Genomic DNA, 72,089 nt, shown 5'->3' on the forward strand with positions numbered 1-72,089 from the left:
GGAGTGCAGATAACAGATTGGTGGGGTGCAGAGAACAGATTGGTGGGGTGGAGAGAACAGATATTGATAACCTATCCTGTGAATAGTCTAAAAAACCCATGGCACAATCCTGCGAATCCACAATAAGTGAAATTTTATTAAAACAAATTAAAGTAAATAATCAGTGTGTGAAGATCAAAAACATAAATAATAACTCTGAATGTAATCAGTACATAATGTTCATTCTTTGTTCTGCATCAAGGCATAAAGGGTAATTCCAAGTGTACCCAGTGTTAAATGTCCTTCAGATTTGATTATGCAATGTTTCAGTCTGTACATAAGACCCTTTTCAAGCTGACTCTGTATTAAATAGATTAGATAGATAGATTTCCCGTCAGCACCATGTCTCTGCACAGAATATAATCACAGGTGAGTTGTAGGTAGCACTCGGTGGCTGAGGATTGTGTAACTGCATTGTTAGCTTATCTTTATACAGGGCGGCCATGAAAGTAAATAGACGTAACGCTGTGCGCTCCGCCCGGTCACGGTTTCATGCAGCAGTTGCTTAGCAAAGTTACCACGCCAACAAAAAACTAATAAAAGAAAAAAAAAGAAGAAACAAACCTCCGGGATCCGGGGATCATTCATGACTTATTCCATTAGTGATTGCAACAATTTGCTTTAGATCCCAGAACAGAACTTCAGCCTGCACTGAAAATGCCAAAGAGGTAATAAAGGGGTTAATTCTGAGGGTGTCGCTCTCATTCTGTGCTGTGAGGCGTCCCCTTTATGTTTGGATTACTTAAAGGAGCAGTTGGAACTAATCTTTTATTAGATAGTTGGGGGAGGGGGGCAGAACCAAATGGGTAATGCCCCCTACCACCACCTATTACTGTCATTTATACCGGTCTCAGTACTTTTTGGGCTTAGGCACCAGGGCCTCCTCTGCACTCCCTATGGTTATGTTCTTGGGGTGGGAGTTGGGGGGTTGCTGGTAGGACATATACTCATGGGTGGGGCAGCCGGCAGGGGAGACGTCAACCAATATTTACATCCAGTTCAATGTGTAGAAGTTCCATTCAAGTCCATGGCAGCAAAGCTTCCATATGTCAAAAAAGTGATGCAGAAATTACAAAAAAGTTGAGATTTGTCCTACATTTTTTATTTTTATTGTTAGCTATTTATTAGTTTATTCCATGTCTGGAAAGGTGGCCCCTCAGCTTTCTTAGGCTCCTGAATGGTAAAGTAGACCGGTTATGCTTTGTTACCAGGTCAGGGATGTCTGTCTGTATAAATAGGCAGATTTGCCATTTAAAAGTCTCAAATGTCTTAAAGGGGTTTTCCAGGTTTTCACAATTGATGGCCTCCCCTCAGGATATGCTATCAATGTCCAGGGACAGTCTGGGAACTTAAAGTGGTCCTGGAAAAAATACTAAAAGTGGCCCCATTTTCTAGTCAGGTCCAAATTGATGGAAGGCAGGGTCGGCAATACCATATTGCGGCACATTATACCGCCCAAACAGAGCTAAATACCACAGTCCATCACAAAATACATCCCCAAAACTTCTCCCCCCTGGGCGTCAGCCCACCAGGAAATTTCCCTGTAAGGTCTATGGCCAATTCGACCCTTTCAATATCTGACCGGTGGGGTCCAGCAATCAGCTGCTTCGGATAGCTTCAACGCTGGATCTACTGAACTCTGTCCATGGTGTAGCAGACGGGGCTAGTAACTGCTCCAGTTGAAGAGAACCTGAGCAGCTCTGCAGGAACCAGTTCTGTCCAATATACAATGAATAGAGCTGTGGAGTTCTGGTATTGACTTCCAGTGTAAGAGTTTCTCCAATTCAGATGATGGGTGGGGGTGTGGTTTGTCAGTCTCCTAACAATCAGGCCATCGATAGTGAAATCCTGGACAATCCCTCTAAGGACATCCCCAGAGGGATGTATGATTTAAAGGGAACCTGTCATGTGGATATTTGATTATAATCTAACTAATTATATACAATCATTAACTACTAAAAAGTGCCTTAGATGTATTCACTTACTGGTGTGACAGATGGTTACCTCATAATATACACACAAAGATGCCACATGCCGCATGCTAATGAGCTGATTTGAGTCCAGCGTGATGTCAGTGAGTCCAGCGTATATTTAATTCAGAGCTATAGCCACTCCCCTGCCCACCTGCTGCTGGTTCATATGGAAACAAACTGTCATTCAGCAGCAGGTGGGCGGGGAGAGTCAGGAGCTCATGAATATTCAGGACTCATCATTATCAGCTGGAGCTTTTCAATACAAGATGTTGGCAGATTGACTGGGTCAATTAAAGAAAGTGACCCAGCATTTTGCTAAGAGAATCAGTCACTTATTTATGTTGCCCTTAGTTAGGACACCATAACACTGGTGACAGGTTCCCTCCCTTTGAGGACCAAGGGACGTATTTGTCCCATGTTTTTAATTGCCTGTATCGTCTGATTAAGAACTTAATATACTTATTTTTTTGTTTGAGTCAAAATATTAGTTCTTATCAACAAATGGATCTAGCTTTTTGCCAGTTGTTTCATGAAATGGCTTAGTTACAGCAACTGAAGTGTACGAACTTCAGTTGCTGTAACAAAAAAAAATTAGCTTCTTTTGGCCTTCCATTGAAAGTAATGTAAAAAGTCACATTTGTCCCGTGTCATAACTCCTCCCCCAAAAATGACACAAGTATGGAAATGGTTTTATTTATTGTTCAAATACATTCTTAAATGGAAAAAAATATAATTATTTTTATATTGATGACGGTAATCTTATGGTCCTCAAAGGGTTAAGCCAGTTGTCAACTAACTTACCTAGGGCTGAGATTGCCGTGTATTATATGATGTCTGTTTTTAATTTTTTACAATACTCATGGAATAACCCCTTTAAGGTGGCCCCCGATGACTATAGTAAATAAGTGTAGGCAAGAGTACAATCATATTTCGGCAAAAATAAAAAGTGAATATGAGTGCTGACCTCCGTCTTCAGGCACCATGCTGCACTGGCTAATTAAACTGAGGTCTGCAGAGTAAGTCAGTGTATCATGTTTAATATTAATATAAAAGAGATTTGCAAAACAGAATCTAAAATTCTACTGAGTATGGTGTGATGGTTTATAGCCATTGTGGGAAAAATGTTATAGAAGAAATATACATAGAATTTGTATGGAGGAATCTTCTAGAATGTGCACAGAGGCGATGCCAATAATAAACTGCTTTCTGGAAATATAATCTGGTTTCTGGTTTAACTATTAACAGATCCAAACCAATAGTAATGCCTGTAAATGTTATACCTGCAGATAGAGATGTAAGACAACGTATGGCTCCATCAAAGGGAAACTAAACAAAGAAAATGCAAAAAAAGAAGTTTAAAACAAATATATCCTCCTTTTCCTTGTTTTTTTACTTTTTTATTACAGCTAAAACTCAGATACAGTGTATATATATAAAGTAGCCATGTCCCCTCTCCACCTCCTTACTGTTCTAGTGATAAGCTGTGTGAGCAAGTGGCTGGAGCAGGAGCCTCCCTGCTGTGTCATATCTGCAATATGACAAAAATATTGTTAAAGGGAGTCTGTCACCTCCATATGGCCATATACAGCGCTTACATGGCTCTATAGCACACCTATACAGGATTGTAACAGTACCTTTGTCTTTGTCTTTAGACTTGCACCAGCAGGAAAAACGAAGTTTAATATATATGCAAATGAGCACTCGCAAGTGCCCAGGGGAGGAGTTCAGTGTGTAAGTGCCCAGGCTGCTCTGCCTTCTTCTCACTTTACTCCTCCCCAGCCTCTTCCTTTGCCCGCCCCCTCCAAGTCTCTTGCCTCATTGATAGGTCCGGACTTGGAGGGCGGGCAAAGGCAAAGACTGGGAGGAGTAAAGTGAGAAGAAGGCAGAGCAGCCTGGGCACCTACACACTGAACGCCGCCCCTGGGCACTTGCGAGTGCTCATTTGCATATGAATTCAACTTCGTTTTTCCTGCTAGTGCAAGTCTAAAGACAAAGACAAAGGTACCGTTACAATCCTGTATAGGTGTGCTACAGAGCCATGTAAGTGCTGTATATGGCCATATGGAGGTGACAGACTCCCTTTAAAGAGCATTTTTCAGCAAGAGCAACCCCAATAAACCTACCTGGTGGGGTTGACCCTGCTGATTCAAATGATACCTGTCTTGAGAACATCGGTTGCAGTGTTCTCGAATAAAAAATACTTTTATTCTTTATGAAATGTGAAGGGGGGCTTCAGTGCACTGAGGGGTGTGGACCGCGCTTATTTCTTGTTTACTTTAATCAATCATTTCTAGATTCAGTGTTCTTTGAATTACTTGGGAATAATTATATCTATGTCCTCCAGAGAGGTTCCCAACCCTTGTCCTGTTATTGCAAAATTTTAAAGGGCTTTTCCAACATCCAGCGGAGAGAGCTGAGCCTCTAGGTGTAACGGCAACACCCCCATTGCTCCTAGAGGCTAATATGCATATATTAAAATTAAATTTTTCTCAGCAATGCAGGCACATATGAACATGGGACCAACACAGATGTCTTCAGCTGCCAAGCGCAAATGTAACAGGTCAGATAGTTTCATAGGTACAAATCTGCTTGGATGTTGGAAAAGTCCATTCAATTTTTGAAATAATGGGACATGGTTTGTGCAAATCTGCTGACAGATGCCCTTTAATTACTCATATCTTGCCCGGGGAAGAAAAATTCTAATATGCTTATCGTCTCGAAGTTGCATGGATCAGGAACCCAGTCACACGAAGCTCCTCTACTGAAAATTCTGCTTCAGCCGATGTCATGTCTCTTACCAAGTTTCCGGTCATGTCATGTCTCTTACCAAGTTTCAGGGCCAGAACTATTCGTCTCCTTAGCGCATTTGCAAACTCCTGAATCCGCCTGCTCATGCGCCAGGGAGAGGAATGGCTCTGGCCCTGTCCACAGAACTCTCCCATCATGGGTTACAGGAGTGAAGCCCAGGGGTGGCTGCATGCAAGCAGAATACATACTGTAAAAACATGCATCACGGTTCTTTCTACTTTGAAAGTAAACGCTGTACAAATTCTGCTTTTGTTTTACGGCAGCAATACCATTCCAATCTCCAAGCAACTGTCTTCTATTAAAGGTAAAACTACTTCTTTCTGTTTCATATGCCCAATGCTACAAAGATCAGCAATGTCAGGAAACTGCTTATATATGAGTGCATCGATGGGAATCCTACCAGGGTCCTTTGTTTATTGCTATCTCTTCTACCGATTGGATTTAATCTACTGGATTTGTTTTTAAACCCAGGATATATAGACTTGTGCAAAAAATAAAAATAAATAAATAAATACATAAATAATTCCTCCAACGCACCTAACATAAAAATAAAGCAACTTTACAAATCGTCTTGAATTAAACCATTGCACCGTTTTGTGTATAGCAGCACCTACGTGTCTCCATGGTTACAGACCACAAACATATCCTGTGCGTAGCCTAATCTTGCCCTCTCTTCTAGGTGCATTAGATCAGCAAGAGCTGAGGCCAGATGGATGGGGAAGGATTAGGGCTCATTCAGAAGGCTGCATGTGTTTTGCAGTCCACAAATTGCGTATCAGCAAAACACGTATACCGGCTTGTGTGTGCTCCGCATTTTAAGGAACTGCACATTGACAGTCCTATGATATAAATGCCTATTCTTGTCCGCAATTGCAGTCAAGAATAGGACATGCTCTATCTTTTTTGCGGAGCCACGGAACGGAAGCACGGATGCGGACAGCTGTCCGCATCTTTTGTAGCCCCATTGAAAAGGGTCCGCAACTGTTACGCAAAATTGCGGAACATATGCGGACCCATTCATACGGTGGTCTGAATAAGCCCTTAGACTACATTCAAGGCTTGTTTGTAGTCTGTCGCCAAGGAGACACAAAGTTCAGTATAGGAGATTTTTAATTAAGTCAAGTGGTAAAGTTGCTTCATGTTCGCTTACCTACACTTGAGCAGAAAAAGCATAATTGATTGCAAAAGTCGACATACCTCTCAAGGTCATCTATTGTCTTTCTGAATAAAATAATCAGAAAGTAAGTTATTTTATAACTTTTCAACAAAAGAAGCTTTTTTGTACACAATGTAATTATTTAATGCACAGTGCATCGAGTCACATGACACAAGATCTTCGCATTGTGACTGCTGCATAATTAATACAAGCTGATTGACAGATTTTGGAAATAATGATATATTATGTAACAATTCTGCCGTACAAAGATTAAAAATAGTTTCCCATTGTCTCCTATTCTCTACTGTTTAGCTCTGGGGAAAGGCTCCGAACTAGAGAAAGCCATTGCCAGTGCCTGTCCTCGTGTACAATCTATATGCAGACAATGATGGGAAAGTTAGCAAGGCAGAAGTCAAAGACTTGTTGCACGTGCACTTCCAGAACTTTACACAGGTAAGTAGTGGGGTAGAGGTGTAACATGAAGCGACTGGGCCCCAAGACACAACCTTTAAAGGGCTTCTGTCACCCCACTAAACCTTTTTTTTTTTTTGGTTTACCTAAAATCCCTATAGTGCGATTTCTGCCTACATAAGCTAAATAATCATTTCGGTCCAGTAGAATTTGTTAAAAACGTAATTTTAAAATATGCAAATTACCTTGCTACCAGCAAGTAGGGCGGCTACTTGCTTGTAGCAGCCGCATCCTCCGATCCTAAAGACGCCCCCTCCGCATGTTGATTGACAGGGCCAGGGAGCGGGATCGTCCTCTGCTGGCCCTGTTTGAATTCAAAATATCGCGCCTGCGCCGTACCTGTCTTCAATCGGCGCAGGCGCACTGAGAGGCGGCCGCTCGCTCGGCCGCTCCATCCTCAATGCACCTGCGCCGATGACGCCACATCTACACCCGGCGCAGGCGCATTGAGGATGGAGCGGCTGAGCGAGCGGCCGCCTCTCAGTGCGCCTGCGCCGATTGAAGACAGGTACGGCGCAGGCGCGATATTTTGAATTCAAACAGGGCCAGCAGAGGACGATCCCGCTCCCTGGCCCTGTCAATCACAATGTGGAGGGGGCGTCTTTAGGATCGGAGGATGCGGCTGCTACCAGCAAGTAGCCGCCCTACTTGCTGATAGCAAGGTAATTTGCATATTTTAAAATTACGTTTTTAACAAATTCTACTGAACAGAAATGATTATTTAGCTTATGTAGGCAGAAATCGCACTATAGGGATTATAAGTAAACAAAAAAAAAAAAAAAAAAGGTTTAGTGGGGTGACAGAAGCCCTTTAACAGGGACTCTACCCACCATGCACCATTTATAATATTAGTGCCTTCTTATGTAGCAGAGGGACCTCTGGGAAGTCCCTTAGGGTCCATTCACACGTCCGCAAAATGGGTACGCATCCGTTCCACAATTTTGCGGAACGGGTGCAGACCCATTCAGCCGGAATGTGCTGTCCGCATCCGCATTTGCGGATCCGCACTTCTGCATCCATGCTTCAGTTTCCGCAAAAAAAAATAGAACATGTCCTATGCTTGTCCGCAATTGCGGACAAGATTAGGCATTTTCTATTATAGTGCCGGCAATGTGCAGTCCGCAAATTGTGGAATGCACATTGCCAGTGTCCGTGTCTTGCGGATCCGCAGAACCCTTACGGATGTGTGAATGGACCCTTAGGCACCAGGATCCAGGTGACCCTGGTGCCTACAGGTAAGTAAATAACCAATGTGTGCTAAGTCAGTCTGGGACTGGACAGAACGTGACTAGAGAGACTGAGCACAGTACTCTTATGTACCACTGGGATTGAGTGCAGATACTACTGGATTACCAGTTGGTATGTGCCATAGTGCCAGATATTTCCCATGGTAATCAAAGGGGTTGTCTGAGTGTTTTATACTGATAACCTATCCTCGGGATCGGTCATCAGTATCTGCTCGTGGGGGTACAACACCCAGGACCCCCGACGATCAGCTGTTTGAGGAGACTGCAACGCTCTTATGAGTCTTCTCACAGCTTATTGAGCACAGCGCCGTACATTGTATAGTGGCTGTGCTTGGTATCACAGTTTGGTCCCATTCACTGGTATAGGACTGAGCTGCACCTAGGCCACGTGAACAATGAACATGATGTCACTGGCCTAGGAAGGGCTCCGGCCTCTCTAAATAGCTGATCAGTGGGGATGCCTGGAGCATCCCCTCACCACCGCTGATCAGATTCTGATGACCCATTCCACGGAGTAGTCTTCAGTACATTTTCAGTAAATTTTTCACGAATTTCTAGTCCATAGAATACAATCAGAGAATATTTTTTGCTTATTTTTCCAGTAAATCTGCTCATCTTTAATTTTAAATCTGGAAAATTGATTTGCCAATGCATCCAAATGAGTTCACCCTCCAACTCGTGATCCCCAAAGTTAAGGGGGTTGTCTTACTTCAGCAAGTGGCATTTATCATGTAGAGAAAGTTTATACAAGGCACTTACTAATGTATTGTTAGTATCCATATTGCTTCCTTTGCTGGCTCGATTAATTTTTCAATCACTTTAAACACTGCTCATTTTCATGAAGAAAAAAATACAATGCAACAGCACTCTGCAAACCGAATAAATACACAATAATGCCATAGAAATAGGAAATACTGCGCTTATTTTATTAATTTGAGATTCTTGGCAAATGCATTTGTACAAAATTATTTGGGCCCATCTGCCAAACATCAAGGTGATCTCTGTAAGACGGGAACCTAACACTAAATGCTACCTGTTATGTGCCATAACGGCCACCATAAAATTCAGGAAGTGCTCATTTCAATGGTCACAACCACCCTAAAATCCATTAGCGGTGGCCGTGCTTGCGCACTATAGGAAAAGCACTGGCCTCTCTGGTGGCCGGGACCATGGGAGCGCACATAAGATGATGCTTTTTTCTATAGTGTGCAAGCATGACCACCATTGAAGGATTGCAGGGTGGTCGTGACCATGGCAACAAGCAGTGTATAATGTGATGGAAAAATGAATCCAGTCAGCAGAGGAGGCAATATGGACAATCACAATACATTAGTAAGTGCCTTGTATTCACTTTCACTACATAATAAATGCTATTTTCTGAAGTGAGACAACCCCTTTAATTGTTCTACACCCCTCACCACCCCTTTGCCTGCCACTCCAAATTGCGGTTATTTATCATACAGTTGCAAGAAAAAGTATGTGAACCCTTTGGAATGATATGGATCTCTGCACAAATTGGTCATAAAATGTGATCTGATCTTCATCTAAGTCACAACAATAGACAATCACAGTCTGCTTAACTAATAACACACAAATAATTAAATGTTACCATGTTTTTATTGAACACACCATGTAAACATTCACAGTGCAGGTGGAAAAAGTATGTGAACCCTTGGATTTAATAACTGGTTGAACCTCCTTTGGCAGCAATAACTTCAACCAAACGTTTCCTGTAGTTGCAGATCAGACGTGCACAACGCTCAGGAGTAATTCTTGACCATTCCTCTTTACAGAACTGTTTCAGTCCAGCAATATTCTTGGGATGTCTGGTGTGAATCGCTTTCTTGAGGTCATGCCACAGCATCTCAATCGGGTTGAGGTCAGGACTCTGACTGGGCCACTCCAGAAGGCGTATTTTCTTCTGTTTAAGCCATTCTGTTGTTTACTTCTATGCTTTGGGTCGTTGTCCTGTTGCAACACCCATCTTCTGTTGAGCGTCAGCTGGTGGACAGGTGGCCTTAAGTTCTCCTGCAAAATGTCTTGATAAACTTGGGAATTCATTTTTCCTTTGATGATAGCAATCCGTCCAGGCCCTGGCGCAGCAATACAGCCCCTAACCATGATGCCCCCACCACCATACTTCACAGTTGGGATGAGGTTTTGAGGTTGGTGTGCTGTGCCTCTTTCTCCACACATAGTGTTGTGTGTTTCTTCCAACCAACTCCACTTTGGTTTCATCTGTCCACAGAATATTTAGCCAGTTCTGCTGTGGAACATCCAGGTGCTCTTGTGCAAACTGTAAACGTTTTTTTTTGGACAGCAGTGGCTTCCTCTGTGGTTTCCTCCCATAAAATCCATTCTTGTTTAGTATTTTACGTATCGTAGATTCGCTAACAGTGATGTTACCATATGCCAGAGACTTTTGTAAGTCTTTAGCTGACACTCTAGGATTCTTCTTCACCTCATTGAGCAGTCTGCGCTGTGTTCTTACAGTCATCTTTACAGGACGGCCACTCCTAGGGAGAGTAGCAGCAGTGCTGAACTTTCTCCATTTATAGACTATTTGTCTTACCGTGGACTGATGAACAGCAAGGCTTTTGGAGATACTTTTATAACCCTTTCCAGCTTTATGCAAGTCAACAATTCTTAATCGTAGGTCTTCTGAGAGCTCTTTAGTGCGAGGCATCATTCACATCAGGCAATGCTTCTTGTGAAAAGCAAACCCAGAAATGGTGTGTGTTTTTATAGGGCAGGGCAGCTGTAACCAACACCTCCAATCTCATCTCATTGATTGGACTCCAGTTGGCTGACACCTTACTCCAATTAGCTCTTGGAGATGTCATTAGTCTAGGGGTTCACATACTTTTTCCACCTGCACTGTGAATGTTTACATGGCGTGTTCAATAAAAACATGGTAACATTTAATTCTTTGTGTGTTATTAGTTTAAGCAGACTGTGATTGTCTATTGTTGTGACTTAGATGAAGATCAGATCACATTTTATGACCAATTTGTGCAGAAATCCATAAAATTCCAAAGGGTTCACATACTTTTTCTTGCAACATATTGCCTCCTCTGCTGGCTGGATTCATTTTTTTCATCACATTATACACTGCTTGTTGGCATTGTAACGACCACCCTGCAATCCTTCAATGTACATATTCCCTTTTCCTTTTGACTTTATCCCCTATGCAGACATGCAGTTATCAATATACAGCGGGGGCTGGCCACCCTGCCACCAGGCATCTGTAGTAGACCAGCAGATTCTCCAGCTCATCACTTGACTTCCATCCTCATTCATATATCCAATTGAATGTACAAAAGACCTTTCTGCCACCCATTCGGTTCTGCTTCCCCAAGTGTTCAGCACTTGCCTTTGCTAGCATAATTACATAAGAAAACATAATAACATAAGGAAAAGGTCACTTTCTACCATTTGATCAACACACTCCTCTCCTGCTGCTGCCATCATTGCCATCATTTGACTAGCTACAGCCACTTACGCTGAACCAAGGTACATGCGGACAACAGATGAGTCCGTTTAATTGACTTTTACTTTTATCAAAAACTACTAATTTCAGATAAAATAACAGAAATTCATACAAAATCTGCTTTCATAACAGGGTCAAGAAACAAAACCAAAATACAAAGAGCTCATGAGAGATCTAGAAGAAGATGAAAAGGGACAAATGGACTTTGAAGATTTCATGATTCTACTGCTCAGCGTGACTCTAATGTCTGACCTCTTCAATGAAATCCGCCAAACAAAGAATACCAAATAAAGCTGGAGACCTTGGGCGCCAACCGATCATGGCAACACCACCATTGCCCCACCAGACACCTAACCCACGTGCTTTTCCAGACCTTGATGTCAAAATATTATTGTGAAATCATTGCGGTCAGTTATTCCAAACACGATTCCAAAAAATGTCAAAATGTCCGTGTATGTCCTGAGGTCAGGTTGTGCCATCTGGTTTTTATACAAACCCTGGAGGGACACTGATGGCATCTATTAAATGTCATAGAAAGGGTTCTCCAGGACGATGACATTAATGGTCTATCATCAATGCTTTTGTGATGTGGGTCTGACCTCATGGACCCCCCCCCCCTGATGATCAGGATGATGAAGAGGCTGTGGCAATCCCCTTCATGGTTTACATGGACACAGCACAATGTCCAAAGGAGCAGCTGTGCCTGGCATGGCAGATGAACCCATTCACTTGGATAGGATAAGCCACAAAACCAGGCACAGCCACTCAGATGAAGATTGGACACCCAATTATTATTAAACTTTGATTGTCTATTCTATGCAAATTTGTATATGTTACAGTATTGACAAGGTATTAGAAAAGGTAACATCTATGTATACATTAAAGGAGTTGTCTCATCTCATACATTGGTGACATATAGCTAGGATATGCCACCAATGTCAGATAGGTGAGGGCCACGCCTTTCAGACCCAATCCTATCTCCAGAACGAGCCCTTTAAAGTGAATGAGAAAAGTGTGGCCACCCTCTGTTCACTTCTATGGGAGTTCTGAAAGTCTCTTGTGTTCTTCCAGCAATGGTTGCAGGGCGTTCGTTCTCTGATGTTTCTTGCCTGACACGCGAATGTCCACCGATTCGATGAAGCAGAAAACTTGAATCATCGGAGAAGGCAACCCTTTGCCAACCTGCAGAGGTCCAATTCTGACACTGCCATGAAAATTGAAGCCTTTTCTGCTGATGCAATTTCGTTAGCAGAGGAGCAGTGGCCATTCGTCTGCGCCCCTATGCATAGGGTTCACTGAACTGTTATTTTAGACACACATTTGGTAGTCCTCTGGTTCATTTTGGTAATTAGCTGCTCCACTGTAATGTCTCGGTCCACCCTCACACACCTTCATAGCGACATTCACCTCTCACCTCAATGGCACATGGTGCTCCTCAGTTTCCACATAACTTATTCACAATGGTGCCATTTTTCCACCCACAATACACTTTCACCACAGCAGCAAAAGTTCACAGTTAAGAAATACTGCCACTCTTGGCCCGAAAGCCAATAATCATCCCTTCTTTCAATTCTGATTAACTGCCCCTTTTACCCATGGCAGCGACGAGCGATATGTGTGCAGACAGACAGCCTATCGCACACCTTATATACTCACCAAGCCAGCTCACCAGACGAGACTTCCTGTATGAGCTACGCGCTGCCACCGCCAAAAGTAGGAAGTGGTCACAATAATGTGACTCAACTGTTCAAGAGAATGGCTATCCATGTAAAGCAGCTGGCTATGTAGTTTGGTTCATTGAAGGTGGTCCCAGTGGATAAACCTCCTTTATGAGATACATATACCCTAACAGAAAATATATATAGATATAGACACTAGATATACAGTACATTAGATTCCTAACAACTACAAGAATTTCATAGCCATCGACCTTCACGGTGAGATGCATAGGTTGTGGCCCACAGAGTAGATTCAGCTGGCTTAAGATGCTTAACAATAGATGTCAGGAGGGATGTGGTGACTGATACCTATGCAAGGTTACAGGATGACCAACAGTCCGTTCAAGGAATGTAACCATAGCTCTGTCAAAATGTCAAAGATGAACCAGTAGATGGAGCTGAGACCAATACCAGGGAGTCAGGCTGGAAGTGTAACAGGTGAAAATCCAAGTGAAAAGTCATTACACAATTGAGAACATTGCTGGTATCAAGGAAACACATTTGGCACCCCTCATCTCATGGTTGACGTGAAAGATCTAATACATGCATATGGCCAGCATTACTCATCTCCCCAAGACTTCATAACATAAAAAAGCCTGTCCAGCTGAGCAAAAGTGCATGTTGGAACCTGATGACCAGAAACATCTGGTTGCCAAATATAGTATTCCTGTTGCTGGCTTTAGACTACCTGCAGGACCACAACTGTTCCTAAAGTGTTGGTGACAAATTAATAACTGTCCAATACTGACCTAAGACAAAGTGGGCCTCCGACAGATCACTTTTGTGCCTTCAACCATATTTGACCCTTTTCACTCCTAAAGACTAGTGTTGAGCACGAATATTCGAATAGCGAATATCGCAACTTCGCTAATTCACGAATATTTTGAATATAGTGCTATATATTCACTATATCGAATATTCGTCATTTTTTAACATCTGAAAACATGATTCCTCCCTGCTTCTTTCTTGTGGGTCAATAAGTCATTGGTGACGGGGACGCTTGTGTATGCCAAAGTGGAATAACAGTACAGATTGAAAAAAAAAAATATACGAATATTCTAAATAACGAATATATTCGCTATATTGCTATGACTTAGTTTTTTTAATATTCGTCATATTCTAAAAAACTAAGTTATAGCAATATAGCGAATATTCGTAAAATACACATATAGACTGCAATTTAGCTAATATAGTGCTATAGTATTTTTTTTAATAGTGTAAATTATGAATCTTCAAATCTGAAGTTCAGAAAAGACAAAAAAATTAGACAATAAAAAAAGATTATAGCACTATATTAGCTAAACTGCAGTCTATATGTGTATTTTACGAATATTCGCTATATTGCTATAACTTCGTTTTTATTCCGAATATTCGTCATATTCTAAAACAAGAATATATAGCCATATAGCGAATATTCGTAAAATACACATATTAGCCAATAGCCATAGCCAACCAATAGGAAAGTTGCCTTATACAGTTAAAAAATCGCAATACTCGAATAATTAAATCTCATATTATTTGCGATAAATAGAATAATGGCGAATATTCGATTTCGACGAATATAAGACGAATATTCAATCGAATATTCTCGAAATATCGCGAAATCGAATATGGCACCTCCCGCTCATCACTACTAAAGACCCATGACCTACAGTGGAAAGAAATATCACTGTTGTCAGGATCATGTTAATAAGTTCTCATGAGTTCTCCAGGTGAAGTGAGCCAATCCTGGTCAGATGTCATGGACTAGAGGAACCTGAAACCTGCAGTCAGGTGTTTTACATGACACCTCGCATCATTACATTGTGCACGGCAGGTGTCAGATACACATTAATTATCAGGAGTTTTACCTACTTTCCGCCTTCCGAAGCACAAAGAGAGTAAGAGGAGCCTTTGACAGTGGTTGTGCAGATCACACTTCAGACCAGTTATCAAAGTGACATGAAATAGCTCTGAATTATGGCCACTGTGGAGTCTGCAGTCTACAACCTCCTGGGGATTTTTCACAAATACTCTGCGAAGGAGGGAGATGATTTAAAACTTAACAGGTCTGAATTAGGCACATTACTGGTTAATGAGCTGCCATCCTGCTACCGGGTAAGTTTCTCCCTGCACTCCATTGTCCAAATGGCAGCTGGTCCTAACTTATTCCCCAGTGCTTAGAAACCACTAATGCTCATGGGATATATCTTCTAGCATACTCAGGCCCTTCGTGGCATCATCAATATCAGTCTTACAATGCTGTTTCACTTGTGCTATTGTACCGTGCACTCAAGCGTCGCCTTTTATGGGTTTGCATTTGTGTTAAAGTGTTTATGTTGCCACTGGTGTGAATTAGTGTCAAGGTAATTTGTATCTCTTCTTTGTTTAGTATCACAAGGTCTAATGTTCCCTAGCTTTCAGATTCTGTTGGATCTTTGCACATTCTGCCTGTGTCAAGATTCAGTGATGTCTGTTCCTTAAATTCTGTTTTTATGTGTTCTCTGTCTGTCAGCCGTTGACTTTATGTTATCTAGTTCTGTTTTGCATGCACTTGAGTCTGTTCCTTGCATGGTCTGCATTCTCTCCTACTTCTGTTTGCCAGTGAATTCCCAAGTTCTAGTTCTTGTCTGATCAGTTTTGCTAAGTTCCTGCTCATGTATCTGCTATGTCTGAACTGTGTCCTAGAGTTCTGTGCTTGTTCCATCTTGCTCAGGTTCTGCACATGTATTTGCTATGTCTTAACTGTGTCCCGGAGTCTGTTCGTTGGATTTTGCATGTTTTCTGCCTGTTTGTCCTCAGTCTGGTTCCGTTCACATTTTACCATGGATTCACGTGTCCTGCCAGTTCTTTGGTTCTTTGTATGAACTTGCTTGTGCTTTCAGTGCTTTTCACTGGTGGTTCTAAGGGTACGGCCACATGGAGCAGTCGTGATCCGGCCAGCTGTGGTCAAGAACTGCACGGCCAATTAGGGAGCAGCTGCCTTTCTCATAACTAATGAAGACTGAACTGTATAGGCAGTTCTTATAGTTAATGGCTGTGTGGTATTGAAGGTGCCGCACAGCCTTTAACAATGAAGACCGACTATTCAGCGTGGTCTTTATTACTGCTAATTGGCCATGCGGTTCTTCACCGCAGCATGGCCACAACCATACCGGATCACGACCACTTATGTGGCCTTACCATTACCCAGTGTGTCCGCTGCCAACTAACACTGGGATTATTCTAGGAGGTAGCGGCTTGGTGGCTCCCCTGCAACAAAGGCCAAAAGCTTGTCTAGGGGTTAAAGGGTGAAAAACAAGAGACTGCCAAGATAACGCCCTCCGGTCTAGCCAAACGTCAAACTGGTTGGTTGGCACAGTGGTTCCACAAACATTGTCCATAACAAGTAGTAGCAATAAAATGGGCTTAACCAAGGTCAGCCTTGAAAGTGCTAAACCATATCAGCATTGGCCAAACCTACTAAAGGGGACATTACACATGGCCTTGTACTAGAGGCTTGTGACCACCACAAATTTTAATATTTTGATATTATTTATACATTTTATTACTTTAGCTGTGCATGACTTGTACACAGTACAACATATTTAAGGAGGATACAGATGCTGTCCCTAGGCTCACAATATATATATATATATATATATATATATATATATACTAGGAGGCCCAACTAGCTAACATACCAATACGTTTTTGCTGAACCAAGTTCTTATAGAAATGCGGCAAAATTGTTGTAGCTTGTGCTGCAGCCGACATTGAATGATTCCAGTTAGGAGTCTATGTCCAGTACTTGTGAGGTTTTGTCACATATGCATCACACCCACCATATGATTCATATCATTAGCTAACAATTTCCTAAATGGCTTGTTCTAAATGGCACATTAGCCAGTCTTTAGTTTCCAATGTGTCTGTTTTCTTTAGTGATGCTGAGCTGCAGTACTCACAACCCATGAGAAGATGAGGTGATGTGTAAGCCATGTACCGGGGTGGGCTCCCCAGGATACAGCAAAGTCACGAACGAGGAAAACAAAACAACTTTTGCCAAAACAGAATTTTACTTAAACATGGTAATGAACACAACCACAAATGCTGGGCACATACAATACATTTACATATACCCAGCCCGAAGGCTGAGACCCTTGTGCGGCACAGCGTGGCGCCCTCCGATGGATGCAGGAGGAAAGCGTGGTAATTTACCTACTGGCCGGCACAACTAAACTGCCACACCTTACCTGTTATTACCCTAAAAAAACAAGAATAACTGAACGGGTGTGTAATACAGGCAAGCCTGCGGTGCAGCACAACAGCTTACAATCTTACAAAGCTCTACAGGATTCCCCCTCCCATAACTGGTCCTGTAGCACGTGCCTGAGTATTCCTTCTGAGCAAAACGCCAGCCTGGCTTGAGTTTGCGGGGAAGATTATCAGCTCTCCGGTGTGAAATGTCCCTTTAAAGTATGGAGTCCTTGCAATGAACAATAGCAACACTTGTGGCCTGACACAAACAGAGACCCGAACTAACTAACTACAGGCCTGGTCTCAGTCGCTAGGCGCCAACACTGTAATGAGGTGCGTGCACGATCTTACCGACCCGGGTCTGCTCTACCTCCGCTGGTGACTCTGAACAGAACAAATGCCTCTCCAACAAGCATGCGGGTCCTGCAGTGTATGTCGCTTTGCTCCTCAGCTCTCATCAGCGTTCCTGAAAGCAATCCTCGTTCCTCTGGACAGGATCAGGGTCTTGAACACAATCAGCTTCACTTAGCTGCCACTCTGGTCACTAAGGTATGCCCCACACCTGGATGCCGTCGGATCCTCTGCTGACACAGTTCCTCGGTCTCACCTCCCTCTAAGATGTCTGCTTCCTTTCTCTTCCTCTCCAGGCTCTGTGTAACTCCACCTCTCATGAATATGGAAATATAAGCAGTCTGTAGCTGTGTTTAGGAAACAGCAGCACCTTGTGGCCAAACAGCAGAATTTCAGTCTAGATCATTTAATTTAATCTACAAAAACAGTGTTCAGAAAAGGAGAGCTGTGTCCCCATCTCACAGATGTTTCATGGAAAAAAACAAGACATGTCTAATCCCTGGCAACCCCCTTTGAGTGAGGCCCCACATGATGGCATTATGACATACATGTACATCAAATGTTGGGAAGGGATTAATGGCTCTATATCTGCCATATCACCTACTTGCCCATGCTTCTAAGCTATAATTTTACAGAACTTGTAGAAGAACATCATGGGGAGATGACTAATTCTCTGTAAGATCGGACAGATGAGAACTGGTATCACGAGACCTTGAAATCTGAAATGATCCTCGGTTGAAGAGCTGTCCATAATAGAGGAGATCCCACAGCAAGGATTAAAATGGGACCCATATTATGGTGCTGGGTGTCATCCAGGACAGAAGGACCCAATGTTTATTTCTTTCCTCACACCACTGGGCCTCTTTCCCACCCCCTTCTTTGCTCAGAATGTCATTCTCATGTAGAGGGCATAGGTTCCTGCCACCTAACCATGAAGACAATGAACATGCAGCCATAGAACTCCCAGAGTTTGACAAGCAGAGGCCTATCTCCTCATGGCTTATATAAAGCCGAACCCTGATCTCTGATGATCGGACACTGCTATGAGTGGTGATCATGGGTTCTGGACGAGTTTGGTATGATGCATCTGTTTTATCACTTAGTTGCAGTATTTTGTCTTTCAGAATGATGCGATGATGATGCTCGATCTGGATGGAGATGGAGAGGTGGACTTCATGGAATTCATGGAATTTATTACAGATGTCACTACTGAGCTACAGGACATGTATATCCATAATGTGATGAGATACAGAAGGTAAAGTGATCAATAATGAGATGCAGAGACAAATTCACTAAAGGGGGGAAATTCACTGATATACCAAGCACAATGTCTTGTAGGGTTAGATCGGCTGAACGAAATGATACCTTTTACTTAGCGATCCATTGCTTCATTCTGGAGAAAAGGTATTTTTAATCCATATGCAAATAAGCAGTTAAAGGGATTTTTTGAGTTTTTGATACTAATGACCTTTCCTCAGGTCGATCCGCTGTTTGAGAAGGTATTGGTGCTCCTGTAAGCACTGTTGCCTTCTCTGTGTTTACCAACCACAGCGCCGTACATTATATAGCGGTTGTGCTTGGTATCGCGATCAGCCCCAGGAGCACCAGTGCTTTCTCAAACCGCTGATCGACAGGGTCCCAGGTGTCGGACCCCCACCGATCGATACTGATGACCTAGGTCATTAGTATCAAAATCTCGGCCCCCCAAGCCGCTTTCAAGAAATGACCCTTTTTACTAAAAATATAAATATGTAGGTTCCCCTTAATTGAAGCACAGTGCCGTGACCACTTCAAACAGCTGATCGTGGGGGTGCCAGGAGTCAGAGCCCCTCAAATCCGAAATTAATTAACTATCCTGAGGACAGGCCATCAATATTATGCCACAGCACAATATTCTATCCTATGCAGCCCTGCACTATGTGACGGTAAGAGGTGTTCATGGTCTTGGCAGTATTATTTGTCTCTTATACAGTGTTATGGTTGGTAATGGTGGTCTTGGTGTAGTAATTTTTATTTATTTAGTATTAATATGGTGATAATATTCTGATCCTATGTGGTCATGGTGGAGCGGTATTATTTGGCCTTTATATAGTGTTATTATTGGTAATGTTGGTCTTGGTGCTTTATGGAAAGGGGTAGGAGAGCACATAGCCTTCCTGCTGCCTAAAGCAAAAATTGAAACAGCACTCCCCACCAAGCCAAATTCTTGACCTAACCCCTTCCCTCCAGCCTGAGGTGTAACTTGAAGATTCTGGGCCCCAGTGCAAAATCTATAACAGAGCCCGCGCATCATGCACTTTCTTACTGGTGTCTTCTTATGTGGCACAAGGGTTTTTGGGCACCTCAGGCTCCTGGGCCCGGTAGTGATTGCTAACTTTGCATCCCCTATAGCTACGCCCCTGGTGGTGACGCCACTGGGCCTGAGAGAAACAGCGAGAAGGCCGCGGTGCTACTACGAGCGCTGCTGTCTCCTCAAACAGCTTATCAGTAGGGGGTCCTGGGTATCGGACCCCCAACGATCAGATGCTGATAATCTAAACAAAGGATAGATCATCAGTAATCAAAAGGTCTAGCGAGTTCAACCTTATTAAACCAGCCTGGTAGGGTTGATCATGTTGATTTCTGTTGTCCCAAAAAGGCATGTTTTTATGGATACGGGACCAGCCACAGCCCTCGGGGCACCAGTTAGCGACTACATAAGCTGCAGTGTTAAAAACACATGGAAGGCAAACACCACGTGACCGCTGCCGGAATTTTGGAGGCAAATTCCGCCATGTGAACGGGCCCTGAGAACTTCAAAACAGACAGACTCTATTGGCTATGGAACATAGTAGCAACATATCACTGGTATAGCCCATATTTCCTTAGACATGGGCATCTTGTATATATTTTCAAGCACATCATGATAATCTCAGGAGCGGTCCCAGGTCCGATAATGCAGTAATTACCGGTCACCAGGTTAATGTGGATATAATGATCAGTACTTACAAGTTACAGCAGATTGTTCTTAAAATTAGAGCTTTTATGGAAACACTATAGGGAGAACAGAACCAGATGATAAGGCCTGACCATCATTATCCAGTCGATTTCCATATTTTGGAGTGCTGTAGTATAAAGAAAATTCATTCTTTTAGTATAAAATTTGAAAAAAATTCATAATTTTTTTTTTTTTTGCAAAAGGGCGTGTCCAGTCTAGAAAATCCATATCCATATATAAGGCAATTCTGAGTTTATAGGGGGGGGGTCCTCTGTTCATAATTCTCATCTCCTGGGCAGAGTAGAGAGCAGTTACAAAGAGTGTCTCTTGCTTTGGAGGACCCGTCCTGTCCTGTATTACACAGACAACCCACTGATATGAATGGACACTGTGCAATGCTTAGTTTCCCCTGTGGGGGTGCTGTAGGGAAATTGAGCAGTTGCTGACGACTTTATGACTGCTGGGGATCCCAGTAGGGGACACTTTATGATCAACCTATTGTCACAGCACACCCTACTTACCCAAAGTTGAGAACCCCAATAAAATGTGCCTAGAATATAATGTCATAGATCTTATATATAATAATAGTCAATAAGAGACTCAGGATGGGGCCCACTTCCCATATTAAATAATTAAATGCTTTTATGTTGACCAGTGGGATCCATGTGTTCACACTTTTGTCTTGTAGGCCTCCAAAGTTTGGCGCTCAGACTCGATCTGAGAGAGCAATCGTTGCCTTGATTAAGGTATTTCATAAGTACGCAGGTAAAGGTGGTGACCCGTTCTGCCTGGAAACAAAGGAGCTCAGACAACTTTTAAGGAAAGAGATGCCAACCGTGAACCCCGTAAGATTGTGTATGATTCCGATGTACATATTGTACCTTCTTCAGGACCTGTAGAAGTCTCCATTTTTATGTTATGACTAGAGATGAGCGAATTGACTTCGGATGAAACATCCGAAGTCAATTCGCATAAAACTTTGTTATCCGTACAGTATTAGAATGTATTGGCTCCGATGAGCCGAAGTTATTGCTTTGCGAAGTCTCGCGAGACTTCGCGCAATAACTTCAAAAAATAAATTTGTACTGTAAAACACCATTTGTACTGTAGAAAAAAACATTTCCCGAACTTGGGTTCGGTTCCAAGTGGTACCTGGAACCCGAGTTCTGGGAATGTTTTTTTACAGTACAAAAACATTTATGAAGTTATTGCGCGAAGTCTTGCAAAGCAATAACTTCGGCTCATCGAAGTCAATACATTCTAATACTGTACGTAGGTCCTGCTCCATACAGTATTAAAACAAAATTTTATGTGAATCGACTTCAGATGTTTCATCTGAAGTCGATTCGCTCATCCCTAGTTATGACCTCACTAAAATATTTTCCTACAGTTATAACAGCAACTGATCTGTAACATAATGGCTATGCCACCCTTCCATATCTATCTGTTACATGACCCTCTGTATTTATGATCAAGGGACATATAGTAGTAGTACATATAGATATATAAAAATAATACCGCTATATACAATGCCTGGCCTGCGGTCGCTGGCCAGGTGCGTAAAAGAACCTGATGCTCCTAGCATTAATTAGTTTATGTACCCAGGTGACATTAGCTGTGAAGAGGGCTGGGACACATTGGCCCACCAGAAAATTTGGTCTTTATAAAAATGTTCAGCCATTTCTAAGATACAGGGGAGGTTAAAATCAGTCTATTTTCAAGCTGATACTTTCTGTTTTCTTTGAATCCCTTCATCTGATGGCTCATGTGTAGATCTTATCTCTGATCTATTGGCCTCATAAACACCTATTTAAGCCATATTCCTATCAGTTTGATAAGAATTGAGCTATAATGAGTGTTTATCAGGTCAGAAGATATGAGCTACAGATGTACACATGAGCCATCAGATGACCGGATTCAAAGAAACCAGAAAGTGACAGCTTGCAAATACACCAATTTTTTTTTTTTTTTATCAAATATCTTTTTATTGTTTTTTTTCACAAAGAAAATAAGTGCACATTATGCGGTCTCGCTATTGAAACAAAAATAAATCAAATATGTGGTACCTCTCTCCAGCTTACTCCTGTCTCGGTACTACTATGGTTACCTTCTAAGGGTTGGTCTCCTAAACCTTTTGACCGTCCCACCTGGCTTGTTCAAACGGCTAGGACCCTTATCCCGCTGCAAATACACCAATTTTTAACCTCTGTATCTCAGAAACAGCTAAATATTTTTTTTTTCAAACAATTAAAAAAAAAATTTTTAGTCTAAAATGAATAAAATTCAATAATAATAAAAAAAATGCCCCTGTAGGTGTCCATAGCGTTTTAATCAATAAGTTATGAGTTTTGACCAAGTCATTTATATCAATAAACTCAGCTCCTCCGGTTCTATAACATGCTGACTGAATGTTCAACATCACAGGTTTCAATTAGATTAATTTATTATCAAATATAGCCTTGATACTACTAATCCCTCATTATTATGACTTCCATTTTATCACATTTGACTCTTCTTTCCTTGCAGTGTTTAGAAGGTAATAACCACTTCAGAGAAATCCTCAGCAAGTTGGAAAGCAATGGCAGAGGTACGGTGGACTTCAAAGAGTTCATGTCATTTGTGGCGAACTTTGCTGTGGTGGTGGAGTTTTCCTTACTTAACGAGCCCAAGATGGATGAAGACTGATTCCGGAACCTTCATAATTAGCTTTTTCCGCTGGCAAATATTCACCTTCTGTGTGTGATTAACAATTCCTAAGCATTGTACTTATAACAAGACTAACCACAGACCGGATCCATTAAAGCATTCTTATAATCTGATGTTTTTAGAGTCCTTTACATCCAGATCTTGTCATTCTGTGCACTGAGGTTGATTTAGGGCTTGTTCACACCCCTTGGTTCACACCCCTAACATGGTTTTAACGGAAATAACACAATCCATAAGACGGAAGTCAAAACGGAAGCCTTTAAGAGGCATTCAGTTTTGACCCGTCATAATACAAGTTTAGGGGCAGCATAACGGATTCGTACTGGTTTCCATTATGCAGGAGTCCAGTCCTGCATAACGCAATCAGGACAGACCCGTTATGCTGTCCCTAGACTTGTATTATGACGGAATGCAAAATGGAACCCTTTAAGAGGCATTCCGTTTTGACCCGTCATAATACAAGTTTAGGGGCAGCATAAAGGATTCATACTGGTTTCCATTATGCAGGAGTCTAGTCCTGCATAACGCAATCAGGACGGACCCGTTATGCTGTCCCTAGACTTGTATTATGACGGAATGCAAAATGGAACCCTTTAAGAGGCATTCCGTTTTGACCCGTCATAATACAAGTTTAGGGGCAGCATAAAGGATTCGTACTGGTTTCCATTATGCAGGAGTCCAGTCCTGCATAACGCAATCAGGACGGACCCGCTATACTGTCCCTAGACTTGTATTATGACGGAATGCAAAATGGAAGCCTTTAAAAGGCATTCCATTTTGCTTTCCGTCATAATAGAAATCTATGGGAATCATAGCGGATCCGTCTGGTTTCCGTTATGCAGAACGGAAAAAAAGTCCTGTTGACAGGACTTTGTGCTCCATCTTGCATAACAGGAACAAGACGGAACCATAGCGGAAAACAAAAACGCAATCCATAACGGTGATGTGAACAAGCCCTTACCGGTATCTAACCCTGTGGTTCCGGTAGAAAATGTGCCAGCAGCACCAGATATATGGCAGCCAGGGGCACAGGTCTCTTTCCATCCACAAAGTGTAGCAACTGGCTGCTTTTCAAAGCAAGGAGTCTTAAAGGCTGTGGACACCTTCAGGGTAATACATTTGACTGCATTTTACTCATTTAGGGCTAAAAATATTTTTTTTTATTGGCCTTTATTAAAAAATTTCAGCAGTTTTTGTGATGCGTTGTGGTTAAAAATCTGTCTATTTGCAGACTATTCCTCCTTATCTCTGATGTCCTGACTTCATAACCGCTCATTATAGCAACACTCAAACTGAGAAGAATATGGCTTAAATGTTTATAAGGTCAGGAGATCAGAGATTAGGCTTCACATGAGCTGTCAGCTGACAGAACTCTAATTTTTGTATCACAAAAACTGCCGATTTATTTTATAAAGTCCAATTGAAAAACTGATTTTTAAACCAAAATGAGTAAAATGCAATAATAAAAAAGTGACCCAAAGGTGTTCATAGCCTTTAAGCTATGATCACATGCATCTGGCCCTTTATTTGGGGTTCTGTCAAGGTTTGCCAAAATCCAGCTCTCTTTTTGCATCAAAACCACAGAACCCCCAAAGGGCCCAATTAGAAGCCAATATTTTGCATCCAATGCTGTCTCTGTACAATGGATCTGCCATACTTCCATAAAAAACAGAAGCCACAGAGCAGATGTGAACAGAGCCTTAAAGGGGTTTGTGCCAAGTTTTTTAACTCATTCCATATCCACAGGTTTGATCGCTGAAGATATGTTGGGGTCTAACCGTTTGGACTTCGGCTGATGAAGAGAATGGAGGTCCAAAGCCCCTCCATCTGAATGAAGCAGTCGTTGAGCATTTTCTCAACCTATTATCCTCATCAGTATGCGATCGATAGAGGTCCAACACCCAGGATCAGCTGTATGAGGAGCCCGCGGCATTGATTGGCAGGGTCTCGGTTGTCAGACCACCACCAATCAAATACTGATGACCTATCCTGAGGATAGGTCATCAGTAGTGTTGAGCGAATCTCGCATGACTTCAAGTGAAACAAATTTTGTCTACACGGAAGCAATACATTTTAATGCTGTATGGAGACAGGTCTCTGAACAGCATTAACCCTAAGTGTTTGAACAAATCGATTTCGGATCTATGATCAGAAGCTCAATTCGCTCAAGTCTAGTCATCAGTATATAACGCAAAAGAAAAATTTCAGCGTGTCTATAAACCATCTTTAGGACAAAGTGCTTTTAATCTACGCGTTTCGAGCTCCTGCTGAGCTCTTGTTCAAGGCATCAGTATATAACATTTGGAAACTCCTTTCAACGTGTATTTCGGCCTTTCCAACTCCTCCGACAACAGATGTCAGGGGATATAAGGACCATACAGTTGCATTTCAACATGCCCAATCCTTTTGTTCTTGGGGAGATAAGCCACTGCCAGATGATAGAAGCTTAGATTGTTCAGGAGAGGATGTAAAAGAACGGACAAATGTACGGACTGTGGCCGGATTGAAATCTGACAACTTCTATCAAATATGGAAATATCATAATGGATTTTTAGTGGTAAAAAAAAAAAAATTGTGTTTTTTTAAAAAAAAAAATCCCTTTTCGAGCATTTTTTTTGTGGTTTTTTTTTATTGCATAATTTTACAAAGGCAATATTTTTTTCAGGCAGTTTTCAAAATCCATTGAGATATCTAAGGGTAAAAAGCTATACCTGGAGCATGTGTTTTGACGACAATATAAAAAAGCCAAAAATGCACAAAGACAATGTAAAAAAAAAGCCTTTGTCTGTAGTGAATTTGATAATTCACTATAGAATTTAAAGTAACATCTGGATTGTGAAAAATGTGATAGAAAGCCGAAAGAAATACTGAAAATGGATGGAAATCTGCCCGTATAATAGGACCCTAAGGCTCAATTGAACAGGAAGCACATTAACTGGACTACAGATATAACACAGACATAACAAACCTGAGCTGAAGAAGAGAATATCATTTAGTTCATTGGAAGCAAGATGGATCTTATGAGTAAATGTAATATATGAAGCTGAGTAAAATCCTAAATATGCATTAAAGCATGCAAACCCAGTTTACTGTTGACACGTTGGCCCCCGGGCACAATATAATGTCTGTATTCATAGCATTATGTATTATGCTGCTTAATCTGACAGCCTTCTTCTACCATGTCTGCCTTTTTAATGGCATCAGCACATTTAAGATCTTATTTTACAACACAGCTTTGAGTTTGGATTTTAATTGGAACAGACCCCAAGCATGATATTAGCAGAATCCAGCACAGCGTATATAGGACACGGGTGGTAATGGCTGAAATTTACACATATGCAATGAAAACCCCATAGAAGGATTCTATAACATTATCTGAAATTTTGAGATGTGATATACAGATTTTACCAAAACCTCCCCAAACTTTTACAGTCCTCACACCAGCCAACCTTAAACAAATACAGGCCACCTAAAAAAAAAACTTAACTAAAACAGTCCCCTGAACAGACCCCCTAACTAAATAAAGACCCCCGACCAGACCCCCTAAATAAATTGACACCAAAAAGGACCCACCTAAATAAATACAGACCCCCTAACTAAAACAGTCCCCTGACCAGACCCCCTAAATAAATACAGATCCCAGACAAGGCCCCCCCTAAACAGATACAGATCCTAGAACAGACCCCTAACTAAATATGGTCCCCCGATCAGCAGACCCCTAAATAAATGAAGACCCCCCAAACCAGATCCCCCTAAACAAATACAGACCACAAAACAAACTCCCAAACTAAACACCGTCCCCCAACCAGATCCCCTAAATAAACAGACTCAAACCAGATCCCCCAAACCAAATACAGACCCCGTAACTAAATACAGTCTCTCAACCAGACCTCCTGAATACAGACCCCCTAAACAAATACAGACCCCAGAACAGACCTCCTAACTAAATACAGTCTCTCAACCAGACCTCCTGAATACAGACCCCCCTAAACAAATACAGACCCCAGAACGGATCCCCTAACTAAATACAGTCCCTCAAACAGACCCTCTAAATAAACAAACAAACCTCAAACCAGCTACCCAGACTCCCTAATTAATCACAGTCCCCTAAAAATACCCCATAAATAAATAAATTCAGACCTCAAACCAGACCCCCCCCCCTACAAAAAAAGCTAATATAGATCCCCTAATTAAATACAGTCCTACAACAAGACCCCCTAAATAAATAGAGTAGATCCCAAACGATACCCCCCTTAACAAATAAAGACCCCCAACCAGACCCGTTAACTAAATATGATCCCCTGAGCAGACCCCCTAAATAAATTCAGACCCCAAACCCGACCCCCCAAAACAAATACAGACCCCAGAACATTCTCTCTAACTAAACACAGTCCCTCAACCAGACCCCCTAAATGAACAGACCTCACACCAGTCCCCCCCCCCCCCGCCAAAACAACAACAACAAAAAACAAATACAGACCCTAGAACAGATCCCCTAACTAGAGCCCCTCATCCAGAGCCCCTAAACAAACAGACCTCAAACCAGGTCAAAAACTAATACAGGCCCCAGAACGGATTCCCTATCAAACACAATCCACTAACCAGACCCCCTAAATAAATAAAGACCCCCAACAAGAACCCCTAGATAAATACACACCCCAGATCTGAGACTATAAATAAATTCAGACCCAAGACCATACTACCTAAATGCAGAACCCATAAACTATTACACACTCCAGACACGTATTGATTCAGGACCTGCAGAAATATGGTCATGTGAGCAGCTGCATGTCTGCGGGTCCTTCTACACTAAGGCTCTATCAACAGATAGTGGAAATGTAATTTACAGATCCAGAATTAAAATCCGCAGTGTTTGCAGCTGCAGAAATGTTGATGATATTTTAACAAATGTCATCTACGGGCTGCGGAAAAATATTTACATGTAAATGAATATGCAGAGCAGTTTAGATTTGCAGCATGTGAACTCTTCTGTGCATTCCTTGTGGCTGTGCCCTCAAAGGTCCTGCACACATTTGTCCATTCAGGAACCACTGCACATTGAAGTTTTGATGCATTTTTTACTGCCATTCACTGAAAAAACTGTGCAGCAAATCTTTGGACACTTTAGTCCCAAATGACCACCCAAACCGTCCATATTATAATCTGCCATTGCCCATTCTAGGCTAGTACAAGCCACCAACAATAGGATTTACCTTTTTTAGGGTTTCTTTGAACATCATTTGTTGCCCTATTCTATAAAAACGCAAAACCAGTTTAGAGTTGAGAAATAAATGTATATTATGATAATGGTAAGCGACCCTATAAGGTATTATTAAAATATGTGAGTATGTCTGGTAGGGATGAGCGAATTTCATATTTAGAAATTCGAGTTCAGGTTGTGGTATAATCTGAATTGCATTATGGATTCCGTTACCATGGACCATAACGCAATTCCATGACGGAATGCATAACGGAATGTCTTTATAGACATTCCGTTATTCATTCCGTCATCATAGAAGTCTATTGCCTGCATAACGGATCCATCCCGTTTCCGTTATGCTGGAGTCCTCTCCTGCATAACGGAAACTGGACAGATCAGTTATGCAGGCCATAAACTTTTATTATGACGGAATGAATAACGGAATGTCTGTAAAGGCATTCCGTTATGCATTCCGTCATGGAATTGCGTTATGGTCCATGGTAACGGAATCCATAACGCAATTGAGATTATACCACAACCCGAACTCGAATTTCAAAATATTAAATTCGCTCATCCCCAACGTCTGGGATCTATAGCAGGTGCAGAACTGATCCGTCAACTGATTAACAAAAGCTTCTTGGAGAAGAGTCATCAGAACGATACAGAAATGCTGATAAATTGGAGTCTTTTTATAGACTGCACTCTGGAGATGAGCGCCACGACTCTGCCTGGTGTAATGGAGACTGTAATGTTTTATGTCTACGCCAGCCGTCTGGAGAGGTGTACAGCACGAGCAAGAGGCATTTGCAAAACAAACGATTACTTTGTAGCAAAAAGCAATTCATAGAAGACTTCAATAGTTTAAAATTAATGAAGCCTAGAACAGCGCCAGCCATGTCGGAAAAATGTACTGTATCTCCAGTATAACGGCCCCTAAGGAAAAGTATTTGATACAAAAGATTTAGTGTGCGAGAAGCAAGTTGTGAACATGGCCATAATAATGCTGTAAATCAACAACAGGGGAGATATATTTACTTATAGCACCATCATAGTCTGCAGTGCTGGACAGAGATTAGGTCTCATTCACACGTCCGTGTCTGTGGTTTGTCCATGACAGCACGGTCCACGTTTCATCCATGACACTGTCCATGATCCATGGATTGTGTCATCCATGTTTCACATACACTGTTAGTTTCTAGGGTATCTTGTAGCAACGATCAAGGATGGCATCTATGTTGTGTCCATTGTTTTCATGGACCCGTAGGATATAATGTGCGATGGATCCATAATTACAGACAAAAGATGCCATGTTTCCATAGTGTCACCTTTACCCACAATCTGTGGAACACCACTGATGTGTGAATACACACATTAGAGTCAACGAATATGTGAGTGGTCCGTGGAGACCATGGACAGCACACGTCCGTGACTCACTAACATGTAAAAGAGGTCTTACATCCATCCTTCTTCTAAGTGGTACTCACAATCCAATGTCCCTATGTCAGATACACTTGATAAGCCAAGTATCAGTATCAGCTAAGTTTCATTCAAGTGGCACGGGCCATGGACAAAAGTGGCGCAGCAATGGTCTGGGGAACATGATAAAGAATTCAAGGTGGTGACTTGGTCTCCAGATTCCCCAGATCTCAACCCGATGGAGCATCTGTGGGACGTGTGTTAAAAAACAAGGCGTGAAGGTTGCCCCTCGAGAAATATTCTACATTTTTCAAGCGAGCACCTGGATATAAATACAAACCCAATTCGCAAAAAATTGCGGCACTATGTAAAATGTAAAAAAAAGAATTGGTTGCAATGGTTTTAAAAATCTCATAGACCCATATTTTATTCACAATAGATCAGAGAACACATATCAGATGTTGAAAGTGAGACATTTTACAATTCCAAGAAAAAATTCAATTATTAATAGTGTTGATTGCGAATATTCTAAATGCTAATTTTTATCGTGAATATGACACTTACGGGGGGATCTGTGGATGACACTTACGGGGGGATCTGTGGATGACACTTACGGGGGGATCTGTGGATGACACTTACGGGGGGATCTGTGGATGACACTTACGGGGGGATCTGTGGATGACACTTACGGGGGGATCTAGAGAGGGGTGTGCGGATGTTGGGGTGGGAGGTCCTGGAGGGGTGTTTGGGTGGGAGCTCTGGAAGGGGTGGGAGGTCCGATAGGTATGTGGGGGTGGGAGATCCGGGAAGGAGGGGGCCCATCAATTTTTTTGCTATGGGGCCCAGTCATTTCTAGCTACGCCCCTGATTGGTAAGATTGGGCGGGCACTGGAGCGGTAGAGCGCCCTGCTGTAGGAGAAGCCAGCAGGAGATGAAAGGAGGAGGGGCCAGCTCCTGGTGGTGTCGGGCACACAGCGCAAGCATGGCGGTGGAGGATCTGACTGAAGCCTAAAGACCAGACATCAAGGTAGACCTGCAGAAGAAGGTGACAGCGCAGAATGTGATGTATACATGTGTGTAATGTATGTAGTGCAGTATGTGATCATCACATACTGCACTACATACATTACACACATGTATACATAACATGCCCCCTCACAGTAATAATGCCAAGATATGTGCCCTCTTCACAGTAGTAATGCTCACACATGCCCCCTCACAGTAGTTATGCTTAGATATGTGCCCCCTCACAGTAGTTATGCCCGATATGTCCCCTCTTCACAGTAGTAATGCTCACACGTGCCCCCTCACAGCGTTTGCATTTCTTTCTGGCAAAGCTACCTGGTTCCGGCCCGCAAAATTTATACCAAGTCTAGTGCGGCCCTCAGATGAAAAATGGTTGGGCACCACTGGTGTAGCTGGCAGGTTCCAGTGCAGGGTGTTAGGTAGTGTGATGGGAATTACTGTTTCTCCGCTGTCCATACATACATACATACATGCTACAGACATAGTGCTGTGATGTCACAACAATACTTATCAGTAATATCTACTCAGACCTGATAAAATGAGTAGTTGCATGTATTGCGCAAAAAATATGCGCATCATTAGTGCAGATTTGCACAATCACAAAAATAATGACTGGAGATCACGATTTATTGCGAATATTAATATCGTGAAAACTCATATTGCCTATGCCGCTCATCACTAATATCAAATGTCTCACTTTTAACATCTGATATGTGTTCTGTCATCTACTGTGAATAAAATATGGGTCTATGAGATTTGCAATTCATTTACACTATTTTAAATTTTACACGTCCCATCTATTTTAGAATTGAGGTTGTACTTTTGTAATTGCATGTAATTAAAATGTAGTATATGCAGTGAGTCATTCAACTAAATATATCTGTATAGTGCCACCTGTTGCTTGTTCTTTTCTTTAATTCTCTGTCCACCTACTGAGCTGGTCGCACATGCTCAGTTCTACCCTTTAACTAGTACCAGCCATATCTACTGTTAGAAGCTGTGACAATTATTGAGAGAGAGCTACAGCAGAAAGGACATGCCCCCTGAGAAAGGACTCACCCCTGAGCTCCCGACCTGAGGAAAATCTAGCAAATGAACTGGAGCAATGAATGGGGAGATCTCTGGGTCCATGTGAGGTATAGGGCTGGTTCTAGCTTTGTTAGAAAGAGATTGTCATGTACTATATGATGTCTGATTTTCATTTTTTACATCCATCATGGCATAACCTCTTTAAAGGATCATCTGCTGCTAATGTATTGGTGCCAGATGTAACAGGACACCTTTAGATATCTTGCATTGACAGCTCAGAGCAGTTTGGGCAGCACGAGGTGGACCTACTGGACCTATTGTTATGGCTGATCACATTTATTAGAAGGTAGATTGATCCATAGATTCCATTCTTATAAACATTATTTTGGACAATATAATAGCCTTCACTCTATAGATTAGAACACTTTCTTTGATACAATATGTCCATATTATTATTTTTCTGCTTATTTCATTTCACAGGAAAATTATATTGAGAAAACAGCATTGATCTGAGATGGTATGCCACCAAAATCCCACAAAAATGTGCATCAGTGATCCCAAAGGTCAGATCTTCAGAGCAGACATGTTTCTCCTTAAGTACTCTTGATAGCAGGAGCATTTGAAAGAATAGGGACCAGGGCTTCGGATACAGTGGAAATATCGGAAAGTTTTATCTTCTCCTCGTTGGCTTGCATGGACTTCCACCTTCTAGCTCCTGACTTGCTGTTATATTCATACATTTTCCCTGTGACTAACACAAGAAAATGGACTGTAAGAGATTGAACTATAAATGAGGCTGTATTAAAGGGTTATTCTGGCCTACAACATTTTTCATCTATTCACTGGATAGGTGGTAAACCTTGGGATCCGACCACTGGAACCAGGCCAAGAATGGGTGACCCCAGTCCCTTGTTCCCCCAAGGTGGATGACTGTGACTCGGGGGACTTTCAGCAAAGCAAAGGTTGAGCATGAAACTCAAGTCAAAGTCCAGGGCACTGACGAAAACGGCCAAAAGGAGCAGCAGGGCACATGCTTGATCATCCCCCCATTAAATGTCCTCCTAGACATGGTCATGCAGCTGGGAGGGGGGGGGGGAGAACATTCTAGTCATTCATAAGGGCCCCAGCAGCTAGTATTACTGTAGAAAGTAATACTCCTTTAAGAAGTATGGTGGAACCAAGACTATAGGGGACTATAGGGGAAGAAAGCACTGCACTTTTATGCAGTTGCCACCAGGGGGAGCTCAGTGCAAAGAGATTATTACAGTAACTGTACAAATTCTTATGTACTGAGCTCCCCCTAGTGGTGGCGACAGGAAGCCAGTTTTGTGATATACTGTATTATGTGAGGGGAGGCAGTGATTTAGAGCTGTGTTGGGGATATTTATCAGTGTGTCATGTCACTTGTCTGGTGTAAATACATTTAGAAATATGCTGTTCAGAGAAAGCGTCATATTTTTGAAGCACCTGTGATACTTTTTCCAACATAGCGGTTGGATAAAGTGGGTGAGGCTGAGGGTGATTTCTTTTTATAAAAATTTCTTCCGCTCAGAAATCTGGGGCGTGGCGCTTTTTATTCTGCTTTGCCTTGGAATGAATGGCGCACGTGCACTGGCAAACAGTGGGGTAGGGGGGCTTTAAACAAAATTTTGCTATGGGGTCCTATGAGATTTGTGTATGCCCCTGTTGAGCCAGGGTCAAAGGGGCTGACGAAAGAAAGCAGCTGTGTTTTTGTAAACCTGTACGCCCCCTTTAACTATTGGCATCCTGTTATATATGAAATGGCAAGCAAAAGGAAAGACAATACAGATTACCTGGATCCACGGCCTCTCCATCAAAGACAGTTTCAAAGGTTGTTGTTTCCTAAAGATACAAGAAAGGTGTCACAAGTAAATCAGTACAATAGACTCATTTAAGCCGATCACCGTGCCCATTCTATACATGACGTGCGCCTTACAGGCCACTGATGAGTTATATTGTCATGCTCCGGCGGCGAGTCCAGCCCCCCTGGATAGGTCACCAGTATGGGACTCCCACCAGTCAGCCGTTTGAGAAGGCAGCGGCATCTCTCAGTAGAGTGAGGACATGTTCATTGGTCACATGGCCTAGGCGCAGCTCAGCCCCATAGAAGTGAATGGGGCTGCGTGCGATAAGAAAGCACAGCCGCTATACAATGTACGGCGCTGTGCTTGGTTTGCTGAAAGAAAGCTGGGGTACTACTGCAAGCGCCACTGCCTTCTCAAACAGCTGATTGGTGAGGGATCCCGGGTTTCTGACCCCCATGGATCAGATACTGATGACCTATCCAGTGGATAAGTCATCAGTATAAGTTAGGGACCGTCATCCAGTTGGAGGCCGTCAATTTAGGATGGATTGCCCAAATAGGTATGGATAGCGGTGTGGGTAGAAGTACAGGGCTGCACTATTCCTCACCTAATATGATATATATAGTAAGCTACATAATCAACAGATGATAATAACCGTATAATCCAAAGGTAGAAGGTAAGTCCAGCACCAGGTCCGAAGATAAAATTCAAACCTTTATTGAAATATGATAAAATCAACTGTAGTCCTCAAAGTGCATAAACCTATATGTTTACGACATAGGATTATGCACCTCAACCCCTTCAACCACCGTGACGTACCCGTATTGCAACGAGCCCACTCCATACGAGGCGGGTGCTGGCTGTATCATACAGCAGACACCCAGCCGCAATGACGGGGAAAGGTGATCTCGCTGAACCACATCATTTAAACCCTCAGGTGCCGCAATCAACGCTGATCACGGCACCTTTGAGGCAAGGCAGAGGGATACGGCTCCTTCTGCCTTCCGATTGTAGCTCTCGGTACTTCCGTTCCATACCAGAAGTACGGATGCAGACGGTACACGGTGTGCTGTCCGTATCTTTTGCGGCCCCATTCAAGTAAATGGGTCTGCATCAGTTCCGCAAAACTGCAGACCGGATGCGGACACAAACATACTGTTGATTTTATCTTCAGACCTGGTGCTGGACTTACTTTTTACCTTTGGATTATGCACGTGTAACTGACATGGTGTCCACACACACAGACACAGGGACTTCATAGGAGTGGTTGAGCTGGAACTACAAAAATATATACTTTATAACCATATAATGCCCCACATAAAAGCTTGTCATTTGTCAAAAGCAGTTCACGTTCTGTACTAAAACACCAGTCAACCAATTTCCCAACTAAAAAAAAAACTAAACAAAAGGGAAATATACAAGTGAAGACACTCAAACAGACCACACCTTTATCCAGATCAGGTTTCCAACAAAGAACACCACCAAAAATTGCATGAAAAAATTGACTTCTAGAGCCTGTCATAGAAGATGACCATCCCTCAAGAAGTCCATTTTCATGCAATTTTTGGTGGTCATCTCACAGTACTTCAGTGCTCACTCTCTAAGGAGCTGGGTAGAGATCACGTACTGCCGAAGAACACACCTGCCTCACTGCACAAGGTCATCATTGGCCAGTGTTACATACTTATTTACATATGTGAATATGATCAATCTCTCTTTGAGATGATCACCCAGAATTGCGTTGAAAGGTGGTCTTCACGCAGAGTAGTCTTCTTAATGAAGAGGGCCACAATATATGGTGGGACAGCATCAAATACAACTCACCGTTATAACTTCCACTTTCTCTTTTTTTGTTCCTAGTAAGGAAAAGAGAAAAGAAGTAAGAAAACAGATGTGAAGACACTGGACACTGACTATACACCTGTATTGTAGAGGAACGGGCACTTACCTGTTTTATAGGTCTTCACTCTGTCAGGAATAAACATCAAAAAAGTTACTTGTCCCTCCATCCATCGGACCACACAAGACACACGTAGACAGTTCTTACCTCCTTTTGGAAACTGTGCTTCTTGCCTTTTGGCACAGGGCCTTCAAGTTGCCATATTTCCACAAAAGATGACCTACCCATCCCAGAAGAGCAGCAAGGAACAGAGCCATGAGAGTTAAAAGAAAGGGCACATACCAGGCAGCGGGGTCAAATGTATTAACATTCTTGTCTACTATTGTTAGTCCTTTTCTTTTCTGTACAAAAAGAAGAAGAAAATAGGAAAATGTCTAAGGAATGTTTCAAATCCTCCTCATGCTCATGAATGTTTATTTTCTATTGGTCTGTACAGTGTTTCACTTTGTAGAGCAGAACTTTGTCCTTCAGAGCAGCTCTTCCTACTTCCTAGAGACAGGCTTATACATATTAGATTGCCTTTTACCTAATGTATATGACCAGTTTTAGGATAAATACATGACGAGGGGTCACCCAAGACACTTACATAGTAGTCAGTTGTGGGTGGAGGTGGTGTATTGGTTCGCACCACGTTTATCATGATCATGGTTGTCCCCGTCCTCGGCTGTTGAACACGACCATCCTTTGCATTGTCATCAACGATGTGGACCACTAGGTTGTAACTCTGCTGCCTGTCAGCGCCATTGTCAAAATCAAAAGGGGTTTTCAGGATGAGCTTAGGATTGTGGGAGCCATGGGTGGGATCAAAAGCAAAGTGATTGTTAACGTTTCCTGGGAAGAAAGCGGAAAGATATTAGGATGTTGTCCCATCTTCTGGAATAATTAGCTTGATTTTAGCTTCCCACTGATTAATCAGGCACATGACTGTATGTATTTTGTGGTCCACAAAACACAGATCCTGTCATTGTCCGCAAAATGAACAAGAATAGGACATGTTCTAATATTTTTGCAGAACAGACATGTGGACATACGGAAACGGAATGCACACTAAGTCATTTCCGTTTTATTTTCAAGCCCCATTAAAATCAATGGTTCTGTATATGGACCTGTAAAAAAACGGAATGGAAACGGAAGAAAAATAAGTTTGTTTGCATGAGCCCTAAAGGCAATTTATAGAAGAGTAAGTATAAGCTATAAAATTTCAGCTGTTGACCCCAGAGTCGTAGCTTCCTTCACCTAGCGGCAAAGTATCAAACTAAATACACTTGTTAGCATCCTCCCCCTTGGCTCCCAGTACCAAGGCACATGCCCCACTGCCCCTTACCAGAACGCCCTTAATCCCCCGCGACATTGACCACTACTGTAAATGTGTTACGGAAGTCCTATAACGGTAACGTATCTATAGGGGGTGCAGAGGTAGCAGTCACACCCAGGCCCTGATGCCTGAGGAGGCCCGAAGGTTCCTCTATTACATAAGAGGACCAGCAGTATAAATGGTACATAGTTGGGGGCCCCATTACGGTTTTTCCCTTGAGGCCCAATAACTTCAATTGTACCTTATATAATCAAGTAACATGGACTGAGGCAACCATTGCGACCGCCAATGTTCTCCACCCATAAGCCTCTCTGTACAGTGAAGAAGAGCCACCTCTGCTGTCCCAGGGCAGGTACTATGCCTTCTATCCTGGAAGTTACACCATCAGAAACCCAGCTAGCTTCTAGACATCTTAAAGGGGTTGTCCGGGTTCAGAGCTGAACCCGGACATCCCTCCATCTTCACCCCGGCAGCCCCCCTGACTTGAGCATTCATGGACCGATGCTCTCCTTTGCCCTGCGCTAAATCGCGCAGGGCAAAGGCATTTTTTTAGATCCGGTGACGTAGCGGGGCTCTCTATGGGGCTGCCAGGAAGCCTGGTGACGTCACCGGCACTGATGGGCGGGATTTGGCGCTGCCCTAGCCAATAAAGCGGCTAGGGCAGCGCTAAAGCCCGCCCATCAGAGCCAGTGACGTCACCGAACACACTGCCTGGCGGAAGTTTCCGCCCGGCAGTGTGTTATTGAAAACAAAGTAGACCTTGCCCTGCACGATTTAGCGCAGGGCAAGGGAGCGCATCGGAGCATGAGATGCTCCGATGCTAGGCTCAGGGGGGCTGCCTGGGTGAAAATAAGGGTATGTCCGGGTTCAGCTCTGAACCCGGACAACCCCTTTAAGTAAGAATAATGGCCACAACTGATCTCCAGAGTGAGACCATGCCTTCCAAGTGTCCGTCTTTTGGAGGGACAGCCCTCTTTTTGACCCACATCCCTCTGTCCATCTTTGATCCTGAAATGTCCCTCTTTTTGACCTTGGGAATTAATGCATAAATGTGCATTAATAAATTAACTAAATTGCTCCTTATTAAAGTGTCTGTACGGTTTCTACCTGTATATTAGACCAGAACTTCATTATTTTGTGCAATTTGGATTTTAAAATATCTATAATCTATTAATTTATTTGCTAATATTTAAATGGATATTAAAGCACAAGAAAAAAAATTGTCCCAGGGGCTCCACATGCTGTAAAAAAAGGAACTTATACTCCCCTAACCGATCCCCAGCTGCTGTAGTTGTGATGGAGTCAGTAATTATGCTTTGGGCGGAGTTAGAGGCGTGGCCTAGTATAATTAAAACTGGTGTGATACACGCCGCAGATATTGTCCCTCTTTGCGATTTTCAAAAGTTTGGAGGTTTGTGAGACCAGTGCCAAAGGGGTGATCACTGCTCAGAGATTTCTGTTACTGGGAATCTGACACAAGATTCTAAGCAAACTGTCACTGCTAGGAACAATGCTTTGCTCAGAAAGTTTCTCAATAAGGACTCATGCACACGACCGTGTCTATTTTGCGGTACACAAATCGCGGATCCGAAAAATACAGATGGCGTCCACGTGCCATGGGTTCGTGATCCACATTTTGCAGCCAAGTATAGGAAATATTCAATCTTTTTGCATTACGGACATACGGATGATCCGTGCGCTTTCTGCATCTGTATGTCCATTCCGCAATAAAATGGAACATGTCCTATGCTCAGAGGCAAAATGTGGACTGCAGACCCATTGAAGTCAATTGGTCCGCAAAAAATGCGGATGGAACGCGGACAGAATCTGTATTTTGCGGGTCCACAAAATACATACGGCCACGTGCAGTGTCAAAGGAGTTTAAAAGTGAGGGTCCAAACTCACAAAACGTCAGCAATGTAATTAACATGTTAAAATGACTGTTGAGGATTTTAATATTGATGGGGTCCGACACCCTGCACCCTCTACTATGGGCACCGTAACTCCACAGCTCCATCCACTGAGTAATGGACGGAGCTGGTAACTGCAGCGCGGTTCCTCATGAAGTCAAGCACTGCATTAACCAGCTCCGTCTATTACACAACGAATGGAGATCTGGAGTTTGGACATTCGGCACTGGAGCTACAAGGGAAAAGCTGATCGAAGCTGGTGCGGGGAGTCGGACCCCCGCAAATCTGATATTGATGGCCTATCCTGAGGATAGGTCATCAATAGTAAAACCACTTTTTTGCACTTTTTCCACCTGAAGCTATTTCATATCGCATATCTGTATTTTTCGAGTCGCGATCTTGGCAGTTGAGCCGGAAGTTGTTGATGTTTATCCCTGCGGTGATGTTGTCGTAGATGACGGCGGAGTACCTGGACGGTCTACACACAGGGGCCTCGTCGTTCTCCGCTATTACATTAATGGTGACCTTCCAAAAAACAATACAAACATAAGGGATTAGTGTCTGGTAAACGTTCCTACGTGAGAAATCGCCCAGTTATACATTACTATATATATATGCTACAGAATGTTATCCCCTATCCATAGGATAGGATGGAACTATTAGATTGGAGGGTGTCCTACCGCTGGGACCCCCACTGATCACAAGAACAGGGGCCCAGTACTCTGTGGAGCCCTCCTGAAATGGACAGAGCGGCTGGCCAGAAATGCGCCGAGTACTGCGAAATGAATGGAGCAGCTGCGTCAATTTCCGACCAAATGCTCGGTTCATTTCAGGGGGGCTCCACAGGCTAGGAAGCCCCCATTCTCGTGATCAGTGGGGATGCCAGTGATAGGGCCCCCATCAATCTAATAGTTATCTCCTATCCTGTGGATAGGGGATAACTTTCTGTAACCAGAATACCCCTTTAACACATTTTAGTTATCGGAACTGACCAATCAGGAGCCTTAAGAAATTACATTTATTAATACAATTATTGATATAAAGTATTTTCAATGAATTTTCATCCTTAGACACCATTCATTCTCCGATTAGTTTGTCACTATATTTTTATAGCTGTCAAAAAAAAAGTTGTCTGCAGCCACCACTAGGGGGAGATCAGGAGCTTACTGCATATACATTCTACTCCACAAGATGCTCCTGAGCTCCCTCTAGTGATGGCTGAAGGAAGACAGAATTTATTATTGATTTCTATGCTTTTGCAGAGCATTTGGAAGGTATAGTAAGAACAGCACAGAATATTCTCTGTTTTATGTTGTTCATTAATTAATTTATTTAATTCACTTACATAGCGCTGACATATTCCGCAGCGCTTTACAGACATTAGCATCACACTGTCCCCAATGGGGCTCACAATCTAAGGTGCCTATCTGTATGTCTTTGGAATGTGGGAGTAAACCGGAAACCCGGAGTAAAAACCCATAGGGATAACATACAAACTCCATGCACATGTTGTCCTTGGTCAGATTCGAACCCAGGACCCCAGCGCTGCAACGCACCAGAGCCCCCATGCTGCCCCCAGTGGATATCCTGAATAAGCTCAGCAATATTAAATATGGCTGCTACCTATGACCAGCATCCTTCCTGCCTGCACAAGGATTCGACTTATTGATTCATAAGGCAGCGCTCGGTGCTCAACTAACAAATAAAAAATAACTTACTGCCTCGGAGAGAGATCTACAAATCGAAATTCAGGCTGCAATTACGACCCGGGAGCCATCGTCATAGCAACTGCAGGAAAATGCCATAGAAGCTGTGAGAATAACGTGCAATAATAAATGCTGGCGGTGGCGATGTGCCGCATAACAAGGGGTTACTGTGAAGTTCCGTATAATGAAGTCTCTCGCCATCTATCTGTCCTGCCTAATTTCTAGGGTCTCCACATACTCACCCTCTGCCACGAAAAAGATTTTCTGTTACAACTCTAAACAATTACAGGGGCCGATAACTTTGGATGAATTTTTTTTTTGCAAGACCACCGAGAAATAGGGGTGATCTGCTAAGAAACCTAGCAGCAGGTGTAGAAGAGGACCTCTCCCCTCTCCTGATGTCTGGTTTAGTAACTACTTGCATTCCCCATGTAATAATGATTCTGGAGCATCTATTCTTATGACTATGTTGTGCTATTATTTTATTATTCCTGTTAGAAATTATCAATTAATTACTAGCAGTTTGCAATGAAGGTCCAGCTGGGTGTTACCAGTTTGGGGGGGGGGGGGGTGTTCCTGCTCAGTCTGACACTGGCAGCACTGATTGGCTAATGTCAGACTGTGCAGGGACACATGCCCAGTTGGCACCCAGCTAAACCTTCATTGTAAACTGCTAGTATATGATTCATAATTTCTAGAAGGAATAGTACAGGAATGGCACACCATAGAAGCATAAGAATCCAGAATGGTTATTCCATGGGAAAGGCAAGCAGTAATTAAGACAGACATGTCAGAAGATGTGACAGGTCCTCTTTAAATCTTCTCCACAAGGCAAACTTAGAATTACAGATATAGGGACCAGTGGGTCATCAGGTAAGTGTCGCCGCCGGTGCTCCAAAGGATTACTAAGGTGAGAATACTGCTTTTCTCTGAAAAAAAAAAAGGAAATCGCAAGCAAAATCCACATAATTTGGATTTTACTTCGGAGTTCAGTTTCCACCCAAAAATTCGACCCCTGTAAAATTCTCGACTCAAAACCTGAGGGTATGTTTACACAGATAAAATCTGTGTATGAAGTTTCCCACGCCGTTAGTAGCGGTGCAGCTTGGTGTTGCCGTTCTGTCCTTCCAGAACCTATGTGGCGTCCCACGTGGTTTACTGGGCGGTCACGTGATCTTTGTTTCCAGGCGGGGTTTTCGAACTTCTTTGATGTAACTTCATAAAGGTGTACGGTTGTAGAGTCTTTTCTTTAGTCGTCCCTCACTGTCATTCACCAAACGCGTTTCGGGGTAAAAGGGACCCCTTCCTCAGTGGCTGAGGAAGGGGTCCCTTTTACCCCGAAACGCGTTTGGTGAATGACAGTGAGGGACGACTAAAGAAAAGACTCTACAACCGTACACCTTTATGAAGTTACATCAAAGAAGTTCGAAAACCCCGCCTGGAAACAAAGATCACGTGACCGCCCAGTAAACCACGTGGGACGCCACATAGGTCCTGGAAGGACAGAACGGCAACACCAAGCTGCACCGCTACTAACGGCGTGGGGAACTTCATACACAGAGTCTATCTACAGGTCCTTACAGCTTATAACAGCACACTTTGTTGAAAATCTGGCGTATGAGTGGATCTACTGCAGGAGCGGTAAAGTACAATATATAATATAACTGTGAGATTTATTATCCTTACCATCATCTCTATCTCTGGAATATTGAACTTGCAGCTACCTGCCAACGATTATAGCCCCTGGATATGGATCAGGGCTATTAGAAAATAGCTCTTTAGAGACTTTTATATCGAATTATAGAGCTTATGGTCTCTAGTGCGGCATTTTAAGTGTATCTTTTACTCATTTATTTTTATGAAATGTTTTATATGTAATATTGTTTATTTGGCATTATTTGTAGCCTATAAAATTTATATGGATATCAATTACCGTGTGTTTGCCTAATATTGAGTGACCCCCATCACAATTTTATACTCACGTCTTTTTTACCAGCATTTGGGAGTGCTGTGGGGCAGTGCACCATTCCAGAAGTGGAACAGTGAGAGAGCCACCATCTTTTTTCTATCTTTTTTCTACAGATAAAATCTGCCACTAATCTGCCCGTGATTCAGCGGCGAAAAACAGACCTTTTTTGCTGCTAAATCCTCAATCAATCCACCAACATGTTCCCCATTGACCCATTGTGCACACAGTGTAAGGCCTCGTTCATACTTCAGTGTTCGGTCAGTGATTTCCATCAGTTATTTGTGAGCCAAAACCACAGAACAGGTGCAGATCTTTCCCTTAGACCTTATCTCTGTGTAGCCTCCACTCCTGGTTTTGGCTCACAAATCACTGAAGGAAATCACTGACCAAACGCTGAAGTGTGAACGAGGCCTAAAGCGGAAGTTTTAAAAACCTCAACAAAAAGCTCTTCTGAAGCTCTTGTAAAAACGCCTCTAAAGCCACCACCGAATTACAAATCTGCCACCTAAAACGTCCTGTTTTCAGTTTCTAATCTGCTACAGATTCTTCTGCCATGGAGTTCAGCTGTGTGAACAAACCCTAAATCTTAACAGTGACCTCTTCTAGTTCTATCGATGTTTGCTGTGAATTGGTCTTTTCTTCACCAGTGAACCGATTATTTTGCCATGTAGTCACCCAGGGTTCGCTGAAATCAACAGCCCCATCTCTCTCTCCTCCTACCTTCCTCTCCTTCATCTTCACTCTATTGTTCCTCCTCCAAGGTTTGTCACTGAGGTCAATGTGCAGTACCCCAGACCAGGTAATGTTCAAGATTGTTTTGTTATTTATGTTATGTAATTTTATACTATGTATATTCCCAGTGTGGGTATGTATGGAAGTGACAGAGTTAACCAACTCTGACATAACACCTGCAGGAAGTTGGGTGTGGATCCTGATCTGCCCCCCCCCAGCTCAGCCTAGCTAGTGTAGTGTGTTAGCAGAGTAAGAGGAGGAAGCTGTTCCATGTGCTCCACTCCTCACAGAACTGGACCGAAGTTACAGAGAATCACCTTCTCTGAGGATTATCTACCAAGAGAAGGACCTCAAAATGTCTACAGTACTCAGGAAAGACAGATAGAAAAAGCAAAGAACCAAGAAGGTCCAGAATCTGCATGGCCGAGAATAGTTGTCAGTCAGTAAAGTATTCGCTGAACAATGCTGATGGACTTTACTGCAGTGAAGGGGACATTGTTTAGACACCCTTCACACTTAGACATGACTTGGCCATCCTTTTCTCAAACCCTGTATCCTTTAGATGGAAATTACAGCTACCAATGTAAAAGTAATATTGCCAGCCATAGATTCTACAGGTAGAGACTCTAGGGAGATAGAGAGGAATGAATATTACATTCCCCTACCATTGGATGTACTAAAACTCCTATTCTGCACTTTAGCAAAGAGAAAAGTTTGTTTTTCTACATTTGACCTGGTTACTGACTCCAGAACCATATGCCAGCCATTGCGCCTACATCTCCTGCCTTGCACTTGCACCAAACCTATAACATCAAGGAAACCCCAACTATCATCAGATAGGAGCCCAAACATCAGGGTGTGCGCCGAGTGGGGGGGGGGGGGGAGGTGCGGCAAACACAATGTCTGGTGTATGGCAGCTTGGGAATGAATTTAGATATCTGGTCACAGATTCATATATGAGCCACATATTATCACTTACTGTAGCAACATCAATTCGAGGGTCAACAGTGTCACAGTCTGTGGCCTCAATAACCAAGGTGTGAGACTCTTTAGCTTCGAAATCCAGGCGAGTCACCAGTTCTATGATTCCCGAGGTCGGGCTTATCCAAAATTTCCTAATTACGTCGGTGTTGCCTTCTCGGATCCTATACGTTATGCAGCTTGGGAGATCTTCGTCTGTAGCTGTTACTTGACCCACGATGGTCCCGGCTTTGAATAGCAAAATAACATTGGTTTAGTTTATCAGTATAGTTTACACTTCACTTGCAAATGTAGGCAACATTCTGGCGCCACGAGCCACACTGATTATATGCCTATTGCCCATGGGAGCAAAGAAATTACATAAGTATTCAATTTCCAGGAGCCTAGCTACCATGGAAGCAGGGGAAGCGGCTGCTATGGGGCCCAAACTCAGGACGGGGCCCAGGAGGACAAATGAATTTATTTTTAGGGCTCAGGGAACGGTGAGCATTGTCCTAGTACTGGTATTACTCACTGCTCCCTCTACGGGGTGCCTGCGCTGCCCGCGCACAGTTTGAGGGCAGGACGCAGGTTGCGTAGGAGCGCACCATGACCTGATGCTGTGCGACGTCAGGTCACAGGTAGGACGTGTCTAGAGACAGTGATGCACGAAGAGCGGAGGCGCCCACAGGAAAAGAGAGGGGAGTAACTTTTTCTTTTTTGGTCCAGTCTAAGGTCTGCATTAAGAAGACCGAGGAGGGCGTTTAAAAAGGTGCTGTGGCGCCCAGTCAGTTCTGGTTCCGCTACTGCCCATCCGTCTGGACACTTGTTGCCACACAATAACCGTCGTGTGATTTTAGCAACAATGTATCCTCACGTATCTGAAGGTCATTTTAGTACTGTAGGCCAGCTTTCATAAAAGAATCACAGCCAACGTATATAATGGAAGGGAAGACGAATCTCTCACCTACCTTCAGAAGTTTCCCGCACACTGAAGGTATACGTCGTCGATTCAAATTTTGGATTGAAATTGTTGACGGGAGTCACAGACACAATTATAGTTGCAGTCACTGAAAGGAAGAATGGATTTCATGTACCGAGGAGGAGATACGTGAATTGTGTTCATCCTGAGCTTCCTGGTTTATGTCTAGAATTCAGCTCCAGAACAGTGAGAACCTCTTTGGGCACAGACTGTACATACACAGCGGTAAATGGCCAGGAGTAATAACTGAGGGAGGTAGTGGGTCAGCAGCAACCTCAGAGGCATCAGAGCATCTTCATACAAGAGGCTGGTGCAAAACCTGAGAACCACAGCGGGGCAGAGGGATAGACAGATAGATAGATAGATAGATAGATAGATAGATAGATATGTGATAGATAGATGATCGATAGATAGATATGAGATAGATAGATAGATAGATAGATAGATAGATAGATAGATAGATAGATAGATAGATAGATATGAGAGACAGAGAGATAGATAGATATTAGATAGATAGATGGATGGATAGATAGATAGATAGATAGATAGATAATAGATGATAGATAGATAGATAGATAGATAGATAGATAGTGATAGATGGATGATTGATTGATAGATAGATAGATAGAGAGAGAGAGAGAGAGAGAGAGAGAGAGAGAGAGATAGATAGATAGATAGATAGATAGATAGATAGATAGATATGAGATAGATAGATAGATAGATAGATAGATAGATATGAGATAGATAGATAGATAGATAGATAGATAGATAGATAGATATGAGATAGATAGATCAATAGATAAACATGTGACAGGAAAGAAAGAAAGAAAGAGAAAAGGTAGATAGATAGACAATAGTGATTGATAGATATGATACATGGGAGACAGACAGATATTACATAGATAGATATATACATACATATATAAATAGATAATAGATAGATGATTCCCCCCAGTGAAGCATGACTCAGACTTGCAGATATTGATTCCTCCTTGAAGACGTCAGTATCACAGAAAACACCAGCAACAAGTCTTATTCTGTGCAGTTCCCCACATGGATGATAAAGCCGGGGCTGTAGATATATCCGCAGGGATGGGAAACAGTTCTGCCCTCACCGGTAATAAACATTGAATAAAAACCAGTCGTGTTTACAGGTATCTGGACTGGTTTCGGAAGGGCCCTGTGAACATCCTGCTGGGGTCTGGCGGGACCCCTTTATGACCATGGATTTTAATGCCATGAAGCTCTGTTTTTCCCGCTGGAGCCAGGTCCCTGCCCTTACCTTACCACGGTCCAGGGCGCACTCAGGGGCTAGGCTATTGGATTGATGGAAAGTTATACATTTTGTATCAATAATTACTGTATACAAGATCTCTGCTTGCTGTCATTCAGCAAGAAACTTAATTGCCCTTAACAAACAAAAAAAACTCTTAAATCCAGGACAACAGCTCTAACAATAAAGGTTTCTATTTTATAACAGCAAGCAGAGATCTTCAAAATGTGAATAATTGAAACAAAAACATACGTTACACTAAAGGAATATACATTTATTTAAGATTTACCAGTGTGAGGTGTGTCTGGCGAGTCTGATACTGACATCATCATCTCATAGGTGGTGCCCGGGTCCGTGTCATAGTCCAGAGCACGGTTTACCTAGTAATATAATGACAAACAACTCAAAGAGAACAATCACATACAAGGTCTGGGGCTTCCTGCAGAAGTGGTACATGTGGGGTATGTGTGGGCTGAAATACATACACTCACTGTACTTTGGAGAAGGTGCTGGGCAGCAGTGGTGCACCTACCATGAAGGTAACGTCTATGGGGCCTGGGAGAAGAGGAGATGCTTGCAGGGGATCAATATGCTGCATTTTCCAGACGCCACCACTAGGGGGAGTTCAGTGCAAATAAATTATTTAAAGCTTCCATTAAAGGGGTATTCCCATCACATACAATGGGGGCATATCGCTAGGATATGCCCCTATTGTCTGATAGGTACGTGTACCACCTCTGGGACCCGCACCTACAACGAGAAGGGAGCGGGAAGAGCTGTGGCTGCAGGCCCCCGGGTTTCCCAGGGTCCGTCCACAACCAAGTGCTGCTCCCTGCTGCTAAATTAGGGTCCATTTACATGTCCGCAAAATGGGTCCGCATGCAGACCCATTCATTTTCAATGGGGCGGGAATGTGCTGTCCGCATCTGCATTTGTGGATCCGCATCCGTGCTTCAGTTTCCACAAAAAAATAGAACATGTCCTATTCTTGTCCGCAATTGCGGACAAGATAAGGCATTTTCTATTATAGTTCCGGCGATGTGCGGTCCGCAAATTGCGGAATGCACATTGCCAGTGTCCGTGTTTTGCGGATCCGCAATTTGTGGATCCGCAGAACACTTACGGGCGTGTGAATGTACCCTTAATGGGAGCGAACAGAGCATGCGCGGCCACTGCTCCCATTCATTTCTATGGGGCAGATGGAAATAGCCGAGCCAGCGTTAGGCTATTTTCGGCAGCCCAATTGAAATGAATAGAGGGTGGCTGCGCATGCGCAGTGCGCCCTCCATTTATTTTTTCCGCTCCGTTCTTGTTGTAGCTGCAGGTCCCAGAGGTGGAACCTGCACCTATCAGACAAGGGGCATATCCTAGCGATTGTATGTGATGGCAAAACCCCTGTATGAATCCCTATACACTGAGCTCCCTCTAGTGGTGGCTGCAGGCCACTATGCAAAGGGAAGCAAGTCTTTAGAGGTGTTGTTGTCTGTTGTCAATACATTGAGAAGAATGAGCACCGTATTTATGAAGCCAGAAAAATGTATGATTTTTTTATTTATTTTTTGCTTTTTTATTTATTTTTTATTAAAATGGTCTTCCACTTAATGAACACAATCCACACTGCCTGACAGTGATTGGCACACTGGGTGTGGCAGTGGGAAGCCTATCCTAAGTCTTGCTATAGGGCCCTATGTGTACGCCTCTGTGTGGCAGCCCACCTAAACTAATAGTATTGGTGTGACCCAATAGCCACATAACTGTATGACTGGCACCTTGTGATTGGCACTTTATCTATGTGGCACTTCATGGAAGATAGGTGCGACTGCATATTCACCAGTATGTTACATTTGTGCAACCCTCTTCATATGGCATCATCCTATTGGGATTTTCAATTTATTTACAATATGAAGACAGAAACTTAAAAGGGGTTGACTGCATTGGATGACCCCCATTTGTTAAAAGCGCCCCTTAACCAGTGACTTATATAGAGAAGTAAGGGCCCCATAGCAAGGATCAAACCGGGCCCCCCACACAGGACAGAAGCGTTTCTGCCTAAACCCCTTTCAATGACCCTGGGGCAATTTTTCCCACTGCCTCATTTGCTATAAGTTTCTTTATGCCTCTTGCACACAAACATTTTTTTCTTCCGTTTACGTTCAGTTTTTTTGCGTTCTGTATACGGACCGTATACGGAACAATTCATTTCAATGTACCCGCAAAAGAAAAACGGAAGGTACTTCCGTTTCCGCATTTCCATTTTTAGATAGAACATGTCCTATTAGGCCTCTTTCACAAGACCGTATGGCTTTTTCAGTATTTTGATGTCCGTAGTTCCTTTTTTTGTTTCCGTTTCCGTTCCGTTTTTCCATATGGCGTATACAGTAATTACATAGAAAAAATTGGGCTGGGCATAAAATTTTCAATGGATGGTTCCGCAAGACATACGGAGTACTTTCCGTATGTGTTCCGTTTTTTTTGCGGACCCATTGACTTGAATGAAGCCACAGAACGTGATTTGCGGGCAATAATAGGACATGTTCTATCTTTCAACGGAACGGAAAAACAGAAATACGGAAATGGAATGCATACGGAGTACCTTCCGGAGTAACTTCCGTTTATTTTTTGCGGATACATTGAAATGAATTGTTCCGTATACGTTCCGTATACGGAAAGCAGAAAATGGCCCGCAAACAAAGAAAAAAACGGTTGTGTGAAAGAGGCCTTATTGTCCGCATAACGGACAAGGATAGTGCTGCACTATCAGAGCCAGCTGTTACGTTCCACAAAAAACGGAATGCACACGGACGGCATCTGTATTTTTTGCAGATCCATTTTTTGCAGACGGCAAAATACTGAAAAAGCCATACGGTCGTGTCCAAGAGGCCTTAGGGGTTAGAGTCCTGACCAAGTTTTCACTCCCAGTAGAAGAGGAGATAACCCCAACTAAGACTGGGCCCCCTCTTGCCCTGGGCCCCATAGCAGTCGCATGGTCTGCAGCTATGGTAGTTACTAGTGATGGACGAACATCGGTCAGGACGATTCGCGAACGCGTGTTCGTGGCGGACCCCATTGACTTTAATGGCAGGCGAACCTGAAAAACCATGTAAAATGGCGGCCATATCGGGTTCTGTTATAGGGTGGGGGGGTGTCCATGTGCTGAAACGTCTAAATTGGCTGTCCTGTCCCACCTGATGGATGTGTCATGGGTCAAAGTTCGGCGCAACGCAAAACAATATGGCACCGGCGGATATTGCTATATGTTCGCATGTTCGGCTAATCGCGAACATGCAAAGTTCGCCACGAAACGACCGCCGGGCGAACCGCAAGGCCATCTCTAGTAGTTACGCCCCTGCTAACTACAAGCTGATCACAAAGTGCCCCTGCGTGCTGGGACCTCGATCCATCAGTGGTAATCTATGAGAAAACTTGGCAGTAAGTGTTCATTTTCCCTACAGCGCTACTAGAGGTGCAATGTAGGACAGGATGGGTCCTCCAGTGCGAGAGACACTCTCTGTCACCGCTCTTCGCTCTTACCAAGAAAGTAGGATCCTGAACAGAGAACTCTCTAATGAGGTCAATGAAAATGGGTTTTATGTAGAAGGCGATCCCGGACGGGTAATTTATGATAATAAATAAAGGGAGAATCTGTCTGGAAAACCCTCACCTTTATAATATTTGAATTGGTCGCCGTCTGCTGGAATAATTTATCCAAACCAAGTGGACCACTGTGAGGTTTATATTCCAGATTATTTGGAGGGACATCTGGATCGTGACAGCTCAAAGTGGCGACTATGGTGTCTTTTGTAATGGGCTCTGGTTCCACAAACCTTAATGGAAAAATATATGAATAGTACAAGGGTCAATGATTTACCCCCGGCAAAGTGGGCAACAACTCCCCACTGGAGTGCACTGGGGGCCCATAGCAAAGATCAAACTTTGGCCCAATTTCTGTCACCCAGGAAAGGAGGGTATGTTGTTTTATCCCCTCCACTTATTTCCATGAGTCTTAGGCCAGTTCTTCACCCTCTTATCTGCTAAAAAACTGTTGTGTACTCGCATCCTAAAAGAGTGGCCATTATTTTTGGGTTACACTTGGCTGGTATTATAATTTATAAGCACTCTGCTAATAATATTAGGCAGAAAAGAAAGAAGAAGAAAAAAGAAGGAAAGAAAATAAAAGTGGGAATGAAAGAAAGAGAGAGAGAGAGCAAGTGAAAAGAAAGAAAGAGAGAGGAAAGAAAGAAAGAAAGAAAGAAAGAAAGAAAGAAAGAAAGAAAGAAAGAAAGAAAGAAAGAAAGAAAGAAAGAAAATAAAAGTGGGAAGGAAGGAAAGAAAGAAAGAGAGAGTGGGGAGGAAATTAAGAAAGAGAGAGAGTGGGAAAGAGAGAGAGAGAGGGAAGGAAAGATAGAGAGAAAGTGGGAAGGGAATAAAGAAAGAAAGAGAGTGTGGGAAGGAAATAAATAAAAGAGAGAGTGGGAAGGAAATAAAGAAAGAGAGAGAGAGAGAGTGGGAAGGAAATAAAGAAAGAGAGAGAGTGTGGGAAGGAAATAAAGAAAGAGAGAGTGGGAAGGAAATAAAGGAAGAGAGAGAGAGAGTGGGAAGGAAATAAAGAAAGAGAGAGTGGGAAGGAAATAAAGAAAGAGAGAGTGGGAAGGAAATAAAGAAAGAGAGAGTGGGAAGGAAATAAAGAAAGAGAGAGAGAGTGGGAAGGAAATAAAGAAAGAGTGAGAGTGTGGGAAGGAAATAAAGAAAGAGAGAGAGTGGGAGGGAAGGAATGAAAGAAAGAAAGAAAGAAAGAAAAAAGAAAAGAAAAGTGGGAAGGAAGGAAAGAAAGAGAGTGTGTGTGTGAGAGAGAGAGAGAGGGTGGTAAGGAAAAATAGAGAGAGGGTGGGAAGGAAAGAAAGTGAGAGTGGGAAGGAAAGAAAGTGAGAGTGGGAAAGAAAGAAAGTGAGAGTGGAAAGAAAGAAAGAGAGAGTGGGAAGAAAGAAAGAAAGAAAGAAAGAAAGAGAGAGTGGGAAGAAAGAAAGAAAGAGTGGAAAGAAAGAAAGAGAGAGAGAGTGGGAAGAAAGAAAGAAAAAGTGGAAAGAAAGAAAGAAAGAGAGAGAGTGGGAAGGAAGAAAGAAAGAAAGAAAGAAAGAAAGAAAGAAAGAAAGAAAGAAGGAAAGAAAGAGAGAGAGAGAGTGGGAAGAAAGAAAGAGAGAGTGGGAAGAAAGAAAGAAAGAAAGAAAGAAAGAAAGAAAGAAAGAAAGAGAGAGTGGAAAGAAAGAGTGAAAAGAAAGAAAGAGAGAGAGAGAGAGAGAGTGGGAAGAAAGAAAGAAAAAGTGGAAAGAAAGAAAGAAAGAAAGAAAGAAAGAGAGAGAGTGGGAAGGAAGAAAGAAAGAAAGAAAGAAAGAGTGGGAAGAAAGAAAGAAAGAAAGAAAGATAGAGTGGGAAGAAAGAAAGAAAGAAAGAAAGAAAGAAAGAAAGAAAGAAAGAAAGGGAGGAAAGAAAGAAAGTATTACAATATATCCTTACATGGCGGGACACTTACCTGTACATATACGAATCACAGACTGGGGGGTTGTCATTAATGGGAAGAATATTTGCAGTCGCTAAGATTGAGGCGCATTTATTGTCTCGGTCACACACTTTCACAGTATAGGATTGTGCGCTTACAAACCCGGCTGCCTCGCTGTCCATCCTGGAGATTATGACCACCGTTCCTGTCTCTGTTAAGTAGAAATATTTCTAGAGGTCATACAGTAAATCACCCGTGTAACCAGCTGCCTGGGGGAGCTGAATGCACCCCACAGTCAATCCCAGCGGGAGCAACTCTTCAATGTGACTAATAGAGAGGGGTCCTGAGCAGGGACCCTTCCTCCTCCAATGGCATCAAAAGACAGGAATTTCCTAATGTGACAACCCCTTAATTTGGTGGTTGCATGAATGAACAACTAACACAAGCTCTATCCTAGCTCTGACCTGTACATATCCTCCACCTTTGTATGACAAAATTCAAGTGTCTTAAAGTGGTTGGTCTGATTTATAAAATCCAGTTGCAGATAGTATATTGGGAAACTCTCAAGTAAACGGATTGTCCAGGACAAGGGGAAAAAAATGCTGCCACTCTTGTCCATGGGCTATGTCTGGTATTGCAGCTCAACCGTGTTCATTTGAATGGGGCTGAGCTGCAATACCAGACCCAACCTATGGATAAGAGTGGCGCTATTTTGGGAGAAAAAAAACATCACTTAACCCCATGCAACCTTCACATTTTGGAAACTGTGAGACATTGACTTGCCTACCAAATTATTTAGTTTTTTTGCTTTTAAAAAAAATAATCAGATTTCACCTTTGCTTATAGAAAAATAAGGATTTCCAGGGTCCAGGAGAAAAGTGAGGTCATTCATCTCGTCGGCGTCCGAGCCTGTGCAGGTGTTCACCGCCCGTCCAATTGGAAGCTCCTCATCTAGTTCAATGCTCACGGTGTCCCCCGAGGTCTTTGTCTGTATGGTCACCCCAACGGTTGTGATACTGTAAAAGCTATGATAAGACAGTATTTCATAGTTTAGTGCTTCATCTCGTATCTCAGAGGAATAGCTATAGAGGAGGGCGCCATCACAACCAGGCCCTGGTGCGTGAGGGTGCCAAAGGCTCCTTAGGTTACTTTCACACTTGTGTTATGAAATCCCACATTGAGATCCGGCAGAGGATCTCAATACCGGAATTAAACGGATCCGTTTTGATTTTGCACATCAGGATGCATCCGTTCCGTTAGGATGCGGTTGTGTGAAATCCAAACGGAAAAAAAACGGATCCATCACTAAATACATTGAAAGTCAATGGTTGACAGATCCGTTTTTTTAGGCTCCATAAAAAAACGGATCCGTCACCATGAACTTACATTATTTTCAATGCCGGATCAATTTTTTTCCGTTTTTATGACCGGACACAAAACTGCAGCTTGCAGTGGTTTTGTGTCCGGTCACATAACGGAATGCTGCCGGAACGGAAGACATCCTGATCCATCCTGAACAGATCTCTTTCCAGTCAGAATGCATGAGGACTAAACGTAGACATTTTTTTTCGGTGTTAAGATCCTCTGCTCGAACTCAATACCGGAAAACAACGACGCAAGTGTGAAAGTAGCCTTAGCCACATAAAAAGTCACCAGCCTTATAAATTGCACATGATAGTTCGGGGCCCTATTATAGATTTTGCATTGCGGCCCAGGAGCTTTAAAGGGGTATTCCCATCTTGGATGTTAGAATATGCCGTTAATGTCAGATAGTTGGGAGTTTCATATCTGGGACTCGCTCCTATCTCCAGAACAGGACCCCCATAGTAAACAGAAAGCAGCGTGGCCACCCTCCATTCACCGCTATGGGAGTTCTGAACATAGCCAAGCTTGGCTATTTTCAGCATCGCAGACTCTGCTATTTCCATTCCAATATGGCAAATAGGCCAAGAGAGAAGACGTGTGTAGTAGTTGCTGGTGTGTAAGCCAGAGAAGCTGTAGCAGAAGTGTCTTTATCTGGGGTAAAACCATTCCTGGTAGTGAAAAGTGCCAATAAAGCAACTGTGCTAAGAGCCAAACTCTGAGGGAGATGAGAAGAGACTTCTATATAAGGTTAACCATTAAATGGGACGGTGCTTGGACAAGAAATCCAGTGAAAGGTGGCACAAGTTCATGGCTGTTGACTTCACTGCATACGGTTTGGGTTATATTGCTTCAGGCACCCACCAGTTGGGTATTGCAGAAATATTGAGAAGACAATTTCACTCCTTTGGCTAATTTGGAAGATTGCTTGCATATATAGAAAGGAACTCAGGGAAGACCACCATAGTAGTCATCCCCTACACACAGTGTTTTGTGAAAAGGAGCACCATACCAGGTGAATGGAGCAGTGGCCGCGCTTGGGTAGTGCACTCTCCATTCACTGCTATGGGCCTTCCAAATGTAGCTGTGCACACTCACTTGGCTATTTTCGGAACACCCATAGCGAATAATGCATGCGTGGTGTGGTCTCAATTCTCTAAATAGGAGCAGGTCCCAAAAGCGGGACCAGCACCTATCTGTCATTGATGACAGGTCCTAGCAATATGCCATCAAGGTCCCTGATGGGCCAACTCCTTGAAGGTACGCCTTTATAAATTATTTTAATGACAGCAGATGCTATACAGTACATAATACACACACAAGAAATACTTACACACAAGTCAGTGAAGGGTCGTTGTCGTTCACATTTGTGATGTGGACCATTATTTTTGCAGATTTTGAAAGAGACCCATCAGTTACTGTAACTGTTATAGTATAGCTGCATTGGAATAAAATAGTAATTAATAACAGAGACCCAGAGCATCACTGTGCTACATCGTGTTGTATTGTGCTACATTGTATCAAAGCAAGAAAGTAATGTAAATAAGTAGAACAAACACTTTACTGAAAATGTCCCAGAATCATAGGAGCTGCTCCCTGCACAATGCCCGTATTTCCGTTCTGCAAAAAGATATAACATGTCCTATATTTGTCCACATTTGTTACTGGACAAGGATAGTACAGTTCTATGAAGGGCCAGCTCTACCGTTCCGCAAAATGCGGAATGCACACGGATGTCATACGTGTTTTTCGCGGATCCGTTTTTCTGAGGACCGCAAAATACGTACGGTCGTGTGAACAAGCCCTTATACATAGGATTGCATAGGATCCTCAGTGAGCTAGCTCAGCTGAATGTAATGATACCTTTCACTTGGCGATTCCTTTGTTCATTCTGGAGAAAAATTTACCTTTAAGGAGGTTGTACGGGCTTTTTAATAGTGACGACCTATCCTCAGGATAGGTCATCAATATAAGGTCAGCGGCACCCCCGCCGATCAGCTGTACGGGGAGACAGTACGGGGGCACAGTGTGCACATGCCGTCTCCCTTCTCGCTTCCTGTCTGCTGCTGCTGCTGTCCCATAGGCATAGGGAGATAGGAGATGGCATGTGCGCTCGCCGTCTCCCCGTACAGCTGATTGGCGGGGGTGCAGGGCATCAGACGCCCGCCGATCTGATATTGATGACCTATGCTGAGGATAGGTCGTCACTATTAAAAAGCCCAGACAACCCCTTTAATCCATAAGCAACTGAGCAGTTAACTGCACCAAGGGTTGACCCAAGCTACTCTGTGCACCCTTACTTCTTCTTCTTCCTCTGCCAGCTCTTCCTTCTCCTTCCTAATTCCAGGTTCCTGCATTGTCATCTAGCCTGGCCCTGTCAATCAATAAGGAGAGGGGTTGGCAGAGGAAACAGGAGAAGTAAGGGTGCACAGAGTGGCCGGGACCCCCCCCTCCTACAGGGCATTGTGCCTGGTAGATCGGTGGATCTGCTGGTGACAGATTCCTTTTAAACACCCCATTGAGTTCAATGGGAACTATGTCATTTTAATAGTCCTGCTAAAACATCTCTGTATTCACCACAATGATCCCAATTATCCCCCAAAAAGTTAGTCACACATCATTTACCTTTTTGTATTACTTTCATAATCAAACAGTTCAGTGGTAACGATGGTCCCGGTGTTGTCAATCTGAAATCCTGAGTTTCGGGGAGCGATGGAGTACTGGCAACAGAGCAATAATAGGAACGAAAACCCAGTAAGAAAGGTTTGGGCATCTTATAATCTATCATCCATTTAAAAATGTGATACTCACACTACGAGAAGTGATGGCATAGTACTAGGACCCCTATAGTACTAGGACCCCCATAGTACTGGGACCCCCATAGTACTAGGACCCCCATGATCCTCAGAATAAAGGCTACTACCCAATGCTAGTGAAGCGCTGCGGCTCCTGCACAGTTTTTCTCTGCACAGCAGTGCTCGCGTCTGGTTACTGCCTACAATCACTTACAGAGGTTTTCCAAGAGAGGGAAAGTGTTAATGCAGTGACCCAGTAGTTCACTGCTAATGTTTTCAAGAAATGTGCATTGAGAGACAAGGTTTAATATATGCTGAATATGCATTTCCAGTGGTAAACCTGAATAATGTCTGTTTATTATGTATTTGTATTCCAAAGGGCTATATATGGGAAGGCAGTATTTAACTGGCAGCCCTTAGAGAAAGTTGCCAGGTGGCGCGCTGGTCCCATCCTCCTGGTTTCGGAGAGAGAAGACGTGTGTAGTAGTTGCTGGTGTGAAAGCCAGAGAAGCTGTAGCTAAAGCAGAAAAGAAGTGTCTTTATCCAGGGTAACACCCTCCCTGTTAGTGAACAGTGCCAATAAAGCAACTGTGCTAAGAGCCAACCTCTGAGGGAGATGAGAACAGACTTCTATATAAGGTTGATGACCATTAAATGGGACGGTGCTTGGACAAGAAAGCCAGTGCAAGGTAGCACACGTTTATGGCTGTTGACTTCACTGCATGTGGTTTGGGTTATATTGTTTCAGGCACCCACCATACTACTGAGACGGACCGCCTAGCCATTGAGGGACTGCACGTCACAGTTGGGCATTGCAGAGATATTGAGAAGAAAATCTCACTCTTTTGGCCAATTGGGAATATTGTTTGCATGTATAGAAAGGAATTCAGGGAAGACCACCATAGTAGCCATCCCTATACATAGTCTTTTGTGAAAAGCCTACCTTTTGATATATCTGAGGACTGTTATTTGTACCGTGACACCCATCATCCACTCAATAAAATAGAGACTAAATTTTGATTTGACCAAGCCAGCCTGGTCATTTGTCTGCATATCTGACCCAGGCACTTGTTCTTCTACCTTGCACCCTGCTGCTCATCTAAAACCAAGGGCACCCCAGCCACAACCAGGCAGGTGCCCCCAAATACGTGTGCCCCAAGGAGAAGAAAGGGTATGCCCCTCCAAGCACTACATGCCCAGCCTGGGTACAGCACTGGAGCAAGGTTCACCACCGTGAGGACCACAACAGCCCTCATTGCCACCACTACCACTCCCATCCTCTCCACTCCAACGCAGCCCCTGCATGCAGGCACACTGCGCTGAGAGTGGGTTCCCCTGCCACTTCTGTTCTGATACTTAATGGGTTCCTGATGGTATTTGCTTCCTTGTCCACTCTAGACACACAAGAAGTGCCTGGAAATGGGCTAAGCAGGCATCTCCTGCATGTTGACAGCGGGCCAGGAAGCAGACACCAGCGGGATAAGCATCAGAGTAGGAGCAGTGGGAGTTCAGTGAGGGCCGTGGGAGTTCTTCACTTTGAGCCCCTTCTAAAGAACTTTCCCCATCTATGGACATCCCCTTTAAATGAAGCTGTGTTGCAGTTCCCCGAACAGGAGAGTGGCTGTGCAGAGGAAAAATATATATATCCTTAGGCTATATGCACACGACCGTTATGTGTTTTTTGTGGTCTGCAAAACACGGATGGCATTCGCGTGCGTTTCACAATTTGCGGAATGGCATGGACAGCCATTAATATAACTGTCTATTCTTGTCCGCAAAACGGACAAGAATAGGACATGTTATATTTTGTTTGCGGACCACGGAAGGGAGCAACGGATGCGGACAGCACACGGAGTGCTGTCCGCGTCTTTTGCGGCCCTATTGAAGTGAATGGGTCTGCATCCAAGCCGTCAAAAAATGCGACTCGGACCAAAACATCGTCGTGTGCATGTCGCCTTATTCTCAGATTTAGAGCTCATGCAAATAGCCGTATCTGTTTTTGCGATCGGCAAAACACGAATGACGCCATATATTTTTTTTCTCCTGCAGAAATGTCCTATCCTTGTCCGCAAAACGGACAGGAATAGGACATGTTCTGTTCAGTTTTTTTTTTCTTTTGCAGGGCTTTGAAGCATACTTACTTATTGTTTGAGATGAATGGATCCGCATCTGATCCTCAAAAAATACGGATTAGATGCGGACCAAAACTATGGCCGTGTGCATGAGCCTTTAGAGGTCCTAGTGATATGCCATATTGCATGATGGGAACACCCATAGGAGTAACTATAGCAAGTGCAGGGATAGCAGTCACACCTGCCTCCTGAAGCCTCAGCGGGTCCTTCTGCCCCATATGAGGACACCAGTCCTATATATGATGGATCCTATAAAGGGGGCACTTGTTATAAATTTTGCACAGGGGCCCAGGAGCTTCAGGTAACCCCTTTAAATGAATATATAATATAATGATAAACTTCATGGATAATACCCTGACCAATATCTGGGTGACTTCTATTTGATGCACAATTGATAGCGTCCGCCTGGAGCCGCATCAATAGAAACGATTTTCCAGCATCGTCATGATATAGGGTTTCTTTAGTCTTTATCTAAATAATTACAGGTTATTACCTATGATATTTCGCAAGTATGAACCGCAAATTGCTCACAATAAGATATTATGTTTACCTAATGGCTTTGCAATAATGCGCAATTAAGTCACAAAGTACCTGCGGATAAATGACGCCGCTGCGGGTCTCTTAGTAACGCACTAACGCACGCTACATGGGCTGAACCGAGATGTCCTTAGGAAAACAAAGGGGAACGAATAAGGAAGTCGTGGCAGCTACTGCCCTGAACAATGGCTCATCCGACAGACTAAAGACACACAGGGGGTCACCACGTCACGCTTCACCTCCACTGTATACGGCCAGTGTTTTCAGTCGGCTTGCATACCTTAGCCTGTTTGCTTGCCTACTCACCTGGATTGTCCCCTAGCACAGATAAGATCTCCAGCACACCCAGCAGAGCAAGCAAGTCTTATGAAAGATGCCACTAGCAGTATACCTGTATTTATATTGGGACCATTGACTATGAATGATGTATGTAGCTCCCCCTGGTGGTGACTATAAGCAGCAATAATTTGAATGTGGCTGGGTCAGTGCACTATGCTATACTAGTTAATAGGGGTTTTCAGGGATTTAGATAATGATGACTTATCCTCAGGACAAGTCACCAATATCTGATAGGTGGGGGTCTGCCACCTGCCCCCCTCCCCGATCTGCTGTCAGCCACCGTCACTGGAAATTAAGCAGTTGATAAAGCCAGAAGCAGAAGGCTAAATAGTTTCTTTGCAAGTGGCTGCCCAGAACAGCTGATCGGTGGGCGTGCTGAGCGTCATACCCCTCAATGATCAAATGTTGATGAGGTAGGCCATCCATATCTACGGTAAGTCCCTGACAACCCCTTTAAACAGGTTTTCTAGGATTATAAAAACATGGCTGTTTTCTTCCAAACACCGCGCCACTCCTATGGGTCAATTCTGGTATTGCAGCTCGGCTCCATTGAAGTGAACGGGCTGAGTTGTAATACCACACATGACCTGTGGACAGGCGTGGTGCTTTTTTTGAAAGAAATTAGGAATGTTTTTTTTTCTAATCCTAGAGAACCCCTTTAAAAAGGATGTGGCAGCTGAGTTTTAGTAAAAACTCACATTCTTCACAAAATAAACCTAGAGCACCTTTTCTCAGAACACTGCATTGCATTGTTCCTCTGTTATTCTTCCTGGAAATGTATAATGTTTCCATTCCCAATGAAGGGGGGGGCTTCCCCTAACCACTGTGACAATGTATAATCTGCTTGTATTGGGACACAACCTGTTGACAAGCGTAAGGAACACCCAGTTGTCAGTGTATTCGTAAAATATCATAAAATAATCCATTCAAGGTTCGATTCAAGCGGGAAAAACCAATTCTGAATGATTGTCACCTGCAGAATATCTTTATCTGGATCTTTAGCCGCCACTTTGTAAATGACTGTGGAAATAGGAGTATTTTCCGGAATATAAACCTCTGCATCTGTTGGGGAGAAATGACTTCTTACAACTCGGGAAGTGAACTATGAATATTAATGTATCTAATAAATAACATAATGTCTGATGTTCTGTGCAGGAAGGATCCAAAAGGAAACTGAACTGTAAGAAACAGGCTGCAATATATAGAAAACGCATAGGGGGTCATTTACTACAATTTTTTGGCATATATCTGTCGCAGATTATGGCACAATCTCCGACTTTCACTTTTTCTGCCGCTCACACCAGATCTACAAAAAGAGGGTCCGGCGTGGGTGGGCCGGCAGGCCCGTCACATTTATCATTATCTATGCCTGTTTTAGGCATAGAAAATGGTCTAAATCTACGCCAGCAAGAGGCCGGCGCCTCTACATAACTTAGGCTACTTTCACATTAGCGTTTTTAATTCTGCTATTGAGATCCGTCATTGGGTCTCAATAGCGGATGAAAACGCTTCAGTTTTGTCCCTATTCATTGTCAATGGGGGCAAAACTGAACTGAACGAAACGGAGTGCACCAGAATGCATTCCATTCCGTTTGGTTGCGCTCCCTTCACGGACAGAAAAACGCTGCATGCAGCGTTTTTCTGTCCGCGATGTGGTGCGGGGAAAGACAGATCCGTCCTGACACCCAATGTAAGTCTGACACAATGGAAAACGGATCCGTCCCCCATTGACTTTCCATGGAGTTCATGACGGATCCGTCTTGGCTATATAAGACATAATGCAACCGGATCCGTTCATGGCGGATGCATGCGGCTGTATTATTGTAACAAAAGCGTTTTTTGCAGATCCATGACGGATCCGCAAAAAACGCTAGTGTGAAAGTAGCCTAAGGCTACTTTCACACTTGCGTTCAGAGCGGATCCGTCTGGTGTCTGCACAGACGGATCCGCTCCTATAATGCAGACGATGGGATCCGTTCCGAATGGATCCGTCTGCATTATATTTTAGAAAAAATTCTAAGTGTGAAAGTAGCTTCAGACAGATCCGTCCAGACTTAACATTGAAAGTCAATGGGGGACGGATCCGTTTGAAAATTGAGCCATATTGTGTCAACTTCAAACGGATCCGTCCCCATTGACTTACATTGTAAGTCTGGACGGATCCGTTTGCCTCCGCACGGCCAGGCGGACACACGAACGCTTCAAGCAGCGTTCAGGTGTCTGCCTGCTGAGCGGAGCGGAGGACAAACGGTGCCAGACTGATGCATTCTGAGCGGATCCGCATCCACTCAGAATGCATTAGGGATGTACGGATCCGTTCGGGGCCGCTTGTGAGAGCCTTCAAACGGAACTCACAAGCGGAGCCCCGAACGCTAGTGTGAAAGTAGCCTTAGGTGGATGAACGGTGAGCGCAAGAGGGACGAAGACCAGCGTCTTAATCAGAAATGCCCCCCCATAATGTCTATATAAATTATAATCTCACACTATGCTGACATGTCCGTTTTAGTAAATAAATGTATTCCCCAATAAGCAACAATGCTGTTGTAATTTTTGTGCTATTCTTCTGTTATTCCTCCTGGAAATGTATGAATACTTGAATATGAATATTACCATACCTATTGCTAATGGACTCTTTCTTTACACACTGACAGTGGTAGGCTGTGTAAAGAAACACCCTACTGAGAAGGGGAATGGTAGCGCCGTCCAGTTGTCAAGTCATTCATAATTTCCAGGAGGAATAATAGAGGAAGACACCCTGGTATGATTTATTAGGGAATACAAGTATAAATACATAAATAGAATACATAAATAAATAAATGCATAAATATATTTATATAAAAATAATAATAATAAAAACCACACAAGGGTAAAAGTCATGGGTCCTCTTTCAAAGAACACGGACCATGTGATATCGGCCTGGATTTCTTCTGAGTGCAAGAGCGTACGGCGTCATTAGTTGCTATAACGCCGTGCGCTTCCTGCTGCCGCTGCTGTACTGTATTACACAGTTTTTTTCCGGCAAAGTTCAGGTTCGGGTACCAAAAATCATAAAGTTTGGTACGGACCCAAACTTTACAGTTCGGGTTCGCTCAACACTAGTAATGAGTGCAGAGAAGGAGGGCTTCTTAAAGAAAAACGAAGAGGACTGTGAGAGACAAAGTTCGTGCTGGGTGGTAGGTGATCAGGTGGTAGGTGATTAAATACTTATTTCATGTAATAAAAATGCAAATTAATTATTTAAAAATCATACAATGTGATTTTCTGGATTTTTTTTTTATTCTGTTGAATCGTAGGTACACAGTTGAAGTGTGCCTACGATGGAAATTACAGACCTCTCCATTCTTTGTAGGTGGGAAAACTTGCAAAATCGTCAGTGTATCAAATACTTATTTTCCCCACTGTAACTCATTTTGCACTGTCTGCCTTGCAACCCATGCTCATCCAGAGCTCCAGTCATAATGCTGCAGGTTTCTAAGCTAGTTTTCTGCATAGAGCTTGCTGTTAAATGACATTCTGTGATTTAATAGCAAGCTCATGTTGTGCCATTCCTTAATTATTCCCGCTAGAAGTTATGAATTAATTACTAGAAGGTTGAAATAAAGGTCCAGATGGTGATTACCAGTTGGGGGGGGGGGGTGTCCCTGCACAGTGTGACATTATGCAATCAGTGCTTCCAGTGTGAGACTGTGCAGGGACACGCCCCCTATTGAGAACACCCAGCTGGACCTTCATTGCAAACTATCCGCCATTCATTCATACCTTGTATCAGAAATAATAACGGAATGGCACAACACAGAGTCTGAAGAATAGATGCTCCAGAATTGTTACACAGGGAATGCAAGCATTTACTAAAACAGACATGTCAGGAGGGGGGACAGGTCCTCTTTAAGGCTCTACATCACATCCCATGTAGTAGGTGGAATTTACCTTTATCAGCCAGTGTACCAGTGAACATCGGGGGTTTGTTGACTTTGGAGATCTCAATGACAATGGACTGAGTGGCTGTTGTCCCTTTACTGTCTTCCACTAGGATTTGAAGGGTGTATAGGGGGACAGCTTCAAAGTCCAGCTTGGGTCTGCTGGTCGTTATCAACTAGACAGAAGAATAAGGACAAAGAAAAGGAAATCATTATCTACACATTATCTCTGCCTGTCTGTCTATACCTACCTCATATCTATCTATGCATCTGTCTATCTCCATGTACAGTACAGACCAAAAGTTTGGACACACCTTCTCATTCAAAGAGTTTTCTTTATTTTCATGACTAATTGTAGATTCACACTGAAGGCATCAAAACTATGAATTAACACATGTGGAATTATATACATAACAAAAAAGTGTGAAACAACTGAAAATATGTCATATTCTAGGTTCTTCAAAGTAGCCACCTTTTGCTTTGATTACTGCTTTGCACACTCTTGGCATTCTCTTGATGAGCTTCAAGAGGTAGTCACCTGAAATGGTCTTCCAACAGTCTTGAAGGAGTTCCCAGAGATGCTTAGCACTTGTTGGCCCTTTTGCCTTCACTCTGCGGTCCAGCTCACCCCAAACCATCTTGATTGGGTTCAGGTCCGGTGACTGTGGAGGCCAGGTCATCTGGCGCAGCACCCCATCACTCTCCTTCATGGTCAAATAGCCCTTACACAGCCTGGAGGTGTGTTTGGGGTCATTGTCCTGTTGAAAAATAAATGATGGTCCAACTAAACGCAAACCGGATGGAATAGCATGCCGCTGCAAGATGCTGTGGTAGCCATGCTGGTTCAGTATGCCTCCAATTTTGAATAAATCCCCAACAGTGTCACCAGCAAAGCACCCCCACACCATCACACCTCCTCCTCCATGCTTCACGGTGGGAACCAGGCATCTAGAGTCCATCCGTTCACCTTTTCTGCGTCGCACAAAGACACGGTGGTTGGAACTAAAGATCTCTAATTTGGACTCATCAGACCAAAGCACAGATTTCCACTGGTCTAATGTCCATTCCTTGTGTTCTTTAGCCCAAACAAGTCTCTTCTGCTTGTTGCCTGTCCTTAGCAGTGGTTTCCTAGCAGATATTCTACCATGAAGGCCTGATTCACACAGTCTCCTCTTAACAGTTGTTCTAGAGATGTGTCTGCTGCTAGAACTCTGTGTGGCATTGACCTGGTCTCTAATCTCAGCTGCTGTTAACCTGCGATTTCTGAGGCTGGTGACTCGGATGAACTTATCCTCCGCAGCAGAGGTGACTCTTGGTCTTCCTTTCCTGGGGCGGTCCGCATGGGAGCCAGTTTCTTTGTAGCGCTTGATGGTTTTTGTGACTGCACTTAGGGACACTTTCAAAGTTTTCCCAATTTTTCGGACTGACTGACCTTCATTTCTTAAAGTAATGATGGCCACTCGTTTTTCTTTACTTAGCTGCTTTTTTCTTGCCATAATACAAATTCTAACAGTCTATTCAGTAGGACTATCAGCTGTGTATCCACCTGACTTCTCCACAACTCAACTGATGGTCCCAACCCCATTTATAAGGCAAGAAATCCCACTTATTAAACCTGACAGGGCACACCTGTGAAGTGAAAACCATTTCAGGTGACTACCTCTTGAAGCTCATCAAGAGAATGCCAAGAGTGTGCAAAGCAGTAATCAAAGCAAAAGGTGGCTACTTTGAAGAACCTAGAATATGACATATTTTCAGTTGTTTCACACTTTTTTGTTATGTATATAATTCCACATGGGTTAATTCATAGTTTTGATGCCGTCAGTGTGAATCTACAATTTTCATAGTCATGAAAATAAAGAAAACTCTTTGAATGAGAAGGTGTGTCCAAACTTTTGGTCTGTACTGTATATATACAGTGTCTATCTCATGCCTATCTATATATCTGTCTAAAAACAGAAAGAAACAGCAGCACTGTCAAAAAAGAAGAGAGAGGTGGGTGCAGTCCCTCTAAGACCTATCGGGGTCTATAGGTATCCAAGAGGCAGCACTCCAAAACAGGTGAAACGTTAAATGGACATGCTTTATCCACCCCAACTGCAGTCTGTCTGTCTGTCGCTCTATCATCTACTGTATATATCTATCTCAAATATATTTATGTATAACTTTGATTTATCGATCTATCTATATATCTAATAATATTTGTAAGTGTTTTTCAACATTTTCTAGGAAAATAATCTTGTTTGGTAAAACTGTATTATATATTACATACTGTATTATGTATGCATTATATACCTGTAATGTATTATATACTATATACATGTACTGCATCATATATACTATATACATGTACTGAACTATATACTATATACATGTGCTGCATCATATATACTATATACATATACTTCATTATAAAAATATATACATGTACTGCATTATATACCATATACATATACTGTATTATATACTTTATACATGTACTATATTATATACCATATACATGTACTGTATTATAAACCATATACATGTACTGTAGGATATACTATATACCGTACATGTACTGTATTATATATTATATATACATATACTGTTTTATATACTATATACATATATTTTATTATGAATACTATATACATGTACTACATTATATTCAATATACATGTACTGTATTATATACCATATACGTGTACTGTATTATATATACTATATACATGTACTGTATTATATACCATATACGTGTACTGTAGTATATATACTATATTAGGATTGTTTGGATACCAAAATTTTGATTCCGTTTCGATACCATAAAAAAGTATTGCGATACTCGATACCATTCGATACCATGCGAAAAAAATAAAACGCCAAAAAAAGCCGCGTGCATTCTGCATTTTATGGAACGTCCGGCCCATAATCGAACAGTCCTATCCTATTTTTGGGGGGAACAAGGTGACTTAAAAAAAAGGAGAATCGTGCAGTTTTTCTTTTCATTTTTTTTCTTTTACAGCATTCACCGCATAGGAGATATTGCTAAATATTTTAATAGTTTTGACTTTTTGGACGTGTCAATATAAAATATTTTATTTATTTATTGTTTATATATTTTATATGTAAAATTGGGAAAGGGGTGATTTATACTTAATATTTTTTTTATTTTTTGGGGGTTTTTTTTGTACAGTTTATTTAATAACTTTTTTCCCCCATAAGGGGCTAGAACCTGGGATCTTTTCATCCCTTGTCCTATTAACAATAGATCTCTATTAGGGTGAATAGGACCTCACACTCTCCCTGCTGCCCTGTGCATAGTACACACAGCAGCAGGGAGGTTACCATGGCAGCCAGGGCTTCAGTAATTGGAGCCCCAGGATAACACTGCTGGGGCTCCGATCAGAAGCTGCCACTGCCACCAATGAAGAGGAGGGGAGGGGACCCTGTGGCCACTGCCACCAATGCTTTTAATACTGGGGTGGGGGGGCGCACTGCACCACCAATATTTTTAATACTGGGAGGGCGCACTGTTTTTAATACTGGGGGGAGGGTGCACTGCACCACTAATGTTTTTAATACATAGGACGGGTGGAGGGCACACTGCGCCACCAATGTTTTTAATACTGGGACGGGGGGGCGCACTTCGCCACCAATGATAATTAACGTTCAATATACAAATGCAGGCGGCGGCAGAAACACATTGCCGGCACCCGACTTCTGACAGGGCGCTGCGATCAGTGGCAGTTAACCCCTCAGGTGCGGTTAATTGCCACGGATCGCAGCGCCCTGTCAGAGGCAGGGTGCCCGCAATGTGTTTCTGCCACCGCCTGCATTTGTAATGTATAAAACGTTAGTTATCATTGGTGGCGCAGTGTGCACTCCCCTCCTCCGCCCCTCTGCGCTCTCATTGGAGGCAGCAGCACAGGGGGAGGGAGAGACTGCTTCCTTCTCCCCGTGATGCTGAGGGAACATGGCCGCGCTGAGAGCAGCTCGATCCATATTCTCTGATACTGGGCTGTGCAGTAGCACAGCCTAGTATCGATAAAAGACAAACTCCGGTATCGTATCGATACCGGGCTAAAAGTATCGATTGGGTATCGAAGGTTCGATACCCGAAAAACCCTATACTATATACATGTACTGTATTATATATATTATATATACTATGTATGTGTACTGTATATATACCATATATGTGTACTGTATTATACTATATACATGTACTGTATTATATACTATATACATGTACTGTATTATATATATGTATTATATATACTATGTATGTGTACTCTATTATATACTATATACGTGTACTGTATTATATACTATATACGTGTACTGTATTATATATTCTATATACATGTACTGTATTATATATTCTATATATATGTATTGTATTATATATACTATATACATGTACTGTATTATATACCATATATGTGTACTGTATTATACTATATACATGTACTGTATTATATACTATATACGTGTACTGTATTCTATATTCTATATACATGTACTGTATTATATATTCTATATACATGTACTGTATTATATACCATATACATGTACTGTATTATATATTCTATATACATGTACTGTATTATATATTCTATATACATGTACTGTATTATATACCATATACATGTACTGTATTATATATTCTATATACATGTACTGTATTATATATTCTATATACATGTACTGTATTATATATTCTATATACATGTACTGTATTATATACTATATACGTGTACTGTATTATATACTATATACGTGTACTGTATTATATATACTATATACGTGTACTGTACTATATACACTATATACTATGTACATGTACTGTATTATATACATGTACTGTATTATATATTCTATATACATGTACTGTATTATATACTATATACATGTACTGCATTATATATATGTATTATATATACTATGTATGTGTACTCTATTATATACCATATATGTGTACTGTATTATACTATATACATGTACTGTATTATATACTATATACGTGTACTGTATTATATATTCTATATATATGTATTGTATTATATATACTATATACATGTACTGTATTATATACCATATATGTGTACTGTATTATACTATATACATGTACTGTATTATATATACTATATACATGTACTGTACTATATACACTATATACTATGTACATGTACTGTATTCTATATTCTATATACATGTACTGTATTATATACCATATACATGTACTGTATTATATATTCTATATACATGTACTGTATTATATATTCTATATACATGTACTGTATTATATACTATATACGTGTACTGTATTATATACTATATACGTGTACTGTACTATATACACTATATACTATGTACATGTACTGTATTATATACTATATACATGTACTGTACTATATATTCTATATACATGTACTGTATTATATACTATATACATGTACTGTATTATATAACATATACACGTACTGTAGTATATATTCTATATATTTATATGTATTGTATTATATATACTATATACATGTACTGTATTATATACTATATACGTTTACTGTACTATTTACACTATACACTATATACTATATACATGTACTGTATTATATAACATATACACGTACTGTAGTATATATTCTATATATATATATGTATTGTATTATATATATACTATATACATGTACTGTATTATATACTATATACGTTTACTGTACTATTTACACTATACACTATATACTATATACACGTACTGTAATATATACTCTATATATATGTATTGTATTATATATACTATATACATGTACTGTTTGCACAAAGGTTAAAAATGTGATGTTTGTGCCGTTTACAAAGAGAACAGATTGCCCTCAAATCCCTTAGATCTACAACCTGTTCATTATCTTTCCTGAATTATGTTAATTGTTATCATAGAGAAGTCAACATGGGAAATAAATTCAAGTTAAGCCGAATCTACATAGAAAAATGATCCGAGCACTGAACAAACTGATGAAAGAACGGAGAGTCCATAAACTGGAGAAGTAATTACACTATTATAAGATCAGCGATCAGAGTCAATAAAACAGACGCTTCTTAAAGGGATTTCTCACAAAAGCCTTAACATTATGTTTCCAGTAAAATGCCCTATTAATGCTGATCTAGTGGATCAAATGGCGCCCATAAGGATATGTTCACACATAGCATTTACGATGCAGATTTTCATATGAGAATCTATGTGGGAAAACCATGCGTAATCCGAAATGTGTGTGGGTACCTTAAAATTGCCCCCAATGAGGCAATTAGGTGTCTAGAATAGAAAACGAATGTCTAGTGTCAAGTCCCGTCAATTTTAGTCCCTGACTAGTGTGGACACCATCAATGGCCAGCACTACAGCTCTCACAGGGTCTGGTTATGGATACGGAGGGTAGAAAAGCTGGGTGGCAATCCATGTGTCCCAGTGCTGTACCTTCTATAGAGACAGACAACTGACTACTGTGGGGCATGTGTTGGGAAGGGGCCAACCTGTTTTCCTTGCTTGCTATAGCAGACATAGCAGCTGCCGGCAGCCACCACTAGGGGGAGCTCACTGCACACAGAATGACTCTTCTCCCATTTTAATAGTAGCTACATAAATTCATATGCAATTATCTCCCCCTAGTGGTGACTACAGGCAGACACAATTACACCAATTATCAAGCTGCAGAGATTTTGGACCTAAAATCAGCACTCCGTAGTGCTTCCGTGGGCTTCCGATCCGTGCCTCCGTTCCGCGGCCGTGTACATGAGCCCTTATATAGTACATGTGGCAGATCATTATGCATACCTCCCAATAATTGACAGCTTTCGGAATAATCGTGAAGGGGTGCATCACTGGATTTGAGTTCACTATAAAAGGGGCTCCGACTATAGAATCAAACTGTGCAGCAGTCGCCGTAATCCTTGCCACCAGCGTGCTCCGAGGGGCATCTTCAGGGATGGTCACGTTGTTAGGCAGAAATAACGTTGGAGCGGAAAAGATCACTGAGGAGGCAAGAAACAAATGATGTGATAGAGGAATATATATATATGCTTGCTTGTAGTCCTCTTCCCCTGCAGTAGTCACTTGTATGGGACTGAGCTGCGCCTAGGTCATGCCACCAATGAACGTGACATCACTGATCTAGAAAAAGGCTGCAGTGGCGCAGCGGCCTCTTCAAACAGCTGATCAGAGGGGGTGCTGGAAGCTGGCCCCCCACCAATCAAATATTGATGACCTATCCTGAGGTTAGGTTATCAATATCAGAATCTTGGAGAAGCCCTTTAACCAAACACTTATCTTCTAGACACAGGTTAAGAGAGAAGCGTCAAGGTCCGACTGCTGGGGCCACCATATATCACTAGATTGGGAGACCACAAGTCTGCTCCACTCAACGCTATGAGACTGCAGAAGACTAAGGCTAGGTCTACACGACGACATTTGTCGCGCGGCAATTTTGTTGCATCAATGTCGCACAATTTTTTTTATAATGATAGTCTATGGCAGGCATCTCAAACTGCGGCCCTCCAGCTGTTGCAAAACTACAACTCCCAGCATGCCCGGACAGCCTACAGGTATCAGCCTACAGCAGGGCATTGTGGGAGTTGTAGTTTTACAACAGCTGGAGGGCCGCAGTTTGAGATGCCTGGTCTATGGTGTCGCACTGCAACATGCGACATGCTGCGACTGAGACGCAACAGTCGCAGAAAATCTATTCAAGATGATTTTTCTGCGACTGTCGCAGTCGCAGGATGTCGCATGTCGCATTGCGACACCATAGACTATCAATTAAAAAAATGTTGCGCGACAAATGTTGCAGTGTAGTTGTTCCCTATCTGTCGCGCGACTTATTGTCGCCGTGTAGACCTAGCCTTAAAGGGGTTGTGTCTTCTTGGACTTTGCTGGCATATCATTAGGATATAAAAAAGTCACTAAATAACATATATTCAGTGGCTCACTTATAATTAATAATTGGAAATCGAGGTGCTCGAACTGCCTGCCCAAAACTGAATATGAAATATAATTATTGAAGGGGTTATCCAACCCCTATAATGACCCTCCCCGCAATACCTGGGCCCCTCTTATACATTATACTTACCTTCTCCGCGTCGCCTGCTGAGCTCTGTATCCTTGCATGGCAGCTGCTGCATCTCCTGCGATGCTAGGGAGGCTCATCCCTGTCACAGCGTGCTATTGGCTGCTCGGATCAAAACATCGGAGATGTATCGGCAGCCATGGCAAAGGTCAGTATAGTGTATATGAGAGGCCCGGGCGTTGGGGGGGGGGGGTCATTATAGGGCTTTAATTGGTTGCTGCCACTCCCACTCATTGATGCTGATTTGTCAATAAAGTTAAAAAAACTATACTCTTTATTCAAAATATATGAACATAAAATAACAAACTATGCATAAAATAACGATATATGGCAATCCAGCTGTACATAGTAATAGTATGCACACTTGTTAAAAACCTAATAAAAACGGTTTATTACGTTTTTACTAGGGTGCACAGGTGGATTGCCATATATTGTTATTGTTATTTATTTTATGCATGGTTGGGTATTTTATGTTCATATATTTTGAATAAAGGACATAATTTTTCGACCTCATTGCCAGATTAGTGCAGATGACACCTATTTGTAAAACAAGCCCCCGAAAGTAAAGGAGAGCGCACTGGGCATTTTCACGCCATCCTTGTCGCCTGGCAGCGGCAAGGCCTTGGAGGGGGCCGGGGCCAAGCCTTCTATTAGTGTAAAAGAGGAGTAAAAGAGGAATAAAAACAACTCCAGTCAGGGGCTGGGGTAGTTTTTACTCCACATGCATGGTCTGCCGGAGGTGGGCATAATTTAATATGGAGAGCACACCTCATCATAAATTAGGTAAATCCTCTGGCAGTGCAGGGGCGGAAACAAAGACCGCTGTAAAAAGCCGATCTTTGTAAATGACCCCCACGTTCTACAAATGACACCAGTTAAATGGGTGCGTCCAGACTTTTACCCTGCCCTGTACATATTAGGGTAAATAATGTGGTAATGGTATGTACTGGCCTGCTTTGTCAGCCCCCATACCAAGCATTTTTGGACCGGCTGAAATCAGTTTGCCATTCCTTCCTACTAG

General features: G+C 42.5%; 4 protein-coding genes across 4 annotated transcripts in view; 2 read left to right on the forward strand and 2 right to left on the reverse strand.

Annotated features, from left to right (window-relative positions):
- The first annotated feature begins 581 nt into the window (after positions 1–581).
- SNTN (sentan, cilia apical structure protein) lies at positions 582–11,982 on the forward strand. The gene is given in 5 exon segments (XM_044302275.1): positions 582–707; positions 5,084–5,124; positions 6,289–6,332; positions 6,334–6,429; positions 11,317–11,982. Coding segments are annotated over 5 exon segments (351 nt in total). The 5' UTR covers positions 582–696; the 3' UTR covers positions 11,476–11,982.
- Positions 11,983–18,601: 6,619 nt separating this feature from the next.
- On the forward strand, positions 18,602–23,130 carry LOC122944247 (protein S100-B-like). Its single transcript, XM_044302482.1, has 3 exons — positions 18,602–18,723; positions 21,134–21,290; positions 22,972–23,130. Exons 1-3 carry the CDS (start codon positions 18,602–18,604, stop codon positions 23,128–23,130), a joined length of 438 nt encoding a protein of 145 aa, XP_044158417.1.
- Positions 23,131–32,215: 9,085 nt separating this feature from the next.
- On the reverse strand, positions 32,216–36,194 carry LOC122944248 (cadherin-related family member 3-like). Its single transcript, XM_044302483.1, has 6 exons — positions 36,135–36,194; positions 35,696–35,889; positions 35,597–35,616; positions 35,473–35,504; positions 33,637–33,685; positions 32,216–32,573 (listed from the first exon to the last, which is right to left on the reverse strand). Exons 1-6 carry the CDS (start codon positions 36,192–36,194, stop codon positions 32,416–32,418), a joined length of 513 nt encoding a protein of 170 aa, XP_044158418.1. The 3' UTR covers positions 32,216–32,415.
- Positions 36,195–62,952: 26,758 nt separating this feature from the next.
- The window catches only part of LOC122944249 (cadherin-related family member 3-like), a 9,918-nt gene continuing 781 nt past the window's right edge, over positions 62,953–72,089 (reverse strand). The window contains exons 2-3 of the mRNA XM_044302484.1: positions 69,781–69,977; positions 62,953–63,147 (exon numbers count right to left, since the gene is read on the reverse strand). Of these exons, the coding sequence (XP_044158419.1) occupies positions 62,953–63,147; positions 69,781–69,977 (392 nt within the window). The remainder of the gene's footprint in view (positions 63,148–69,780; positions 69,978–72,089) is intronic.

This window comes from Bufo gargarizans, chromosome 7, assembly GCF_014858855.1.
Source record: "Bufo gargarizans isolate SCDJY-AF-19 chromosome 7, ASM1485885v1, whole genome shotgun sequence".
In the NCBI taxonomy this organism is placed as follows: Eukaryota; Metazoa; Chordata; class Amphibia; order Anura; family Bufonidae; genus Bufo; species Bufo gargarizans.

What these genes read in the sequence shown, in the direction of transcription:
- LOC122944248 (XM_044302483.1), bottom strand. Translation starts at nt 36,194, where the DNA reads ATGATCATGATAAACGTGGTGCGAACCAATACACCACCTCCACCCACA. An exon ending in CACCCACAACTGACTACTAT is followed by an intron (nt 35,890 to 36,134) that starts GTAAGTGTCTTG and finishes CTTTTTGTACAG; the next exon opens with AAAAGAAAAGGACTAACAAT. An exon ending in AGAAAGTGGAAGTTATAACG is followed by an intron (nt 33,686 to 35,472) that starts GTGAGTTGTATT and finishes TTGTATCTTTAG; the next exon opens with GAAACAACAACCTTTGAAAC.
- LOC122944247 (XM_044302482.1), top strand. Translation starts at nt 18,602, where the DNA reads ATGATGATGCTCGATCTGGATGGAGATGGAGAGGTGGACTTCATGGAA. An exon ending in AATGTGATGAGATACAGAAG is followed by an intron (nt 18,724 to 21,133) that starts GTAAAGTGATCA and finishes TTTGTCTTGTAG; the next exon opens with GCCTCCAAAGTTTGGCGCTC. An exon ending in AGATGCCAACCGTGAACCCC is followed by an intron (nt 21,291 to 22,971) that starts GTAAGATTGTGT and finishes CTTTCCTTGCAG; the next exon opens with TGTTTAGAAGGTAATAACCA.